At 30.7% G+C, this 72,089-nt stretch overlaps 9 protein-coding genes across 11 annotated transcripts in view; 8 read left to right on the forward strand and 1 right to left on the reverse strand.

Annotated features, from left to right (window-relative positions):
* The first annotated feature begins 5,338 nt into the window (after positions 1-5,338).
* Positions 5,339-8,877, forward strand: LOC133804794 (pathogen-associated molecular patterns-induced protein A70-like). 2 transcript variants are annotated; one of them, XR_009878630.1, is made up of 3 exons: positions 5,339-6,362; positions 7,579-7,644; positions 8,628-8,877. XR_009878630.1 is itself a non-coding variant. In XM_062242926.1 (2 exons), the coding sequence occupies exon 1, from the start codon at positions 5,424-5,426 to the stop codon at positions 6,339-6,341; it is 918 nt and encodes a 305-aa protein (XP_062098910.1). In that variant the 5' UTR covers positions 5,339-5,423; the 3' UTR covers positions 6,342-6,362; positions 8,628-8,877. The 2 variants fall into 2 exon arrangements, 1 of the variants encoding a protein (XP_062098910.1); XM_062242926.1 differs by lacking the exon at positions 7,579-7,644.
* Positions 8,878-18,945: 10,068 nt separating this feature from the next.
* Positions 18,946-20,205, forward strand: LOC133803478 (pathogen-associated molecular patterns-induced protein A70-like). The gene has a single exon (XM_062241539.1). The coding sequence runs from the start codon at positions 19,112-19,114 to the stop codon at positions 20,036-20,038; it is 927 nt and encodes a 308-aa protein (XP_062097523.1). The 5' UTR covers positions 18,946-19,111; the 3' UTR covers positions 20,039-20,205.
* Positions 20,206-30,008: 9,803 nt separating this feature from the next.
* On the forward strand, positions 30,009-33,103 carry LOC133804880 (uncharacterized). The gene is made up of 7 exons (XM_062242992.1): positions 30,009-30,368; positions 30,469-30,568; positions 30,665-30,785; positions 31,323-31,444; positions 31,531-31,652; positions 32,467-32,626; positions 32,707-33,103. The coding sequence occupies exons 1-7, from the start codon at positions 30,068-30,070 to the stop codon at positions 32,732-32,734; spliced, it is 954 nt and encodes a 317-aa protein (XP_062098976.1). The 5' UTR covers positions 30,009-30,067; the 3' UTR covers positions 32,735-33,103.
* An 8,555-nt stretch (positions 33,104-41,658) lies between these two features.
* Positions 41,659-42,513, forward strand: LOC133804403 (uncharacterized). Its single transcript, XM_062242576.1, has 2 exons — positions 41,659-41,825; positions 41,916-42,513. Exons 1-2 carry the CDS (start codon positions 41,659-41,661, stop codon positions 42,511-42,513), a joined length of 765 nt encoding a protein of 254 aa, XP_062098560.1.
* Positions 42,514-43,770: 1,257 nt separating this feature from the next.
* On the forward strand, positions 43,771-45,348 carry LOC133804404 (uncharacterized). The gene is made up of 3 exons (XM_062242577.1): positions 43,771-43,879; positions 43,962-44,547; positions 45,298-45,348. Exons 2-3 carry the CDS (start codon positions 43,984-43,986, stop codon positions 45,346-45,348), a joined length of 615 nt encoding a protein of 204 aa, XP_062098561.1. The 5' UTR covers positions 43,771-43,879; positions 43,962-43,983.
* A 5,262-nt stretch (positions 45,349-50,610) lies between these two features.
* Positions 50,611-51,880, forward strand: LOC133804586 (NDR1/HIN1-like protein 13). Its single transcript, XM_062242731.1, has one exon. It carries the CDS (start codon positions 50,775-50,777, stop codon positions 51,594-51,596), a length of 822 nt encoding a protein of 273 aa, XP_062098715.1. The 5' UTR covers positions 50,611-50,774; the 3' UTR covers positions 51,597-51,880.
* A 7,686-nt stretch (positions 51,881-59,566) lies between these two features.
* On the forward strand, positions 59,567-63,650 carry LOC133807029 (probable leucine-rich repeat receptor-like protein kinase At1g68400). Its single transcript, XM_062245151.1, has 2 exons — positions 59,567-60,887; positions 62,735-63,650. The coding sequence occupies exons 1-2, from the start codon at positions 59,663-59,665 to the stop codon at positions 63,370-63,372; spliced, it is 1,863 nt and encodes a 620-aa protein (XP_062101135.1). The 5' UTR covers positions 59,567-59,662; the 3' UTR covers positions 63,373-63,650.
* Positions 63,651-64,125: 475 nt separating this feature from the next.
* LOC133807030 (acyl-lipid (9-3)-desaturase-like) lies at positions 64,126-65,987 on the reverse strand. The gene has a single exon (XM_062245152.1). The coding sequence runs from the start codon at positions 65,790-65,792 to the stop codon at positions 64,449-64,451; it is 1,344 nt and encodes a 447-aa protein (XP_062101136.1). The 5' UTR covers positions 65,793-65,987; the 3' UTR covers positions 64,126-64,448.
* Positions 65,988-70,468: 4,481 nt separating this feature from the next.
* Positions 70,469-72,089, forward strand: part of LOC133807160 (UDP-sulfoquinovose synthase, chloroplastic) — a 2,734-nt gene continuing 1,113 nt past the window's right edge. The window contains exons 1-3 of one of the 2 annotated variants that reach the window (XM_062245333.1): positions 70,510-70,615; positions 70,737-70,835; positions 71,192-72,089. The exon at positions 71,192-72,089 is cut by the window's right edge and continues 155 nt beyond it. In XM_062245333.1, the coding sequence (XP_062101317.1) occupies positions 71,228-72,089 (862 nt within the window). In that variant the 5' untranslated portion in view covers positions 70,510-70,615; positions 70,737-70,835; positions 71,192-71,227. Of the gene's footprint in view, positions 70,616-70,736; positions 70,836-71,191 lie in introns of both variants that reach the window. The other variant, XM_062245332.1, reaches the window with a different exon arrangement.

Genomic DNA, 72,089 nt, shown 5'->3' on the forward strand with positions numbered 1-72,089 from the left:
ATGGGGCCATGCTCATCCCACCATTTTTATTTTTTTTAAAATTATATAGAATTTTTATAAATATATACTAAATTATATTTTGGCCCCTATTAAATTTATTTTTTATCATTTGGCTCTCCTAAATTGAAAGTATGCATCTAACCCTGAATATTAGGTTTGAAATTTTTTGTTTATTTTAGTTTCAACTATGTAAATAATATATAATCAAACAATCTCTCATGTTTTACAATCTTAAATTAAGAGTGATACAGTCTATTATGACAAAAAAAAAATCAAACAAAGTTTATGTAAAATATTTTTAAAATGTAAAGAGAAATTATATTAACATACATCCAAAAATTATGTAAGCACTTCAAATATAATAATTATTATTGACAACAAAAAAAATTATAATAATAAAAGGATTAGGAAAAAATTATTTACACAACAAATATATAATAACTAAAAAAAAGAATTTCAATACACAAAAACATTCAAGTAACATTATATTATTATTATTGTTATCCCCGTTTTCTGTCGTGGGCCCAGGACCGCGTTCTGGGCCCAAGAGCCGGCCAATTGAGGGTGGGCCCAGCCCAGACCCGTTTGGCAAGGAGTATAATGGATATCGACAGCCTAATTCTGGGCGAGGCCCGGAAGGTGTCCGAGGAGTATTGTCCGGGACAATCATCCGGGAGACGATACGACTGGCTGGGGGTAACAGTCGGGATCGACGCGAACGGTCCCGAAGCCTGGTAAACGATCCGGGCTCCTGGTAGATGGTCTCGGCCCACGGTAAACGGTACGGGACCTCGATGAACGAAGAGGGACTTGGCTAAACGAACCCGACTCGGGTCCTCAAGGTTGGCAGGATAAAGCATCCGTGACCTTGACTTCGCCCCATGAAGCGTGGGAGTTGTCCCCATGTTTCACCTGCAGAAAAGGCCACCTCGGGATTGTACGCCGCTGGTTCAGACCTGTGCCGCCACTGCTCTGAACCGATCTTGTCCCCAGAATCTGCCTCGTAACTCGAGATGCCTAGACCAAAGCTCCAATTTGTTGGATGATAGATATGGTTTGGGCTGGCCCAATGGACTCAGGTTAATGTTTTTCTTTTATGTTTTAAATCCTCTGTATTGGACTTCTGATAGAGAAGCCAGCAGTATTTATACATTTATTGGGCCCGGGTCAGCCCGGCCCACGCCCAGTGCGCCTGTGAACCTATAAATACATGTAACAGAGCACTGAATAAGGGACCTCTCTTTAGCGTGTATACAGTTACTTTGCTGAAACTAAGAGAAAACTCCATTGTTATAGATTCTCTAAGCTCTAACACAACTGTCTCATGGACTAAGGCTCATTAACGCTCCAACCACGTAAAAATCTTACTTATAACTTCTAAACCTTTTCTCTTTAATCTCGCTTATCTATTATTATTGTAGTTTCCGAAAAATTCGGTAAACAATTATTATTATTATTCAAGTATAATTTTGCAATTCCGACATAATATGAACGTAACTACACATGGAAAACTTGGTTGTAGGGGTCTTATCGGCCTTTCAAGCAAAAGTTTTGGCACTATTAGTTTGATTATTTTTTAGGTTGAAAGACTTGGCAGGATGCTTGCCGCATCTTCCACTAATTCTCTTTCTCTTGCTATGACATTGAATAATAACTCAATTTATCATAATGAATTGTATATTATTTGTTCATACATCAAAATTATTTTGTCTAACCTCTCTAATCAATTGTAAATTTAATATTGCAGCTTATGGATCGACTAAATATTTCTTTTGAGTAGAGACAATAAATTTTATTAGTTTGAAGATTTTTTTTTATCTAATTTGTACTATGTTCCACTTCAATCGCAATACAATCTATTCCCAAAAAAAATAACACAAATAAAATAACTCCCCATGAAGATTACATAACTAGTTCAAAGTAAGTAATTCTGTTGACTAGTTAATATTGTAAAATTTATAAAATTAAAAATTGTATTTGTAGAAAGATTTAATTTACATAATATAAAGTATCCTATCCAATACCAATGGTGGTTAAGATATAAACTTAAAGTATCATTTTCCAATTCTAGACAGTTCTCTTCAATTATCATAAATCCAAAATTTATTATAAAAATATTATTATTATTATTATTATTATTATTATGTCGACTGAAATTATGAAAATTAATACCACACACACACTGACCAAGAGATAGAGACAGTATCCGGGATAATGGAGATGAAGATTTTTTTAATATAAATATTATTTTGAGTCTTTTTATGCTAAATTAAATATTATATATGATCTTTCTTCAGGTTAAAAAAACATACCATTTTAGTAGTTTTTTTTATTTTTTAAAAAAGATACCCTTTTATCAGTTTAATTAATACAATTTTGATATCATTTTTAATATCTGACAAGAGTTTAAACTAAAGAATTTAAAACTTATTTATATTTTTTTCTCAGAATCTTTTTTACTAAAATTGACCGGTATAGTATTCTTTTTCTTTTAATATGAAAAATGCTTCTTAAAACTACAATAAATTGTACTAATTGTAATTTAAAAAAAAAAGATAACATATTTTATTGAAAAAGAAAAGTCTAACCAAATTCAACTACAGGATTAATTTTTCTTGTTATTATAAAATAACTTATTTTCATTTTCATCATGAAAAACCAACAAATACTAAATAATTTCGAAATCTAATAAAAATATCATAATCAAATTTAAGAGGAAGTCAACAACAATAACATGAGCCATACAATTTTCAATCATCAAGACTTTGATTATTTACTCCTAAATCTCACACCACACACCATACTAGACACTACTACTACATTACAATCGTACTCATATAAAATAAAATAAAAATTGTTCAATAGAATAACATTATAATTCTACATAAATATATTTATTTTTTAATTATTTAGTTTCTTACCAACTATCCTTCTATCTTATAAGGAGGTAGGGGTGTGCATGGTATGGTTTGGACAGATTGAACTCTTTTTAATACACCGCACCACAAGTGCGGTGTAGTAGCTAAAACACACCGTGCGGTGTAATTTCGTTGCACCAAACCAAATCATTTTTTGCGGTGTGGTTTGGGTGGTTTTCCACGGTGTGAGTGTGTTAAAAATTGTGTGAGATAGAGATAATGATAGGGAGGAGGTGCAAATGAGACGAGAGAGGAAAGAATTGTTGTGTATGATGTGTTAGAGAATAAGGTTATACCTTAATTTAAGTGGGCTCCTAGTTTCATATTGGGTTACTAAAAAATGGTATATGTAAAGTTTATTTTTTTTTTAAACATATTTGTAAGTATACGGTGCGGTGTGGTGCAAACCAAAATTTCACACCGCAAAACCGCGCACCACGCGGTTTAGCTAAGATACAAACCATACCGAATCATTCCACTTTTAACACCACGATTTGCGGTGTAGTATAGTGCGGTGTGGTCGGTCACCGCGGTTTGCCGATTTAGATGCTCACCCCTATAAGGAGGTATAAACTTTTTTTTGCAAAAACTAAACCCCACAAGAATCCACCCCTAATGGGGAGGAAATTTCTTATCTATATAGGGAACGAGATGGAGATGAAGACAATTTTAAATCCCTAAATAATAGAAAGGGTAGGGACAAGGATGACACTCCCTACCCGGGACATCTTTAAATCTGTGTTCATTATATATCTTTTTTATGTGTTTTTATATATATATTAGTAAATGGATCCCCACATACATTCTCCCACTCCCCTAAATAGGGATTCTTTGAGTCTGTTCTTTATAGAGAATATGCTGGACTAAGGGCAGAAACAAAGACGGAGGGAGCACTCACTATCAATTTTCCACATTATTTACATCTCTCGTCCTACCAAATATAGCTTTATGTAGTTAATGCAATTAGATTAAAAAAAAAATTCGCTAAGCAAACAATAGTTTGTTCAAAAATAAAAGAAAAGTGGCCCTAATTAACCTACATCATCAAAACAAATGCATAACATTGCACTAGACTATTTTGAATATGCAAGTTGTGAAAAATGCAATCATGATTCTCTCATAAATATAAATTTTTTGTTTCTTCCTTATTTTACCACTTAATATTTGACAAATTTTGTGTGAAATTGTAAATTTAAATAAATATATGAAAGAGTGAACTCAAGTAAATAAACTAAACTAATTTGTTAAATTTTGAGTAGTGTAACGTATAAGAGACGTGTAATATAGAGACAACATTTTCTTCTCTCATCGCCTTCACCATAACTATGGAGATCTAATTTATATTATTATACAAACGGGACATGTATCTAATGTATGATAAAATTTAGTACAATTCAATAACACTTCTTCATGGTATCATACCTAAAATTCTCTAACTAAATGTTAGGTTCATAGGAAAAAAAAAAGTATGTTCTTCATTGATTGTTTTTGTTTATGAGTTTTTGAACAAAAACATATCCCATAATTATGTTAATTGACTTAGTTTAAGCATTCGTAGATTTGCAAACCTCAAAATAATATCTCTCGCTCTTTCATGTTTCTCGCTAAAAAATTTCTTGTCAATTAAAATATAAGATTTGATTGTCATTTTGTTTTGAGTTAGTTTAAACTAATTTAATAGAGGCTTAGTTTATATGCTTGACATGACATAACATTATGGTGATGTTTGGTAACTAATTAAAAAGTATGGTGTATATGTTTGAGTCTAGAAAATCATCTAGTTTGTAAAGATTATGGTGATGTTTGGTAACAATTAAAAAAATAGTTTTTTAATTAATTGATTAAAAATTTGACAATTAAAAGTGTTTGATAACTCTGTTTTTATTTATTATTTTTTTTAATTTTAAACAAAATTTATTAAATTTTGAGAATAGAATATTTTCACTTTCAAATATTTTTTAAACCGTTTTCGATTTTTAGTTTTTTTTTTCTTTTTTTCTTCAAATCAACACCTCATTTTATATTGTTAAACAAAAAATAAAAATAAAGATATCAAATGCATTTATTAATTTTTGTTTTTAAAAACAAAAAACAAAAATAATTATCAAACAAATATTTATTTTTTAAAAATAAAGAAACAAAAATAAAAATAATATTTCCAGTTTAAAAAATTCAAAAACAAAATTTTTACCAAATGCGAACTTAAGTCTCACATACATTTATTTACAAATTAAAAGTTTAAGAAGTGAATAAAATCTATTAATACTTCAAGAAGCAAGGACATAATTGTAATTAACTTAAATCACCTACCCTTATTGTAATTTGACATAACATAAATATATTTTAAAAAAATTAAGAAAAATAAAAATCTTTTGATTTTGTTTATAAAATGAATAATGAATTCCCTTAAAAAATATCCAAAATATCAACTCATCGAAGTGAACCGAATTTCTTTCTCTCTTCTTCTTCTTCTTTCTTCTACTTTCTCACTACAAAGCCGAAGCCATGTTTGAGGACTCTGTATTTTCCATAGCCACAATCTGGGCTTCCATGAACAGTTGGCTCACACCCACTGTTCTCTTTCTCCTCCTCAACCTAGTGATCGCCACCATTTTCATAACCTCGACCTTAACCTCACCAGACCAAAACCAGAACCAGAACAACCACCATCAACAACAACGACTTCATCCCCAACTCGTTAGATCTCTTTCAGTTTTGAAGAAACTCAAATCCTTCAACTTCAACACTTACAGAGCTCAAGAACCCACCACCCATTTGCAAAAAAGCCCAGCAGAATCCGATGAACACTTCGAACAACCACAAGCACAACAACAACAAGAGCCCCATTTGGCCAGGTCTCCGTCGATGCTTCAGAGGCTCATATCCATCAACTTCTACCATCACTTAGCCCCAGCTAAGTCTCAAAATCAAAACCTTGGAAACCCAGAACCAACGACGACCCGCTTCGATTCCGAACAAGAGCAAAACCAACACATCGAGTGGTCAGACTCAGAGTCAGAAGAAGAAGAAGAGACCCGAGACCAGTTCGAAGACGAGGTCCATCATGATGTTCACAGCCAGCTGAAGACCGGTGGTGGTGGTGGTGGTGGTCACGTGGCCAGGACCAGCTCCGACACCAAACCCTCCAACGGCGAGGCTCCGCCGAAGCTGTCGAGGAAGTTGAAGAAGTCGGCTAGTGCGAAATCGGCTTTCGGCCATTTTAAGGAAGATGATATCGTGGGGATTCGCCGGCCGGAGACTGTGAGAGAAGGGAAAGCTAAGGAAGCGAAGGCGAAGACGGAGGAGGAGTTCGACGCCAAGGCCGATGACTTCATCACCAAGTTCAAGGAAGAGCTGAAGTTGCAGAGGCTTGAGTCCGTCACGAGGTACAAGGAGATGATCGGAAGAGGGGCTGCACAGTAATAAAAAAAAACTTCAAAAAAGGTAAAAATGCAAATTTCGCTACTTTTAGGGGCTTAATTGTAAGAAAGTAATATATTTGTATGTTTTGTTAATTTCAAGATTGTATGTGTAATCAATGAAAGTATTTACTTGTTTTTTAGGCAAATATAACTCCATGTTTTCCTTTAGGTTATGTATGTTTTAGAAAGATGAATAGGTGTTTTTGGTAATTTTAAATGACAGATATCAAGATTGATATTTTTTAAAAAATATATAAGAAAATAAAATTAAAGTATATTCTTTAGGAATATACATATTCCATTTTATAAATTAATTTTAATATAAAAAGTCCAAAATAATGAGTGAATACTCATGGCATTCAAGATTATATGACTAGATCAAAGTATGTAATTCTCTTGATTAATTAATATTGTAAAATTCATAAAATTAAAAAAAATGTATTTGTAGAAAGACTATAATTTACATAATACATAATATATATTAGTTTTGCTAGTGTTCTTTAGCTGTGTAAACAAGGTCCATGTTAATGTTTTTGGTATTTTTGAACTTTTGGGAGGTGTGATCACCACTTTGCTTGGCCATTTTTAGTTTTATGAAGCTGTTTTTCATATTATATATATGTAAAAAAAACCATTTTGTAGTCCAAAATTATTATTATTTTTGTTTAATTTTCTCAATAGCAATTATGAAAATTAATAATAATTAAAGAAATTGGTGAAAATAGTTTTTTTTTGAGTGATTTTGTCCAAAAACCTAGTTTTTATAATTTATTTTGTAAAATAGTCTATATCTAAATTTGACTAGTTGTATAAATTTTTTGATAAAAACCGTTTTAAGAAAAATAAAAGGAAAATTAAGAATTTATTTTTTTGAAAAATAATTAAGGAATTAAATTAGTATTTTCAGGATAATATCAGCTAATTTTTTTTATATATTTTACCGATTTTTGAAAATACAAGTTAATAGTGGAATTTTTAAAGAAAAATATTTTTAGCGGATTGTGGGAAAAAACTATTGTGATACACGAGCTTAGGTATCGAGACCATAGGGTAGGTCTCCCCGAGACTTAGGGTTTAGTCTCAAATATTTTTGTATGAATTTCCTTAATGGGTTTAAAACCAAATAAGGATCTTTAATCTTTACTAATAATTTTGAAAATGACCAAACTGACCCAAATATTAATAATGAATTATGAAGTGCCATAATTAATTCGAGTATACTGTATGGATAATTACAGTATTGGCTAAGCATAATTGGATTATACATTGGAGGGTGAAATCTTGTTGAGGGCAAAGGACTCCAAGTAAGTCAACTTATATTGTGTGGCTGCAACATGAAATGACTATTGTATTGTATGTTAGTATAGGGACACATGCACATATATACATTGTCGTAGAAAGTTGCTTAGAGACGTTAGTCTAGTGGGTGCTGAGTTAGATTATATGAACGGTAGATATTCGTCATATCCTAGATGGCTGATCCCCGTCACAGTTCTTGATTTTATTTATGTCCGGTTCATTACCGCAACGAGTGGCCAAGATGTGAGGATTGCTAGTTTAAACCTAGGGGCGCCAAAATGAATGGGACCTAGGGGCTCTCATGCTTACTTAATCAGTGATCGGTTGGGACCCAAGCAAGTGCTCTAATAAGTTATTCCCGGATAGTAGCCGTGAATATTGGTTATTCAGTGAGAGTGCCTAGAGATACTAGGGGTTGTCAAGTTTGAGTGAGGCTGAACACCTTAGGGGCAACTGCTCACCAGCACCAATGAGTAACATATAAGTCTCTGTAAACTCGTGTCACTTCGATTACACTCTTGGATAAGTGGTGATGCCCTATGTAACTTGATGGTTACCCTTGTGAGAGATTTACTCTTGGATAAGTAGCGATGTCCTAAGTAACACGATAGTTACCCTTGATGGAGATATTTTTTGGCTAGATCTTAGTGTTGAGACTCGGTTCTCTCTTACAGATTAGCATTTATGTTGGATGGCGTGTTATGCCCGAATTGTTGGAAGTTGTCGAGCGTTGGTCTCGAATTATATTGTGATATATTATATCTGCTTGCTCTGTGATTTTCGAAGTGCAGGATTTTTTATCTGTTCATATGAAATAATTTGTCATTGGTTATCACGCATAACCATAAGTTTGCCAGGACGCTTTTGCGTTCTTGAAATTTATTTGTTCAGGGTCCGAATGGATCCGGAACCCTAATTGACTACATGTTTTTGTTTTAGAGTTGAAATTACTAAGTGTTTTCGCTTACCTAGTTGTTTCCTGTTGTAGGTAAGAACAAGGGCAATGCAGAGCAGTAAGCGCTGGAGTCTACCTTGCGAATGTACATGTGGACTGACCTTTTGGGAAGTCATTTTATTGTTGAAAATGTTGTGTTATTTTCCTAAACTAGGCTCACTCAACTCTTTATTAAATATGTTTGTATTAAATGTTAAGTTTGGCCATACGACTTTTAAAAAAAAAAAATTATACGGGTTTTTGAGTCATTTGATTAAATGAAAATATTTATATTTCCACATTATCGAGTATTAAAAATTCGGGTCGTTACAGTTGGTATGAGAGCTCGAGTTCAGCCGGTTTTGTAGACAACCTACATGTACATTTCGCAAGATAGACCGACACTCACTGTAAGTACTGTCTCTTCCTTTAGTGTGTTGTTTCCATTTTTCTTACCTAAATTTTATAAATTGTAGGTTAGTAAAAAAAAAAAAATGGCTGGAGAACCAGAGGCAATGGATTCCAATGTAGTCGACCCCCTATGGTGTATGACCAATGACAGAGAGTCCAAATCTACCGTGCCTTCACCAGCATAGCACCTGTCGTATTCAACGGAGGGGTCCATTCCAACGAAGTCTGGGCATGGACTTACTCGCTGGACACCATTTTCGAGGACGTCGGTATCCCCATAGGTTCAGGGTAGGATTGGCAAGTTTATACTTGAGAGGCTCAACTTTTCTTTGGTACCAGGAGAAGCACTCAAGGACAGCCACTCCATACTAGACTACCTTTAGGATATCAATAGAGATGACCTTTGGACCTCTTGGTAGGAGGTCAAGGTGGCATATAGACTTCTGCGACCTCTTTACTGCGTATAACGCCCATGTACATGCGATAGAGACAGCAGAACAACAAGCAGTAACAAACCCAGTGGTAGTTGACAACCTGCCAGTAGAGGAAGTGGCTGATGAAGAACTCGGCAACGGGGAAATTTCTTATGAAGAGCCGATGGACCAAACTGAGTAAGATCCCAAGGAGGATACTCAAATCCTCCTCGGATTTTTTTCCTCAGGATCCTCCTCGGGATCTTCCTCTGTTTGGTCCATCGGCTCTTCATAAGAAATTTCCCCGTCGCCAAGTTCGTCATCAGCCACTTCCTCTACTGGCAAGTACTCAACTACCACTGGGTTTGCTGCTGTTTGTCGTCGTGCTGCCTCTATCGCATGTACATGGGCGTTTTGCGCAGCAAAGAGCCCGCGGAAGTCTATATGCAACCTTGACCTCCTACCAAGAGGTCCAAATGTCATCTCTATAGATATTCTAAAGGTAGTCCAGTATGGAGTGGCTGGCCTTGAGTGCCTTTTCTTATACCAAAGAAAGGCTGAGCCTCTCAGGTATAAACTTGCCAATCCTACCCTGAACCTATGGGGGTACCGATGTCCTCGAAAATGGTGTCCAGCGAGTAAGTCCACGCACATACTTCGTTGGAATGGACCTCTCCGTTGAATACGACAGATGCTATGCTGGTGAAGGCACGATAGATTTGGACTCTCTGCCACTGGTCATACACAATAGGGGGTCGACTACGATGGAATCCATTGCCTCTGGTTCGCCATCCATTTTTTTTTTACTAACCTACAATTTATAAAATTTAGGTAAGAAAAATGGAAACAACACACTAAAGGAAGAGATAGTACTTACAGTGAGTGCAGGTTTATCTTGCGAAATGTACATGTAGGTTGTCTACAGAATCGGCTCAACTCGAGCTCTCATACCAACTGTAACGACCTGGATTTTTAATACTCGATAATGCGGAAATATAAATGTTTTCATTTAATCAAATGTCTTAAAAACCCGTATAATTTTTTTTTTAAAAGTCGTATGACCAAACTTAATATTTAATACAAACATATTTAATAAAGAGTTGAGTGAGCCTAATTTAGGAAAATAACACAACATTTTCTAAAATATCCTAAAACACTTTAGTGTTTTACTATCCACATGCCATTAACTCTAATACTTAAAATGAGATTTAAAACTTAATTAATTTTGTTCACACCCTTTAAAACATCACATGGCCACCACTTATTTTATATATGTGATCATTTTTTTTTATAAAGGATAATAGATATTTCCTAAGAAGAAAAATTCAATTTGACTTCCTATAACCATTTTCACTCATAATAAAGTTATTATTATATTTTTTTAAAGAAAAATAAAATAAAACTTAACATATAATAATTAAATTAAATATCTCACACATTTAATTTAATTAATCACACAATAAATTTAAACTTATGGTCCATTCATGGAATAAAATTCTCTAATTCGATAAAATTAAGCATTTAACACAAAATGTCCTAAAATTTCCATTTTTCCTTAAGTTTATTATTTTTGACCAAACTTTAATTTTTATGAATATATTTTATGCCCAAAATATATTTTCCATAGTATTTCATTTTATTTTTCGAGATTTTTACCCAATCAAGATTTTTGTGTCGGTCTACGACCGAAAATCTTATCTTGACTTTTAAACACAATATTCATAATTTGGCTAGCAATAACTCATGGAAATAAATTCCAAACAAATATAATATTATTTAAAATAACATTTTTAAGTCGGGAAAAAAAATCTCGACCTGAATCATTTCAAGATACCCAAAACGCAGGACGTTACAATTTATCTAAAAAAATTTACCAACTCTTTTTGAATTTTTCGCCTATTTGTGGTTGATTATAGGGTAAAATGATTGACTATATGGTAAAATTACGTTATTTTGCAAAAGCACCCTATTAAATGTGAAATAGAATTTACAAAAAAAGACAAAGAACACACACTAACCAAGAGATAAAGAGAAAAGTCCCACTTGGAAGAGGTGAGTCCACAGTATGGGTTTTGCCCTTTTTTATGCTTAATTTAATATAAATAAATAAATAAAAATATTATTTTCAGTCTTTTTATACTAAATTATATATTATGCGAGTATTTTAGAAGAAAAAAAAATACCATATTAGTAGTTCATTACAATCTATAAGAGAAATGCCAGCCATATAAAATTATATATACAAGAATGTATGGATAAAAGTATTAAAAAGGAAAAAAAAGAAAAAAAGAATAATCACAAAAAAATAACTAGTGCTCAATTAGTCAAAGTTTCACTCAGAATCATAGTCAAAATTTACACAAGTACTTATGATTTTCGTTGGCCCAATAAATTATGGCGACATGAATCTTCATTTGCAAAAAGCAGTCACGACAACCGAAGATCTTAGATTTGCTAACAGAATCGTAGATTATAAAGTTTTACCACCTAAAAAAAAAATTAGGAGTTAAGTGTATAAAAATGTAAATATAAAAGGTTTTTAAGGTAAAGATGAAGATAAAGGTAAAGGTAAATGTATATATTACATTCAAAACATGCAAAACAAAGAAAATACCAAACAAGAAAGCATCTTAAACAATGGCAGGCTTAAGTTTTAAGTCAAGTTTATACTTGATCATAAAAAAATCAGGCTGGAATAGGTTAGAGATGACACCAAATCAAGAAAATTCCATTAAAATTTCAATATTTTTTTTGTTTGAATACACTATCATCAACGCATAAATACTCAAATTCATGAACAAATACTAGATCATTCCAAGCAATGACAAAGGCAAATCAATTTGTGCATGATCAACAAAATAAAAACAAAAAATAAAACATTATAATTTATAATCATTAAATGTTTTACAATCATATAGAAATCATTAAATTTTTATATAATCATTTATATAAAATGATTTATAACCAATACAAAAATATTAAAATAATAAAAATCTTAATATGCAGTAATATTACACGATTTTTACATTGCTACTTACTGGAATATGCAAGCACGGACGGAGGGAAAGCTTTGGAGAGAGAGTAGGGAGGAACCACAGTGGCTTGGTGTGAAGACTGAAAATGCAGAGCTTTGGAGATGGAGAAGGGAAAGACAATGGGTGCCCTATGAAAAATTGAGAGAAAGGTAAAAAAATAAACTTTTTAATTGGGAAATTTAAGTTTATATACCTAATGGGTGACTCTAATTAAAAAATATCTCATCAACCCTATTCTTAGCTTTGTTTCCAAGAATACCATTCTCATCTCCCTCTGTCTCGGTTCATTTCTCTTTATTGTGAAAACTCATGACAACCATCACCATCGCCACCAATTATTTTTTGAAAAAACGTTCACAACTTCAACCATCTTTGTAGCGATCAACCCAATACCCAAAGCAACATCCATTTTGTGGGATATTGGAGGAGTAAAACTATGAGTAAGTATATTTTTCTTAAATATAGTAATGAATGTTGTTTCTTTACATTTATTTGTCTATTTCGAACAAATTTGTATATACCTGAGTCTGAAATTTGGGTTTGTGTGTGTGTGTGTTTTCTGCGATTTTCTAGGTTTTTCTGCATTTTTTATTACTCGATGATATTGTTACTTATAACTTAACAATACTAATTTCAAATAATTAAACTAGAAAAAATTATAATAAAAATATCTATAAAAATCTAAAAAATTTACAATAAGACTAATAAATTCAAAATTACTTAATAACTTAATAAGTTACTTAAAAACTCAAAGACTAAGCAACAATTAACATAAAAAAAAGTGATAAAATAACTCTGTTTTGTAGAGTTATCACATAACAATAAAAGATTGTCTTATGTGTGACTAATTAAGAAGAATGTCATTGCAGATCCATCTCTCTCTCCCAGTGTGAACAAAGAAGATCTGAAGAAGACGAGTGTTGATCCATCTCCTCCACATACTAGTTACAAGCAAGTTCATAGTGAGATGGACACTTTTGTTCTAGATACAGATCCCATGGCTAGTGTTCATGCTGATGTCTCTATTGAAGGTCCTTCTATTGATTGTTGTTCCTAAACCAGTCATCTTGAATGACTTAAAGAACATAATGTATGAGTACGATCCTTATGTGAATGATGATCCAGTTGCTAATTTCTTTGAAGATAATGAGGAGGGCGCCAAGGACAATTCTGAGGCATATTATAGTGCAAAATTGATAAATAAGAGGTTAGGCATTTTGCAAGTCGAACAAGTCAAAGAAGAATCACTACCTCCTCTTGCACAAGTACATCCACCAACTGAAGGACGCCGAACACCTGGCACAAGCAGTGGTCACCTGCTAGAACAGAATATAACACTAGATGAAACACTCCAATATTTTCAAGAGAATATCACACAAGATGGAGTGCTCCAGCTAGGTATGGCAAAATGGGGTGGTGAGGTGGGGTAGGGCGGGGCGGGGCCCAGACTTGATGGGGAGTCTTTGCCCTTGTAAAAACGGGGCAGAATGCGGGGTGGGGCGTGGCGAGGCTACCCCGCCCCGAAATTTTTTTTTCTATACTCTAACACAATTCTCTCATGCTACTTATATACATGCATAGTACATAAAATTGACATTTTATATATGGTTTAGAATATCCCTAATTCTAAATAGACTTTAAGTGTAAGATTTACATAATTTTTTATTCCACAACTACTCTATGAAATAATTGTAAATATTAAAAAATATGTTTTATATAATTCATCATTATTTTTGTATTTATTTTTGTAAATTTTAAAATAAAATATTTGAGGGTGTAATTGATACGAAGTGTAAGAAATAAATATTGCAATAAAGAAAACAATATTTAGGCTTAGGAAGAATTCTAAAATTATAATATAATGTTTCTTTAAAAAAAAATTAAATGGGACAATGGGGCTGGGTAGACCCGCCCCGCTCCAAGAAACTAATCGGGGCGGGGTGGAAGTGGGGCGGGGCAGACCCGCCCCATTTACATGCCTAGCTCCAGTGTTTATAAAATAATATATTTCCGTCTCTAATCAAACACATACATCGTCATTTGATGCACCAATGGCCATGATCAACTTCGCCACCAAACCCTCCAAGTGTTAGGCACCGTCGAAACTGCCAAAGAAGTTGAAGAAGTCGGCTAGTGCAAAATCGACTTTCACTTATTTTAAGAAAGATGATATTATAGAGAGTCACCGGTAGGGGACATTGAGAAAAGGGAAAGCGAAGGAAGCGGGGGAGAAGATGGAGGAGGATTTCGACGCCAATGCAGATGACTTCATCAGCAAGTTAAGGGAAGAGCTCAAGTTGTAGAGGCTTGAGTCTGTCATTAGGTACAAGGAGATGATCAAAATATTGGTTGGACAGTAATAAAAAAAGTTCAAAAAAGGTAAAACTCAAATTTCACTATTTTTAGGGGCTTAATTGTTATTATTTACACTTCTTATAATAATTCCTAAATAAAACAAATATGAATTCATAAAATCAAAAAAAAATATTTTTAAAAAGATTATAATTTACATAATATATAACATTTTATCCATATCTAGTTTGTGTACATTGCTATTGTGTGTAGATGGATATAGAACTCTAGAAATCAATGTTTTGTTCTTGGAAAGTTGGAGTTACATTTTCTCACTATTCTCAACCGCAATTATCGCATGTCCAAAATTGGTTATAAAATATTATTATTTTTTTGTCTAATTTTCTCAACCTCAATTATGAAAATTAATATTAATAATATTAAAATTTAAATGTGAAATAGAATTAACAAAAAAGACAAAGACCACACACTAACCAAGAGATAGAGAGAAAAGTCCCACTTGGAAGGAGGCTGTGTCCAGTGTCGGAAATTAACATTTTCCCTTTTCTATGTTTAATATAAATAAATAAAAATATATTATTTTCAGTCTTTTTATGCTAAATTTATTATTATATATGATTTTTATTTTAGAAAGAAAAAAAAATACCATTTTAGTAGTTCATTACCTTATAATTCAATTAACACAATTTTGATAACATTTTTTTATAAAAAAATTATTAATATATTTATAAATCTTTTATCAGATTTTTTTTACTAAAATTAGTGGGTAGGTGCAATTCTAAACTAATTTTCTATTTAGTATTAAATTTGTATTATTTAAACAATAAGATGCTAAGTTTGTTTCACCACAAATAACATACACTAGAATAATATATTCCAAAAAAAATTACATATGATTTTTATTTTTGTAAAATTCAATAATATTTTTTATTCATATTTTATTATAAATAGTGAGTTATCATATGATAATGTTGTAATATTTTTTATTATTATATTTTATAAGATAAAAATATAATAAAGTATACAAATTGTAATAAAACAAAGATAATAAATTTCATTGATATTTTTTTCTAACCAAAACTAAATATAGGATTAATTTTTCATCATGAAAAACCAACAAAAATATTCTTTCTTCATCTAATAAAAATAATAAAATCAAATATAAGAAGAAGAGAGTGAAAATGGGGTTGAGGAAATTACTTTGATTAATTTAGGGGAGGTTGTTGGTTAATCATGAGAAGAAGACAACTAAAATAACACGTGAAGGCAAAGCAAAGCAATGTATTAAGGAGAAAGAGTTTTAGATAAGACAAAAACGATGTCCTATAGCAACTTAACTTGTATTTTTTCTCTACAATGTTGTTATTTGGCATCTTAAGTTATCCAGCACCACAAGAGGTGTCACCCTTTAATTGGTTAGTGATATCTCATAATTATTATTAAATTAAATCATATGGAATTCGATATTAAATTTCACCAATAATATTATGTCACATCTTTATTGTGTTGGGCACCACTTAGTCCTTAGCCCTTAGCCCATAGACAAGACAAAATCTAGGGGTGAGCATTGGGCGGGTTGGTCGGGTTACAAGGCATTTTTTACCCGTCCAATGTCATAATCGTGTTAGCAAAAGTGACCCGTAACTTGCCCAATTAAGAAAAAAAAAAATTTTAACCCGTCCAATAATTTGGGCGGGTTGGTCGGGTTAACCCGCCCAAACCGAAATTGTATTTTTTTTTGCGGGTTGGTCGGGTCAACCTGCCCAAACAAAAGTGGTAATTTTTTTTTTAACATTTTTGTAATTTTTTTCTTTTAAATACTAGTACTAATAGTGTGAAATTTATATTTTTAATCTTAAAACAATATTTTTAATTTATAGTAAAAAAATTAAAATAAAACTTAATTAATTTATATATTTATTTGAATATATTAAAAATAATAAATTCTTAATTGGGCGGGTTGATAATTATTTTTAACCCGCCCAATGTAACAATTGGGCGGTTTAAATTTTGGTCGGTTTATTCGGGTTGCGTTTTTTGGCGGTTTTTTCGGGTTGGTTTGGGCAGTTTATTCGGGTTGTAAAAATTTTTGCACAGCCCTAACAAAAACAATGTCGTATAGCAACTTAACTTGAATTTTTTTTCTAGAATATTGTTATTTGGTACTTTAAGTTGCTCAATACTACAAAATGTATCACCCTTTAATTAATTAGCAATACCTTATAATTATTATTAAATTAAATCATTTGAAATTCGATATTAAATTACATCAATAACGTTATGTCACGACTTTATCTTTTGGACAACACTTAGCCCTTATCAATTTTATTTTCTCTATTAGTCAACAACAATAACATGGGGCCATACATTTTCAACCACCAAAGACTTTGATTATCTACACCCAAATCTCACACAAACCACACTAGCCACTACTACTAGTAGCATAGTAGTATTAGTAGCCACACCTCCTTCTCTTTTGTCCACTTTATCACAATCACACACTCTCTCGAGATTCTAAAAACAATTAGCATAATTATAAAAATAAATAAAAGTAGGAGATCAAAACCCAATTTACATTTATACCCTTACTTTATCTCATTATTACAATCATACCTACAATAATACAATAATTGTTATTATACTTTTTAAAATTATTAATAAGGTGTGTGCGGTGCGATTTTTCTCTAATTTTTTGGACTGCACCTTGACGAAGGTTTGTTTAAATTTTCATTTATTTGTATGTATTATATATCCTTTTTATGTTTCTTTTTAGACTATTTTAAAATTGGAGAAGATTTTTTCTTTTATTTGGGACAATATTTAATATTTTGAATTGTAAATATTATGTAATATTTAAATCAAAAGTAATTCACTTTTATTCATATTTAAAATTTTAATTTTTAAATCAATAGATACTCATTGAAATTCTCCCCTTCCCCTAACGAATTTCTTACCCCTACTCCTGACGAGAAATATATAGAAATAATGGCAGAGACAGAGGCAGGAGAATACTTTTCGCTAATTCACCATTGTGTTTACATCTTTAATCTTACCAAATATAACCTTATGTCTTTGTCTTTGATGCAATGAGATAAAATGTTTAAAATAGGTAAGCAAACAATATTTTGTTTGAAAATAGAGGAAAGTTGACTCTAATTAACCCACACATTAAAAACTAAAGCATAACATGGCTTTACTATTTTGAATAATACAATTTGTGAAAAATATGAGATGTAAGAAAGTGACTTTAAGTAAATAATTCACCATCATAAATAGAAATTTTTTATCACCAAATTTTTTACCACTTAATATTTGACAAATTATTATTTTGTTATGAAATTGTGAATTTAAATAAATATGTAAGAAAGTGAATTTAAGTAAATAATTAATTTTTTGAAGATAGAAATTTTTTATTATCCTCTCACCACCTTCACCATAGCTATTGAGATTTAATCTATATTATTATACAAATAGGACATTTAACTAATGTTTAATAAAATTAAGTACAATTCACTACATTTCTACATGGTATCACACCTAAAATTATCTAATTAAAATGTTAGGTTCAAAGAACAAAAAAAAGGGAATGTTCTTCATTTTTTTATTTTCGTTTATGAGTTCTCGAATAAAAACATATCTCATAAACATGTTTATCGACTTGCTTTAAGCATTTTGCAAATTTTCACACCTCAAAATGATATTTCACACTTATTCAGATCTCTTGCTATAATTTTACTTGCTAATTAAATAAGATGATTTGATTATAGACTTGATTTTTGGTCAAATTAACTATTTTAATGCTTAATTAATTTGCTTAAGTGTGAACTTGATCTCACAATAATATATTTTAAAAAAAAATTAAATAAGTCAATACACACTTCATAAAATGTGAATCCCAAAATTATATCTTGTACTTTATGGTTTTTATAGTTTAAAAAATCAAGTACAAATAGAACATGTAACCAACTTATATAATAAAATCTCAACACAATTTAATATCATTCATTCATACCCAAAAACAAACTAACATAATAATGATTTGACTTCAAATCTAACAAGGACCTAATTGTAATTATCTTAAATCCATCTACCCTTATTGTAATTTGACACAATATATTCATAAATCAAAAAATAATAATAATAAAAAAAACAAATCTTTTAATTTTATTTATAAAAATAAAAATGAATTATTCCCTTAAAAACATCCAAATATCCAGTCCATTGAAATGAACCAAATCTCTCTTTTCTTCTTCTTCTTCTTCTCCATGGAAATGAAATAACCTATCTGCCATTGTTGTTGTTCTTCTTCTCCATTGCTTCATACCATCTTTCTCTCTCTTGTTTCTCTCACTAGAAAGCTGAAGCCATGTTTGAAGACTCTGTATCTTCCATACCCACAATCTGGGCTTCCATGAACAGTTGGTTCACACCCACTGTTCTCTTCCTCCTCCTCAACCTAATGATCGGCACCATTTTCATAACCTCAAGCTTAACTGGTCCAAAACCTAACCAGAACCAGAACAACCACTTCCACCAGCAACAGCATCGTCTTCATCCCCAACTCGTTAGATCTCCCTCGGTTTTGCAGAGATTCAAATCCATGAACTTCTACTCTTTCAGATCTCAAGAACCCACCACCCATTTTCAAAAAGGCCCAGCAGAATCCGAAGAACACTTCGAACACTTCGAACAGCACCAGCAACAGACCCATTTGGCTGGATCTCCCTCCGTGCTTCAGAAGCTCAAATCCATTAACTTCTACCAGTACTTAGCCCCAGCTCAGTCCCAAAATCAAAACTTTGCAACCCCGGAACCGACCCACTTCGATTTCGAACAAGAACAAGAACAACACTCCAAAGAAGAGTCGGAACACTCAGAAGAAGAAGAAGAAGAGAGCCGAGACCATTTCGAACACGAGGTCCATGGAGTCGGAGACCGGTCGATGGACGACGTTTACAGCCAGCTGAAGAACGGCGGCGAAGGTCACGTGACCAGGACCAACTCCGACTCCAAACCCTCCCACGGAGAGGCTCCGGCGAAGCTGTCGAAGAAGATGAAGAAGTCGGCCAGTTCGAAATCGGCGTTCGGTCATTTCAAGGAAGATGATATCGTGGAGAGTCGCCGCCCGGCGACAATGAGAGAAGGGAAAGCTAAGGCGGCAGAGACGGAGGAGGACGAGGTGGATGCCAAGGCCGATGACTTCATCAACAAGTTCAAGCAACAGCTCAAGTTGCAGAGGCTTGACTCCATCATTAGGTACAAGGAGATGATCGGAAGAGGGGCTGGACAGTAATAAAAAAGTTCTAAAGTAGGTAAAAACGCAAATTTCGCTACTTTTAGGGGCTTAATTGTTATTATTATTATTTTTGCTTTATTGTATTTTTTTTTCTCTTGCTGATTTAGCAAAATTACTCATGTTATATAGATCTACAATCTATTCTACTATTATTATTATTATTACTTGTGAATTTTTTGTCTCTACCCCTAATTGTTTCAAATTTAATAGTTAATATCATGTGGCTTAATCATCCTAAAATCATAATTATTTATTTATTTCCCTTAATTGTTTCAAATTTTAATAATAAACATCATTTGGGTTCACTTTATCACCCTAAAAACATAACTACTATTACTATTTATTTCCCCAAATTATTTCAAATTCTAATTGTGAATATCTCTTGGGTTAATCATCCTAAAATCATAGTTATTTATTTATTTCCCTAAAATTTTTCAAATTTTAATAATAAAACATCATTTGGGTTCACTTTATCACCCTAAAAATCATATTTATTTCCCTTAATTATTTCAAATTTAATAGTGAATGAATATCATTTATTTGGCTTAACCTTCGTCACACCCTAGAATCAAAACTACTATTTATTTCCCTTAGTCATTTTATATCTAATATAATTTGGCTTAATCACCCTAAAATCATTATTATTATTATTTATTTTTAATGGGGTTTGTGTTAAGTGTCGGTAGTTTATGAATAATGTAAGAAAAATTATTTATTTATTTAAAAAAATAATAATTAAAATAAAATAAAAAGTGGTGGCGTTAGGCCAATCAAGATCGGCTACGGCGTCGTGCTTATCCGTATACGGCGGCGCAAGGTTGCGTCGCACGTGCGAATTATGTGTTTTTGGCACTGATTGCACGTGGCAAATTCATATAATTATTATGGTGCATTTAAGTGAGTATGTTAATTTATGATAAGATAAGAAAATAATAATAATAATAATAAAAGTCGTCTATAATAAATGTTTTAATTCAAAGGGTTGAAAATATTTATAATAAATTAGCCATGTGTGTGCAGTGAATTATGATCCATTTTTTATGGTATGGGAATTTTTATTTATTTATTGCTCAAGGTTATATAGTTCAAAAAAATTTAAGCTACTACATTTGCATATGAATATAGTCTCATATATTTCAAGTCAAAATGACAGATTTGGAATAAAATTTAAGGTAGGTAATCATTTGGTATCATGTGTCTTTGCAAAGTATCATTTTGGTACATTGTGTTTACAATAATGCTTATTTGGTATCTTGTATTTTGAAATTGAACATATTTGGTACTCTATATTATAAACTCAAATTTAATTAATAAAATTTTACAAATTTAATCAAAATGTTCTCAATTATATAAGTTCTAAATTTATATTTAATTACTTAATTATATATAATTGATGACAGCTTGGTCACATTGGCAAAATTTTATCTATCAAATCCAAGTCTAGAGTACCAAATATGTATGATTTTAAAATGTAGGGTACCAATGAGCATTATTGAAAACAGAATATACTAAAATATTACTTTGCAAAATCACAAGGTACCAAATGAGTAAATTCCATAAATTTTATTTATATTTTTATATGGGAAAAAATGAATAAGAATAAAGATACTATAATGTTAAGAAATATTTACGGGAAAAAAATTAATGAGATAATTATTTGTCTTGTTATTGTTATATGTGGATTTTTTTATGAGATCAAATTATTTTATGGGAGGTGGATTAATTAGGTTTTTTTTTTTAAAAGTCAAATACTATATTATTTGTGTGAATATGTGGATATTTGTGGTTTATTGTATGAAAATACACATTTTTTATAGTGAAGAAAGTGAAACTGTTCAACAATGAAAAGGAATTTTTTGGTAATTTTTCAGTGTTTCACAATTATACATTTTTACAATCAAGTCCTTAAGTTCTATAAGCAGCAAGAATTAGGTCTTTATTATTTTTTGAATAAATAGTATTTTTGCCCCCTGAATTATGACCACTGTATGATTGTGGCCCCGAATGATTCGCGATGTTAAAAATTCCCCTCGAACTGTGCACGTTACTAAAATATGAGACTTCTGTTAGATTTCGTCCTAGGTGGCTAACCGATTGATGATGTAGCATTTTGTCTCTTGGTGTGGTAGTGCCATATGTAGAATAATTAGAAATTTCGCCTCCTGAATTTTGACCACTACCAAATTGTGTCATTTTTATTAAGACTAATTTTTTTTTATAAAATAATACTTAAATCCTTAAAAATTAAAAAAATAATTTTAAAAGATTAAGAAAATAATCAATACTAAAAGTTTTAAATTAATTAAATAAAATTCAAATACTCAAAAAATAAAAATCTAATTAATAGCAAATAACTTTTTTTTTTACTTTTTCTTTTCCTTTACAATATAAATAAATATATTTTAATATAAAAATTAAAAAATAATTCTTAAAACAAAGTTTTTGCCCCTTTGTCCTCCTCTTAAATTAAATTTATTTATTTATTTATTTAAGTATTTTGTCCACCTCTTTAATTAATTTTTTTTTCTTTGTTTTAGTATTTATTTTAAACGTTGATTCTAAAATAATTTTAATTAATATTGTAAAAGAAAAAGTAAAAAATAGTTATTTGTTGATAATTAAAATTTTTATTTATTAAGGATTTAATTATTATTTTTAAGAAAAAACATATATATTTTTTTATAATTATTCTACATATGACATTGTCACATCAACAGACAAAATGCTACGTCATCAATCTGTTAGCCACATAGGACGAAATTTAACAGAAATTTCATATTTTAGTAACGTACATAGTTCGGGGGAATTTTTAACATTGCGAATCATACGAGGTCAAAAATATTATTTATTCTTATTTTTTTTCATAAGAAATTTTTTTCGTAAAAATATTTAGAGGGTATATAATATTTATAAAAATGCCAAAATGGTTAATAAAAACTTAAAATTTTGATAATTAAAAAAAAATGACTTTTTTGTAACTCAAGGACTTTATTACTAAAATCAATTCTCAGGGACTAAATTGCAAAGCATCGGAAAACTCAAACGGCCTAAAACCTAATAAAAAAGTAACAAGTGGATATTGACTCTCAGTCACATTCTGATTAGAAAAGTGGTATTTTTGAAAACAAATATGGAAAGAATGAGAGAGATCAAATAAGTAAAAAAAAAAGAGTGGCCATGATGAGGCAAAGCATAATAGGTCAAAGAAATTTCAACATTTTTCGATAAATTTAAAAATATATGAATGTGTTTTTTGAAGGAACCACTTTACAGACTAACCATCTTTTATATTAATATTAATAATACTTTGAGTAACATGTCTCTTAATTTATATATTAATATGTTATTTGTTTAATTAATGATTGCTTAGCTAAGCTAATACAAATCACACACTAATTTACATAACAATATGCCAAAATTTGAGATCAAGATCACTAATCATTTTAGTGCTTTTCCCACATGTCACTAAAACCCTAGTGTAATTATGAAATGGCAAAAAAGTCTAGGGTTTAGGGTTAGAGGAAATTATACCTATTATGGCTTCTTTTTCTTTTTAATAATTTTTTATTTATATGGGCTTTTTTAGGTATAATTTTTTTTCTTAATGAGAATTATCGGAATTAAGAAGCCTATATTATTGTATAATTATTTATTTATTTATTAAAATATAGGTATATTTGTTAACTTAAGAAATGGAATTTCTATATATTTCAAATTTGAGATATTTTTTTATTAAGTTTTTTTCAAATTGATGAAAAATAAAATCCCCATATATACAATTTCAAAAGTAATGATTTTTTTAAAGAATATATATATATGCATTTTAGATCATAAATTACATCATTTAATGTATAAATATTTATAATATTATTCAAATCACACATTTATAATTGGAGAATAAAATTGCTTATTATTGATAGAAGATAAATGTTATTCTAATTTCTTATGTAGTTAAACATGCACTCATACTATTTGTACACATACAACACATATATATAGTGTATTTATAATGTTTGTTGTTATTTAATATAAATATATATTTAGTTAAGGTACATTAACTCATAAAAATACCGTTCTCTTTATAAATATAAATAATAAAAATTAAGATATATTACATATTATATACTATTATAATAATGATATTTTATAATATTTATATTAATATAGTTATTAAATATTATTATAATACTTGACTTTATATTAATATAATTTATAAATACATATTTTTTTAATAACTTTCAAAAGTATATTCCGGTAAATATTTGTAATATTCTATTAAAATTAAAAAATGTTAAAATCAACAATTTCTTTCTCTACACACTTTTTATAAGAAATATATATAAGTATCAACCAACAAGGTATGGCAATAAACTAATAAACAAATAAAACATTGATAGAAGATATTATTGCCATACAAAAATTTAGTACATATAAAAAATTATAGACTTTTGCTGCTAATATATATGTAGATAATAATTTAACCAAAATGGCATTGAACTAGTTTATAGTTTATGGGGAAAATATCATAATTTTATAAGCTAACAACACTTATTTAACAAGTTGTGGATGACCAAGCATGCCTAAAATCTAAATATAAATAAAATACTAGAGATAATTGTTGCACTCATTATTGTTGATGGTGAACTATTTAAAAATAATATTTAGTGAAATTAAAATGTTAATTAGGCTAACATATAAATTAGAGTATAGAGGAGTATATACAAAATTTGTAATGAAAACTAAATCTCATTAGTTAAGTTGAAAATGTATTCTTAATAAAAAATTTGGTCATTTATAACATAAATCACAACTCTACCAAACTTGCTCTTTGGTTTTAAGATAAGGAAAAAAAAGATGCTCTAATTGTAGCATAAGCAATGTGCTCAAACACATTTGAAGCAACATTAATTGTTCTAGGCTTTAATGATCACAATAAAAAAGGTATATTCCTATATTTTTCTAAGTTATAGGAAAACGAATCTTATATTATTATTATTATATATATACGTTTTTGGAAAGAAAAAAATTGTATCAATCTTTAAAAAACTCATATCCAACAAAAAAGTCATGTAACCATCTGACAATCATGGATAATAATCTGATCTTGAATCAATGTCATCCCACTCACTCTACAAACTAAAGATAACATCATGTTAGAAAGAACAAAAATATTGTAGATCTATTCAAGTAATGTGAGAATTATTTAATTGAATATGTATAGATATATTATTCTAGCCTCATAAGATATTTTTTTTTAAAAAAAAATCAAATTTGAGGAAAATCTCAAAAATCCAATTTATGACATAAAAATAGTATTTCAATTAATTTTGGACAAAAAAATAGGTTCAAATAAATATATAACCGATTTACTAGGTTTCTACGAAATAGGTTATTAAGGGCACATTTGGTATGATGTATTGCATTGTATTGTATTGTATAATATTGTATATGATTGTATTGTATAATATTATTTTTATAAAACATTGTGTTTGATTGATATTCACTTGTATTAAAATGTTGTATTAAATTATATTATATTTGGTACGCAATTGAATTGTATTGTATTATGTTATATTAATTGGACACCGACCTCGACCCCGGCCCCCGACCTCGACCCCCGACCCCCATCCCCGGCCCTGACCTTGACCCCAGACCCCGCCTCGACCCCAACCCTGGCCTAAACCCCGGCCTAAACCCCGACCTCGGCTCCTGACCCCTAACCTGGCCCCAGTCCCAGACCCACACGCTGACCCCAACACTGACCTCGACCCTTGACCCCGACCTTACCACAATACAACTTAATTTAAAAAATATTACAATGCATGTCAACACATTCAATTTTTATGTATTATATAATGCAGTTGGTATTGTAATAAAATTTGTGATTCTAATAATTAATATAATACAAAATTCATTCCAAACATAGCATTCTACTTATTTAATACAATACGATCTCCTTATTCAGCACGCCAAACGTGACCTAAAATTCTAAAAATTTAGTGAGTAATTTTCTACAAGAGAACATGGTTGTGAGAAAATAACTTAAATGTTAGTAAAGTATAACGTTGAGGAGTTAGATGCTACTAGAAAATAGATAGGGACCTAAGTGATAGATTAAGAAAAGATGAGGGACCCCAAATGATTTAAACCTTATAGTTTTATTTTTTGAAAATAGAATTTCGATTCTAGAATAAATGTCTCTGTTAAAATCTTCTATAACATGTCACTAAAAATGTAACGATAATGAAGACATAACCATTCAAAACTCTATAAGAACATTGCTACTAGATTTCTACATAAATGGTTACTAGATTTTTCTTAATCCAATATAATACTTGGAAAATTGCTTACTGGTTACTAAATTCATGAAAAATTACAAGTTTTTCTCAAAGAATAATTATTATAATTATAATTTGAAACTAATTATAATTATAACTATGATTCTAAAATAAAATACATTATTATTTAAAAAAATTACATTATTGCTAGAGATTCATAAACCATTTACTTTTAAGCAATTCATTTAATATTTTTAGTTGTGAAACTTGTTATAATGAGAACTAAAGGAGCCAAGTACGAACCCATAAAGTTTTTCATATTGTTTTCCCTCTACAACCCCATTCTTAAGCCTAACATTAGTGTATGAAATACTTACACACTTGACCCTTTCAAAAACACTTAACTTGAGGCCAAAATGGTACTCTAAACTGGTGTTTGGACAAATGACTACATTTTGATAATTTTTTGTGAAAGTAATCTTCTAAGGTTATTTTGCAAAAAAAATATCAAATGAATATTATTTTACAAAGGAAAAATACAAGTTTGGCCGATTTGTTTGTCTCGAATATGCGATTGGCCTTTGTGTTTTGTTAAATGACAATTGAACTATGTGTTTTACAAAATGGATCAAAATAGCACCCTAGATCCGATTTTGGTCAAAATATTTTCAAATATAATCTTTCATTCTTAGTTCATCATCCACTTTCTCCGCTACTGTAAACATATCTCATATCTAACAACCCAAGAATCGATCTTATAATTGAAAATATTTTAACAAAAATCAAGTCTAGGATACTATTTTGTAAAATACAAGGTCCGAATTGTCATTTAAAAAAACACTAGGGCCGATCGCGTATTCGAAAATAATATAGGAGCCAAAATAGTATTTTTCCTTTTACAAAATAACATTAAAAAAATATTTTTTACCATTTACTCTTCATTAATTGATGGATAGTGGGAATGATTTCTACTTTTTTTTACAACACCCAATTTTGCAAGATTTATGGTGCTCTAAAATGTAACTTTTTGAAAGTTTTTTTTTTTGTAGCAATAAATTTTTCAAAGTTGGTTTCTAGGAACAAAATAAAAGTGCAATGAGTGCAACTTTGCATAATTTCAGTGTAAGTATTAAAATAGAAATCCACATGTCAATATTAGTTAACTTCAGGCTAAATATCCAAATTTAAAAGTGTTTAACAAAAAAAAAAATCCCTTCTTTTAAGGATTTTTTTAAATGGGCCTAATGCTATGTTGCTAGAGAATATATTATATTCAATGGAAATATAGAAAAAACCAAATACAACTCTATGTAAAAATACAATAAACAAGGTGTTTGATTAAAGTAATTTTTACACCCAAATTTCGAGAATAGAAATGTAGGCTCGAAAAATGTAAGCTCGAAATAAGCAGGTATTTACATAATATTTGTGTAGTTCATCATAAAGTTCTAGAAGCCATGTCATCAGCATATAGGCAAATTGAGTTTAACAATTTCGCTCGGTATCAAGGTGACAACAATGGAATTTGTGAGCTCGAAGCTACATGCAGTCTCGAAGGTGTTTTGAGGTTACAAGTCAAGCTCGAAGCCAAAACTGCTCAACTAAAATGGTTCAACACTTGTATAAATTTCCTGATTTGTTTGTATTGGCGATCAAGCACCAGTCAGGAAGGTTCGAGCCTAGGCATTGCAAGCTCAAAGAGAATGATCTTGATAAAGGTACTGGCTAAGGATCAGGTTAACCATAATGATGAGCTCGTGATGTTGGTCGATCTCGAAAGTGTGTAAATTATACGTTCGAGGTCGGTAATCCAGTTTGAACGCGGGTGCTGTTTGAAAATCCCTATTACTTGGGGATTTATTGTAATCTGATAATTAATCCTTATTATTATGGAATATTTTGTAACTAATGCATTTATTTGTATTTATTTCAAATTTAAATTGTAATTTTTCGAATAAAAAGGAAGATATTTTGTAAACTAGTCTATAAATTGACTGTAGAATTTCATTTGTAGGGACAATTTGGATACTGAGAATACTTTGTAGAATTACTTTCAAAAAGCTTTAAGAGAATTCCACCACTGAATAATATTGACTCGTGGACTAGGTAGAATTTAAGAGCTGAACCACGTAAAATCTCGTATGTTTTTTTATTAGTTTTCTTAAATCAGTGTTTAGTGCTCTTCTTATTTAAGTTGATGAAAAACGGCGTCAACAGTAATGTTACAACTCAATTGCATAAAATACAAGTAAATAGAAAGATGTAAAAGGTAAAGATCACAATCTCAAAACAATAATAATACAAGTAAAATAAGAACAAGAAGAACAAAAGAGTGAAAAGAATAATAATAAGAGCACAAACTCTCACACAACTAATGTGTAGAGTAGTGGGGATCACCAACTTGAACAAGATTTAAGACCTTTGTCCAAAAACTTGTTTTCCCCTATTCTATAAGCACTAAGGGATCTCCCAAGGAAATAGCTCATTGGAATTATTAAGCCTCTATGGTGTATTTTCCATCCAAGTGCTTTGTGAATAGAAAATTGTGTGTCTTACAAGTGAGCAATAGACTCCTATTTATAGAGTTTGAGATACCCTTTGAATTTCAAATTCCACCAACCTCCATGGCTGTTGCCAATGTTTAATTGGATGTTTATGGAGTTAACATGAATATTTGGGAGTTACTTGGAATGTTAAAACCATTCAAATTGGAGAAAAAACAAAATTGGAATAGGTTGTTAGCGCCGCAGGCCATGGCCAACAGTATCAGTGGCTGCGGCCACTAGCCTCTACCCCTCCCCCCCGGCCGCGGCCAAGGATAATCAGTAACCGTGGCCACAGTACAATTTCAGCTTCCAATTTTTAAGTTTTCCAAAAAACGTCTAAATCTTTTCTCATGTGATTTTTGTAACATTCATACATCTCATGAAAGTTAAAAACATGTCTTCAACATCCATGTTACATAATGGCTCTATAAAATTCAAACACAAATGTGTTGCTCTCAATCTATACATTATTATCTAATATCTAGAAGTTACAAATTTGTAATTCTAGAATATATTACATTTGAGCACACACATGTATCCAATTTCGTAACTTTTGATAACTCTCGACAAATCACATTTTATCATATTATTTAATTTAACATTATATTATTTAAAATAATATAACATATGTTAGTCAATTTTAGATTCTACATTTTTTGTTTTTCAAATTAGTTTAATTGTACTTACTGCATAATAAATGTTTACCCTTTAAGAAATAATTTTAAAATTTAATTTTTTTTTATATCTCCATACTTTATTATTTAAAAATAAAAAAAAATCATCTGAAAAATTAATATTTTATTCTTTCAAACATAAAAATAAATTTTCTAAAAAAAATTATGTCATTACAATAAAGTGCATGAATCCCTCTCCCAACAAAAAAAAAAAAGCCTGCATCTAAATTTCATTTCTTAAATTGTATATTTGTATATAAATGACATCAAATCAAACACTAAAAAAAAAATCTTTCATTAACTAAAAATAATTTGAATATTAAAAAAACTCCACGCCACGTGGCGTACAAAGATTGCCTCAACTGTTTTAATATTAATATTTGACTCTGTCTTTATTCTATTTATTATTAATAAATGATTTTTGTTTCGTTTTATGTTATTACTTTTTTTTATGCGATTTTCTCTCTTTCTCGCCTTCCTTTCTCCAAATCCTGACGCGACAACATCGACTGTCGCAGTAGTAGTACTATGCTACGTGTAAACATCTCAATTCCAAAACCAGAAAAGAACCGTCTCAGCTCTCATCCCAAAAATATTTTTAAACAAAGAAAGAAAGATCCTGTGAGCTTTTCAGAGAAAGGAAAAGAGAGACAGAGAGAGATGGTGTGGCTTATGAATCACCATCTTCATCATCATCAACTTCCGAGATGGAACAAAGCTCGTATCTGGGCAGGAACTTCGCTCATATGGCTCATCTTCATGTGGGTCACTCCCAAGATTTCTCACTCTCCACAACACCACCTTTTCGCTGACATGCGCAATTTTCTTGGTGCCCAAAACTTTACCTTTTTCTTTCTTTGTAGTCTAATCTTTGTTGTTCTGATTAACTGAGTTGATTTTGGTATCTGGGTTTGTTTCATCTTTGACAGGAGTACCCAACACTTTGAATGTGATCACAAATTTCCCATTTTTGGTTGTTGGTGTTCTGGGCTTTGTGTTATGTGTCAAAGGAGAGTTTTTTAATATAAGGTTTGGATTTTCTCGTGATTTTTTTATCTGGGATTTGTTTGTTTGTTTGTTTTGACAATGTCATTGGATTTTGCTAACTGGGTTGGTTTTTTTTAGTTTGAGAGGTGAGGTTTGGGGTTGGGCGTTGTTCTATGCTGGGATCACTGGTGTGGCTTTTGGTTCTGCTTATTATCATTTGAAGCCTTGTGATGATAGAGTAGTGTGGGACACCTTACCGGTTAGCATCATTTCACATTTTGTTATTTCAATCAATTTTTTAGATGTTTGTTTTATCTGTTTCATTTGCTGCCATGATTGTTATCTGAAGGCTAGTTTGCTATTTTTATGTTTACCAAGTATGAACATTTAGATTCATTTCAGATAGGAATTGAATTCTCAAGAAACCAAATGAAACAATTCAAGAACAATGCACAGTCATTTTTACATAGTTCGGACTCGATTACATTTTTTCTAACCTATTTCGTGGACAAGAAACAAATCTACTGATAATAAAAAAAAAATATCCCTAAAAACTCCCTTCTTATTTGTTTTTTCAACTCACGTCAAGATTCCAAAGAGCAAGTAATCTTGTCTATGTCATAAACTCCAGTTATGAAACAAGGAAACCAATTATTGACACAATATTCATAATGAGTCGATTACGTGCCTTACTTCAATGAGATGAGCTGGACTCGTTACCTTTTTCGCCCTATTGTTTTGTGTTTTTTCATTATGATGTTTCTATAGATATTGTTGTAATAAGTTGGAACCGCAGATGATGATGGCATATTCCTCACTTTTTTCTAGTTGCCTAATAGAAAGAGTGGGGGAGAAGATCGGCTTGACTTGTCTGTTTGCACTTATTCTTGCTGCTTTCCTGAGTACTGCTTATGAAAGGTTAGTTTACTTTCCTCGAAAATGCCTTAAATTCTTATGCGAGTTCTTCGAATCTATTCATAACATGGTTTGGTAGTTGGTTGCAGATTCTATAACGATCTTAGGTTGTGCATGATGTTCCAGTTGATCCCCTCTGTTGCAATTTCAGTTATTGCATTTGTGTATAGACCCAAATATACTCATTCAAGATATTGGTTTTGGGCAACAGGTATATGCAGCCACACCACATCCATCTTTTTATTGAGATGTCAAAACATTTAAAGTTATACCTTTTCAATGTTTTTGTTTGATTATTCCTTACATTGCTGATTTATTTTGGCCAATTCAATAAGAGAAAGAAAACTGGTAAAATGAATTCAAAATTAAAACAACTATAATATTCATTCATGGCAATAGCATCAACCGAAATTTTCGTGTGAAGTTCCAGTAATATAGTCAGACAAGCAATGAAACATTGTGTTTGGAAAGTGCAGCATCAGGTTTGCTTGGCATTTTCATCTGAAGTGGTTTCCACTGAATTCAGTGACAACTGACCATGATATCTGATGTTCGACTCCTTTCTAGGCACTCACATAGCAATTACTATAGTTTCCGAGTCTCCAATTGTTGTAGATTTAGGTGGGAAGCTTAGTGCTGTTTGGTGATGCTAAGTAGATGAAATGTTGAATTTTTTATACTGTTTTTTACACATTAATGATTAAAGTTTTCTTCAATAATATTTTTCATAGTTCTGTTTCATTAGAATTACATGGAGTAGAAGTTCTCACATCAAACCTTACTTCACTGTTTTAAATTTTTAAAATCCATTTACCAGGCCTATTTTCTGTATTGGATTTAAATTATACAGAATACACATCAGAGTTTATTGTACTAATTGAGGCCCCGAACAAGTATTTTACACATAATGTGGATTTTCTTTTAAGAGTAATATCAATAGACCTTGAAGTAACATAAATAACATGATTAGTATGGTGATTATAAGATATTTATTGACATTATGTTCATTCTATGGCTGCACACAGGTGTTTACCTCATATCCAAATTCGAAGCTATCGCAGACAAGAAAATATACAATTCCAATCATTATTTCGTCAGCGGACACTCTTTGGGGCATTTGTGTTCATCATTGGTTCCTGTTCTGCTGAGTGTTATGCTCATATACAGAACCAAAAAATGTCAAAGGTAATCTCTTTCTGCTTTTTCTTCAAACTTTAATGTCTCTCATTCTCATACTGCTATACGAAATTCGATCAATCTCACAGACTAGGCGAAACCAAGGAGCGCCCTTGAAGGAGTAGACAAGAAAAATGTAGCCTTTCATAGTCTAAAACCTTTGGAGTTTTGTATAGTCATTACACTACAAAACTTACCTCAAACTTCACATATTAAGGATTCAACTGATATTTTTGTCCATTTGGCTATCTGGGGTCTGATCTTTAGTTTCCATTTCAGAGAGAGCATTCATTCTTTTTCTTCGCAACAGAGGGCAGCGATTGCCCGGTAACCGAAATGATGTAGGAAAAGTAGAAAATACATAGTTGCAGCCATTTTTTGAAACTGATGTTGATGAGAAATGACTTGATGAAAGTCATCACTGTAAAGATCTTTGTAACTCGATTCAACTTTGCCCTTTTAATGTAGTGATTTACCTTTCTTATCTGACTTGGTTTCCATGGTTTTAGATTATATTCATATCATGGTCTCACATGCACGCTTTGGTTCTTAGGATTAAGTGTATTATCTGAATATATATATATATATGAAGACTTCTCAACGGGTACTACCCATAGATGGGTACTAACAATTATAATGATGTAGCAACATAGTGACTTGGTATAGCAAATCACCAACAAGTAAATATTTTTTTTCTACATTAATTTCGAATTTAGTTATTTCTTTTTGTCATAATTAATGTTATTTCTAACCCATGGGAGACACTAGGTGTATTTAGAAATTGACATGTATTTGAAAATTAAAAAGTTTACAATATTATATTTTTATAATAAATACACGATTTTCATCAGGTAACCTTTCCAAAAATTTGAAAAAATCAAATTTTATTTTTAGAAATATCAATTAACAACTATAAATATGGACCATTGATCTTAATCTAATGTTTAATATTAAAAAGTTTAATATGGACCATTGAAAATTAAAAAGTTTACAATATTATATTTTTATAATAAATACACGATTTTCATGAGGTAACCCTTCCAAAATTTGAAAAAATCAAATTTTATTTTTAGAAATATCAATTAACAATTATAAATATGGACCATTAATCTTAATTTAATGGTTAATATTAAAGTAACTATCTATGAGTAGTAACTATTAAAAGTGCACCCATATATATTTATATATATATATATATATAGCCGCATATGAAGCTCAATCAATTCCTCACGTGTACATGCATGTGAAGATGGGAGAGAAAGAAGCATTTATATATATATATATATATATATATAGAGACATTAAAAGACATTAATTTCAAACCAAAGATGAGAACTGCATGTGGTCACTCACTACTCACTCACTCACCTGGTCTTGTCCTTTTTGTTATTATTCTTTAATCCTATTTAAATCTTTTTCATGTGTTAGAATTAGTTAAATTTAATGGCCAAAAATTTGGTCTGTAATCTCTATCTATACCTGCTTTTAAGTAAAACATTAAATGAGGAACTAATGCTATATTTTGCATTGGTCGTAGACCTTGTTTGAATTTACAATATGTAGATATATTCATGGATAAATATAATTTTTTTTTCTCTTCCCAATTCTTGATCTTCTTACTTTTGTCTTTCTTTTTTGACCCGACTAAAAATAGAACTAAATTATGACATGGTAGAAAGTTTAATATAAGTTTAGTGGGCCGAATTCGTTTACATTGTAATTTTATTTTAATTTATTTTTTAAATATAAATATTATTAAAAATATATAATATAATATGTATATTTTCTAATGGTATAATTTATTGTTTTTTTATTTTATTTTAGATTAAAACATATTAATTTTTTTAATTTATTCTATCAAGGATAAATTTTTTTTTTTTTTTACTAAACAGCTATCCCCCTGGCCTTGAGACGGGGCAGGGATGGGGGAGCCATCATCAACCTCGATCCGTCTCGTTTAACTCTCTAAATCGAATAAGTTATAGATAACTATATCTCAAGCATAGGTTCAAGTTCGACCTCAATGAGAAAATAAAATAAAGTATTCCGAAAAATGAATCTTTTGGGATTTTACTTTACAAAGAGATAGTCTTAAAACCATCTTATTATGTGGGTTTTAGATTCCTTTTTATGAATGACAAATTATAATATTTCCATGTGTAACCTAACACTTACATTATAATCCCATAAATCTAATACAACAGTTTTATTTATATTCATGAATAACTAGGCAGTTATACTTGTGTAATGCTTATATAATGAGATTTGTAAAAGTGTGAAAATAGAATTCAACTAGAAAAAAAAATTACATTGACAATTTTTTCATTTTTTATTAGATTTAAAAGATAAAAAGATAGTGCAAGTGTTAGAAAAATTAGTTTAGATATAGAACCATAACATAATTTTTTTTTTACATCATTTAGTGGAATTGTAAATCTAAAAGAATGATCATTAATTTTTAATTTATTGAAATTCTAAAAAAAATGTAGTGAGCATTTCTATTTGTAGTTTTTCATTCCATTAAAATTATATATGAACTGTGCTATACATCACGACTGGAAATGCTTCACGATCCAGATGTTTTCAAAATATTGGTCCAAGTAATGGTTAAAAGCATGAAATGTTTATTTAAAAGGACAGTAAAAAATTTTAAGGCCCAATCATTTTAAGGTAAGTTAGATCGTCAAAAAAATTCAATCGGGATGATAAGCATTTTTCATTATATATTAATGATTCTATAGCTTTTAAGGAGATATTGTAATTCAATGAAAAAAATAGTGTTGCATGAACTTAGAGAATAATAAATGGTTAATAAATTTATAGTAGTTCAACCAAGTTAATGACTTACATCCACTTAGTCAAATTAGATTTAAGACTCAAAACTCTGAAATTATGTGAACTTAAATCACTCGAGATTCTTAAGACTAGTTACGTCATTGTATCAAAAATAGGTATAATGATAGTTTTATCACTTGTAGAATAATGATTATAAAAAAAGTCATTTATTTGGCTAAATTTGACCAACAATGTGAATGAGTACCAAAAATAATACAAATCTTGAGTTTATATTATAATTTAATATCGAAAATCTACTTATATTAATATTAATTTAAGTGATGCTGAACAATAAATAGGAATATTCATAAAAACTCCAACCCTAAGTCTAATCCTAAAAAAAAAGAAAGAAAAAAAGTCAAAATATATTATTAATTTTATTTTTTTTGTCGCAAAGTCAATTTAAATTTGATTGTCCTCAATTTGAATAATTAATTTAAGTGAGTTATTACCAAATATAATCTAGTGATTAATATATAAATATATATGTTTAATATGTATTTTTTTTTGGAAATTACACTATATATGACTTTTGTTTACCATTTAATTTTTTATGGGAATATGCATTTGCTATTGTTTCTATGCTTTTTTTTTTCAATTTTAGAAAGTTTTATATATGGTTTTATGAGAAAATCTCAAACTTAATGGAAAAAAAAAGTATAGCTTTTTAAAAATTAAGTTTAGAAAAGTTAGAAATATGGTTTTATATTTTTAAAAAGTTACTTTTTTTACAAAATGTTTAATATATATTTAATAGTATTAGATACAAGCAACATGCAATGCACGTTTGCGTAGTTTTATTTAGAAAATTTATTAATTGTTTTTATTAAGTTTTTATAATTTATAAAATTTAAATAAATAAACAATATTGTATATAAAAGAATGACATAAACATATTGAAAGAAAAATTAAACCAAAACATTATTTATGTTTTTTTTAAATCATACGATATTTTTTTAGAACACAAACTATCCTATTTAAGGTAAAGAACATTCATAATATTATTTAAATCACAGCTTAATGATTGGAAAAGAAACTTCTTTATTCTTAATAGAAGATAAATGTTATTATAATTTCTTATTTATTTACACAATCACACTATTATTATTTAGTTACACAGTCATATTATTTACTTACTATTATAATGTATTTATTATGTATTATATATTATTGTAATAATAATATTTTATAATATTTAAATTTATGTTAATATAATTACTAAATATTTATTCTAGCAAAATTTTATAAAATTTAAGATTAAATATTATGTGTTATATATTATTATAATAATAATATTTTATAACAATTGAATTTATATGGATATAATTAATAAACATCTAGTCTAGTATTAAATATTATTATAATAATGATATTTTATAACATTTGGATTTATATTAATATAACGATATTTTATAATATTTGAATTTATATTGATATAATTAATGCATATGTATTTTTAATTGGTTTTAAAAACATATTCTGTTAAATATTTTAAATATAAAATTAACAAAAAAAATTGTTAAAACAAAAAATTTATGTTATCTACGCAATTTTTATATAGAAGAGATATATGAAACATTTGAAAAATAAAATAAAAAGCTAAAATGTAATATAAATTATAATAATTAAAAAACCTTAAAAATTAAGTAAAAACACATCAATTTATATTAAAAAAAAAGTTAGAGAAAGACTAACCTATCCAATCCAACCAGATATGTTGAGTAGTTCATGAATAAATTCTATATTTTATTAGACAGACTTAGAGTTTAAAAAATAAATATAAATAACAACTTGAATTTTCATTAAATGTGTATCCAACAATACCTCTAAAATACTACAATAAAAAATCAAACTATACAATAATTGAAATAAAATATAATAAACACAAATATTTTTTTCGAAGGACAATTACCCCACTACTGAGCAATGAAGTGAAATTATGTTATATTGCCTTAAAATTAAAAATAAAAAAAAACCACAAGTGTCGGCGGAATTTTTTTCCAATATCCTTTTTTTTTAATTAATTATTTATTTATTTTAATTCACATGTTGATAAATTCGTATTATTCTATTTCTCATAACAACTTCTAATCTTGCTACTTACGTAATTTTATTTAATATTAAAAATTATAAAAATATAACATATATATTTATATTTTTTAATTTCCAAAAATAAAGCATCTTCCAAACTTCGAAAAGCAACACAAAAGAGAGTTTGATTAATTGACTTTTGTACTTTGGAGTTAATAATAAGTTAATGAAAACCATAGACTATGATTATTTTACTAATTTTTACTGCCCAAAATATGCATCCTTAATTAAATAATTTATTGACATAGGAATAATACTATACACAAAAATGTATTATCAATTTCACTCGTACAATCCAAAATAAAATTTGGGGATAGTCTAGAGCAAGGCACATTTTTTTTTTTAATCTTAAGTATGGGACATGATCCTATTTTAACTATATTATAATTTCGGTTATTATTTTTTATATGAGAGTATTCATTGTAGTGATACTAGCTAGGTCTTCTGCAAATTTTCGTGAAATTCTGGATAATCACTCTACAAATATAGGTTTTTTCTGCGGTTTTTTTTAAACAATAAATAAAAAGCGCAGTGAAAATGTTTGAAAGAGTAAAAAAAAGTATATTTAATGTCCGCGCCCTATTTTATTGCGGTTTTTTAAAAAAACGCAGTGAAAGGTTTGAATGAGACACTTTTCTCCGCGGTTTGGGGTCTAAAACCGCAGAGAAAAGTGTGGCACCTTTCTCCGCGGTTTTATACCCAAAACCGCAGTGAAAAGTCCACTTTTCTCTGCGATTTTGGGTATAAAACCGCGGAGAAAGGTGGTCTCCACCCACTAAAGCCCAAAAACCTATTTTTCCCACTAATTTCTCATCTTCTTCTTTGTTGAAGTCACGGATGAAGCTCTCTCCCACCACGCCGTCCCTACCCACGGTAAGCCCCACATTGTCTATTTCTTTTTTTTTTTTTTTTCCATTTCCTTGCATATTAAAGCTTGAAATCATGTATATATAGTTAATCTTGAGTTATTTTGAAGTTTTAGGGTAAAAATGAAGAAATATTGTGTGGGTTTAATGGTGGTTTCTATGTATGTTCATATGGTTATTTTTTGTAATATTTTTGAAATTTTATATAGGATTGGAGGACATTTTCATTGTTTAAAACGTGTATTGATCACTAAAACTTGATTTATTTAATGTATATTTCGGTTTAGGGTATTTTTGTATTATTTTATTTAGAATAATGTTGTTTACATAATTTTTTATATTAAAAATTAATTAGTGCTTGCATAATTTTGTATATTATTTAGGTAATGATTTTTTTAAAGTATATTTTTGTTAATTATATTATTTTAGGATAAATTCAATTACCATATATTTACTAATGTTTAACTTTTTATTGTAGGAAATATTTGTTTGAGTGTGAGCTCCCACTCAAGGTTGAAATATTTGTTCGAGGTTGAAATTGATGAATATTAATTTTTAAGGTAAGTAGTAATTACTACTTAATTTTTTATTTTTATTTTTTATATTTACAAACTATTGTTAGAGGAGTTTGAATATATTAGATATTCATCCATAGTGAAGTAGGTTATGAGATAAAATTGTGTGCTGCGGAGATAACAGAAGGTTGAGAACATGTGTGCCTTAGTGAAGTAAGATCTGTGAATTTTCTATGTGCTGCGGTGACTTATGGTTGAAAACATGCATGTTGTTTGTTATATGTTTTGTTTGATGTGAATTTATAGGTAGATAACTTGGGATATGCTATAAATACAGAGGAAACTCTGCCCAATTTTTTTTTGATGATATTGGTTGAACATGTTTTATAAGTTACTATACTAATTTTCTTTTCATTATCAACTTAGGAATTAGGTAGATATTATCATTATGGATAAGTCATGGATTCTTGAGAATAGAGAAACACAACAATTTCAAGACGGATTCAACCAATTTTTAGAATTTTTCCAAACAAATTGTAGTGATCCGGAAAGAATTCATTGTCCATGTATAGATTGTGGTAATGGAACAAAAAGAAATATTACCATGATAAAAAATCATGTATTTTGTTGGGGATTTGATACAAGTTATCGTACATGGTATTGGCATGGGGAATCATTGAAAAATAATAATTCATATCCATTCGGGAGGCGAGGGGTTGATGATTTGGGTTATAGTGATTTTGACGATCATCCTATGGAATTGCTCGATGAAGCACAAGAAGAGTTTGTTGATGATCCTTCAAAATTTGATAAATTGGTTAGAGATGCAGATGAACCATTATTCAATGGTTGTCTGAAACAAAGATTACCAACGATGGTAAAATTTTACAACATAAAAGCAGAAAATGGAGTTAGTGATAAATGTTTTAATCAATTTTTAGCTGCTTTTAAAGAGATTTTGCCGTCAGATAATTGCTTCCCTGAGTCTACGTATGAAGTGAAGAAAACTTTAAATTGCATAGGCTTGAAGTATGAGAAGATCCATGCATGTCCGAATGATTGTGTGTTATATCGTAAATAGTATGCAGACATGGACACTTGCCCAGAATGTGATTCACCCCGCTACAAACCTAACAAGAGTAAGGAGATCAGGAAACTTATTCCTCAAAAAGTGATGTGGTACTTGCCTTTGATTCCGCGGCTTAAGCGATTATATCGAAGTGCAGAACACTCTGAAAACTTAATATGGCATGAGACTAGGCGAGTGAAAGATGGTAAACTTCGACATCCTGCAGATTCGCAGGCTTGGAAAAAAGTTAATAACTTAAATCCAGAATTTAAAACTAAAGCAAGACATCTTCGTCTAGGTCTAGTTGCCGATGGTGTAAATCCACATAAATCTCTAAGTAGTAGGCATAGTTCGTGGCCTGTCTTCCTTGTTATGTACAATCTTCCTCCGTGGTTAGTGATGAGAAGAAAGTTTTTTATGCTCACGTTAATGATTTCAGGCCCAAAACAACCGGGACACGATATAGATGTTTATTTGGCATCATTAATTGATGATTTGAAAGATTTGTATGAAAATGGTGTTGAGGCATATGACGGTTTTAAGAAAGAAGTCTTTAACTTAAAAGCTGCTTTGTTGTGGACTGTTAATGATTTCCCAGCTTATGATAATCTATCAGGGTTAAGCACAAAAGGTTACCAGGGATGTCCAATATGTTGCACTAACACAAAGGCTATTTGTCTGTCTAATGGGCAGAAAATTTGTTATATGGGTCATGGACGATATTTGCCTCTAAATCATCATTATAGGGACAAAAAAAAAGCATTTGATGGTGATAAAGAACAAGGTGTTGCTCCTTTGCTACTTTCGGGGCAACAAATTCTTAAAGAAGTAGAGAAAATTGATTTCAAGTATGGAAAAATGCAGAAAAATAAGAAAGTAAGTGGATGTTTCCAAAGGAAATCAATTTTTTTTCGTCTCCCTTACTGGAAAGATTTACTTGTTCGACATTGTTTGGATGTCATGCATATAGAAAAAAATGTGTGCGAAAGTATTATAGGTACATTACTTGATATTCTCGGTAAAACTAAGGATGATTTAACTAGTCGTTTAGATCTTGTTGAAATGGGTATACGAACTGATTTAGCACCTGAACAGAAAGGTAAACGCACATATTTACCTCCTGCTTGTTTCACGTTGTCCAGAGAAGAGTAAAAAGTTGTATGTAAATCATTTGCAGAGATGAAAGTGCTTGATGGCTATTCATCCAACATTCGAAACTTGGTATCCATGGGAGATTTGAGGTTGATGGGTATGAAATCACATGACTGTCATATGTCGATGCAACAATTACTTCCGATTGCTATTCGGTCAGTATTACCGAAAAAAGTTCGAGATTGTTTAACGAATGTTTGCATATTCTTCAATCATTTATGCGGAAAAGAATTAGAAATGAAAAAATTGGATGCATTGCATTATAAGATAGTGGAAACTCTATGCAACCTTGAAATGTTTTTTCCACCATCCTTCTTTGACATTATGATTCATTTAATGGTTCATCTAGTAAGGGAAACCAAGTTGTGTGGACCAGTTTGGGCGAGATGGATGTATCCATTTGAAAGAAGTATGAAGGTGTTGAAAAGTTATGTGCGTAATCATTATCGTCCTGAAGCTAGTATGGTTGAATGTTATATATCGGAAGAGGCAGTAGAATTTTGCTCAGAATACATGAGTGGGGTTGAAGCAATCGGAGTCAATAAACCACGAAATAACTCAGATGGAGTTGATAAAGGACTACGAGGGAATGGAACAGTGACCACCGTGTCTAGGGCAGAATTAGATCAAGCTCAATTAGTTGTGTTGCAAAATAATCCTGAGATTCAATCATATATAATGTAAGTAGAAAATATATTTCAATCATATATATTAGAGTAGTGATTTTCTTTTTGTTGTTTAAACTTTTTGTTATTTCTTTTATGTTTCAGTGATCACATAGAGTTATTACGGTCGATGATTCCAAACAAGATTAAAAATAAACAAAAATGGGTTATAGATGAGCATAATAAAACGTTTTGCCAGTGGCTGAAGAATACAATTTTGACGAAGTTGGGAGAAAAAAATCATGGACTGTCGACTGAGTTGAAGCGCATATCTCTTGGAGCAAGCATTGATGTAATAAACCATCAAGCTTACATTGTTGAAGGGAAACGATTTCATACTAAGTCAAGAGATGATGCTTGGCTGGTTCAAAATAGTGGAGTAAGTGTAGTCGCAGAAGCTATGCATTTTGCCAGTGCAAAAGATAATAACCCAATTTCAGGCACAATGACATACTACGGGGTTGTTGAAGAAATATGGGAGCTAGATTATTCATTATTTCGTATTCCTCTTCTTAAATGTTCTTGGGTAGACAACAATACTGGAGTTAAAACTGACGAACTTGGATTCACTCTGGTTGATTTAAGCAAGAAGGGAAGCAAGAACGATCATTTTATCATGGCTTCCCAAGCGAAACAAGTGTTTTACATTCTTGATCTAGTTAATGATAAATGGTCCATTGTTTTATCAGTTCCCGAGCGGTAGTTCTCAGAAAAAGAAGAGTACGATGAAAATTATGATTTATATCATGACTGTTTCATTGTTGGACAACCGATACATGAACAAGTTGAGAATATTCAGGAACATGATAATGAAAGCGATAGCGATGATCGTGATTATCTTAGAACCGACATCGAAGAAGGATATGGGTCGATTGTGAATCGACCAGAAATAAAATAAGAAAAAGAAGAAAACATGTTTAGTAAGTTATATAATTCATTAATACTTGTGATTATTTATTTGTATAATGCATTAACACTTGTGATTATTTATTTGTATAATGCATTAACACTTGTAATTTGTGTGATGCAGATGGCGGATAACAGAGATGACAAAGAGAAACAACAAGGTCGTGGTAAAACAAGAATGAGTTACATGACCTAACAAAAAGCCAAAGGAATCAAGAAAAATCTTCAATGGAACGATTTGGGACAACCAATAGGTGATGTGTATACAAACATGATATCATATCTTGAATCTAGAGTACGAGCCACGATTTCTATCAACTCAGGTGATTGGAGGAAGGTCCCACAAGATTTGAAAGATGGTCTATGGGAGGATATCATTGTAAGAAATTATCATTATGATATTTATTTATTTATTTATGTGTGATATCTAAATTTAATAATTACTTTTCTTAATTATATTCTCAGGGTGGTCAAAACATTCCTCAAACCTTCAAACGTGAGATTTTGAAAAAAGCTGGTCAAATAATGAGAGATTTTAAAAGTTAACTCACTACCGAGTACATCAAACCTTTGGCTGAAATGGGTATGATGGAAGAACTCAAATTTCTCCCAAAGAGGTATAGCGATATAATTGACGAGAGAGAATGGTTACAATTTGTAAGTAGTCGTCTAAGTCCAGAGTTTCAAATAGTGCATCAAGAACAAAAAAAACGTGCATTACTAATGAAGTCAAGGCATCGAACCTCTCGTAGAGGAATGGCTAATATAAGAGAAGATTTGGTAAGTATATTTGATATTATAGTTTAAATAATGGTTGATATTATCGCAACATATAACTATAATTATCTTGTACAATGCAGAAAAAAGAACGAAATATTCAAAATCCAGAGAAGTATCAAGTTTGGCTTAGATCGCGTGAAAAAAATAAAGTTCTTGTGACAGAGCTAGACCGACAAATTGCCAAAAAGATAGTAAGTTTTCTAAGGTTTCAGAATCAATATATTGTTTTTATTTATATAAACTAATTTAACCAAATAATATCTCGAGTAGGAGGACGTCAAAGAAAAATTGATTCGTGGCGAAATTACAGCTCAGGGTCGAGATGACATCTTGACTCAAGCATTAAGGACACCAGAACACCCAGGTCGTGTTCGAGCTGGCGGGTATGATAATTTATAATAGTTGTTTTCTTTTAAGAATTATTTAGATTGGTTTATTGATGGACTTTATTGATTTTTTTTGTAGGTTCACTGCGACCGTTTCCAAAATGTTTGGAAAAAAACATAAAACAATGACTGCAAGAGAGGAGATTGCTCGACTAAAAGCTGAGATTGAAGAGCTAAAAAGACATAAATTTAGCACAGAAGAGGAATTAGCTCAAAATGAAGAATATAATGAGGAAAACGATGAGTGTGGATACTACGATGAAGGGCAATTTGATGAGGGACAATATTATGAGAATACAAGTGATGAAGTCTATCGACCTGCCCCCAACGCAGATGATCATTTTCATCAAACCGAAGACTATCCTTTTGATGAAGATGATGGATCATCAATTTATGAGTCTCCGCCACCACCGAGCTATGAAGTTTATTTGTGTTCTGATAATATTGACAATGTGGTGGCTAAGGGTGTACTCATTGTACCAAACATGGGTAGCCAAATTACCGTCCATGGAAATGTACTTGATGATTCAGTTGCGAGGGTTTGGCTTATAGATGTCTTACAAAAAGAAGCTGAGATCCTTATTCCCTTTGGTAACGTACGATATGTTGGGGACGCACGAGACACATTCCTGCCTTGGCCTAAAAATTTAATTGTCGCTTGTCAGGTATAAAATTATTTGCTTAGATATTTAAATTTTATTTTTAAATGGGTACACTATACTGATATGTTTAATGCTATTATGTAGGGTCCATCTTCATCTAATCACAAATCCCTATCACCAAGCCCACATTTATCATCAGTTGGATCTCAGGTAGTCATCCCCCCTGAAATAACTCAACCAGAACCTTCAAATTGGTTAACAGATAACCAATGGGACAAAATTGATCTGAGTCTAAAATTTATAGTGAAGGAGTATTATTCCAATAAAGGAATAGATGGGGTTGTACAAGTTCCCGTTGACCCGGAGTTTATAGGAGAACGCGAGGCTATCTTCATCACTTCGGAAGACGTTTATCAAGCAGCCTCCATGGATAATATTGGATCCTCAGCTATGCTGTTTGGTATGAGGTATGTATCAATCCGTTATGTCATTACAAACTATTAGAGGAGTTTGAATATATTAGATATTCATCCGTAGTGAAGTAAGTTCTGAGATGAAATTGTGTGCTGCGGAGATAACAGAAGGTTGAGAACATGTGTGTCTTAGTGAAGTAGATTCTGCGAATTTTGTGTGCTGCGGTGGCTTATGGTTGAGAACATGCATGTTGTTTGTTGTATGCTTTGTCTGAATTGAATTTATAAGTTCTAATAATTTTGGATATGCTATAGAAACAGAGGAAACTCTGCCCAATTTTTTTTTGACGATATTAATTTATTAATTGAAAATGTAATATGAATGATTGATTCTCTACAGATGCAATTGGGAAAGACGAGGCCAAATATACTTCATTCCTTGGATTGTTGAGTAAGAACGAACTACTTAAACATTATCACTACTATGGTTGAATTTTAATTTTATAATAATCATATTTTATTATTATTTTAGTCGACATTGGATGTTGGTGCTCGTGATGATGCGAGGGATGACCATAATTTTGGACCCTTTAAAAAATCATAAATCTCCACCAATAATTACGGAGGTTATGGAAAAGTAAGTTCTTCAATTGTAATGTATGCATTATTAATTTTTAAAAGTTGAGAGTATAATATGTATTTAATTAATTTTAATTTTTGTAGAGCATACGCACAATGTTTGGAAAATGAATACATCGGCACATTTACAAAATTGGTGAGAGGTTCTTGTCCAAAACAACCTGAAAGTCATGAATGTGGTTATTATGTACTAAGATACATTTATGATCTTATAAATGCACCGAATCCAGCAGAAGTTATCAAGAATAAAGTATGTTATATTTTAAACTCTTTTTTGCTTAAGAAAAACTAGATATAGTATTTAATTATCTAATCTATATTAACTTTTCAATTTTGCAATGGTTTGACAAAAAGCAATTCAATGTCATAGAGGATCTACTACCACTACAAAGTGATTGGTTAGCTAGATTAATGCCATTTGTTTATGAAATCTATATTTTTGTATGTATGTAAGATTAAAGTGCTAATTTATATTGGTTAGAATGATTAAAGTCTTTGATTCATTACTAGCCAATTATTTTGTATTAGATATGAAATGTATATATAACAATTTAACAAATTAGTTATACTATTGAAAATAATTATTTATAATTAAAATTGAAAATTAATTATTTTTAGAAATAAAAATGCTGGGTTATCAACCGAAATTGATTTTTTTTTTTTTTTATTAAGCTCTTTTCTCTGCGGTTGTAGTAAGCCAACCGCGGAGAAAAGAGAGTTTTCTCTGCGGTTGTAATGAACAAACCACAGAGAAAGCTCTCTTTTCTCCGCGGTTTGCTTATTACAACCGCAGAGAAAGCTTTCTTTTCTCCGCGGTTGGCTTACTACAACCGCAGAGAAAAGTGTAGCTTTTCTCCGCGGTTTGCGTAACACTTTTCTCTGCGGTCGAATACACTGCGCTTTTCAATACTCTCGAAAACCGCAGTGTATTGAGTAAAAAAACCGCAGAGAAATGCCTTTTTTGTAGTAGTGAATTAACGATGTCGAAATTAGGGTTTAAAAAATTTGTCTTCCACGCGTACAAAAAAAAAATAGACACGTGTGCAATAAATTGTTTGAACCATGATTTTAGCACCGTACATTATCCAAAAAATCAAAAAATTTGGAGAAGACCTGCTATTACTATAATAAATTTACGTACCTAAAATATGATCATGCCCTACCAATAACTTGGAAATGCATACTTTATTGTAATTATTTTTTAAAAAAACTTGATGATTAAAACTAATTATATATTATTGTGTATAAATTTTATGTATTTCTATCATTATTTGAAAGAAAACTTCTAAAATATAAATGTAATTATTTACACACATTTTTAATAATGTGACGATATTATTAATCTTTCATAACAAACCACATGATTCAACTTTTAAAAAAAAATTACATTGTTGGAAAAAGAAAAAACTACGTGTTCCGAAAGCAAAACTATCTCAAATTAAGATCGAAAGAAGAAAAACTTCCTAGCATAGGATGGAGTTGTTCTTTGACTATGTAGCAATAACTGGAGGAGTCGAGTCATAGAGTTTTGACTCACTACATTGCGAGTTAGTAATGTTTCGTAAAAAACTGTCATATCATTATCTATAATTTATAAGGTAGGTAACTATTTGGTATCCTGTGTTTTTACAAAATATCATTTTGGTACTTTCTGTTTTCAATAATACTTATATGGTACCCTGTATTTTAAAATTGTACATATTTAGTACCCTAAACTCAAATTTAATTAATAAAATTTTACCAATTTAATCAAACTGATGTCAATTATGTAAGTTCCAAATTTAAATTTAATTACTTAATTACATATAATTGATGACTAATTTAATCATATTGACAAAATTTTATCTATCAAATCTGAGTCTAGGGTATCAAATATGTATAATTTTAAGATACGGAGTACCATATGAGCATTATTGAAAACAGAGGGTACCAAAATGATACTTTGCAAAAACATAGGGTACTAAATGAGTAAATTCCTTATTTTATAAGAGTAATGATATGTGCACCCAAAATATGCATACAAACATTACATACAGTAACGTGTTACTGCTTTTTAAAACAGTAAGTCTCAGTTTTAATAAATGTAATTGACTAGACTAAACTGCCCTGCCACATCACTATGTATAATATTTAAGTGTAAATTTTGAGTGCACGTAACATTACTCATTTTATAAATATATTAATGTTACCTCAACTCGTCGGTGGAGTTATTTCTATTCTAACCATACCATACCCTTAATAGGTATTGTTCCTCTACATCTTTGACCACCATAATCATTCTTAGTCTCCATATACCCCAACCACAATTCTCAAAATTAAGAGGCTCCACTCCCCCACCTATATATATATATATATGTATATATAGTTAGTTCAAAAGAAACAACAAGAGACAAGTCCTTTCCTATCTCTATCTTACTTTCTAATCTTAAAAAACCAAAATATTATTATTGTGTAGCGTAGCATCTAATCTCTCACACTTATCACCAACTTTTTTGTGATAATTAGGTCATTTGTTCTTTGTTTTTATGTTATCGAAAAAGTTTATTCTTTTATTATATCAATTTTATGGAGGATTCTACAGTAGATGCTTAAAATAGAGTCATATCGGTAGTTTTTTTTTGTATTTTTGACTCGTGAATAATTTTTGGCATGATTTTTTTATGGTCGTGTATATTGTAATTATTTAGAGCATTTTGCAAATTTTCAGAAAATTTCGAATAATTGACAGTACCGAAAAATAAGTTCAAATATGTTATTTTCCACGCGCACAAAAAAATTAGTCATATGTGCAACAACGTACTTTTAAATTAATTTTTGATACTGTAAATTATTCAGAATTTTCTGAAAATTTATAAATATTCTAAATAATTACAATATACACGATCATAACCAAAAATTATTTACGAATTAAGAAGACAAAAGAGTATCACTGATAAGACAATGACTCTTTTTCAAAACCATTCCATAAAAATTTCCTTTATTAGGTTACTTAAAACCCATTTAGAAAAAAAAATTATTTAATTAAAAAAATGCGATTTCTGACAAATTACTCAATCACGTGTCCAAGTCCAACAAATGTAAAAGTGACCAATCACCGATCTTGACCCATCTACTCCACACGCCAAGCCAAGACTAAGAAAAAATATATTCTAATAATAATTATTATTATAAATTAAGACAATAAATAACCTTGATTAACGTCTTTAAATTAATAAAAAAATAGGATTAGGTGATTGCTTAGTAAATTTCTATTAAATTGGCGAATATTACATTTGTTATGCAAATTGTTGCAGTGTTAAAAATAATTTTTATTAATAAAAATAAAAATAAATACAATATTTCTAATCAAACTTTTAACAAAATAACAAAAATTTAATATATAATTTTAGTATAATATAGTGATATATCTCATACTTCAAGCACACAAGGATTATATAGTATTATTATCAATGTCTTGACCATAATATATAAATAAATAAACATTTATTATTATTGGTACTCATACTTACGTCCAAATATAATTACAAATCTTGTTCTACCACGCCAACCTAGGTACAATTAGCTCACTAAACCTAAGTTCAATTTTTGCTTCAAAATAAAAACCTAAGTACAATAATAAATAATGTTAAGTGGTGTTGTGTCATTATATATACTATATAGTGATAGAGTTAGGAGGACTAGGGTGGCTATTGACTCGTCGCCTCCTTAATTTTTATTTTTCAATAATTTTGTACAATGTATTTTAAAAAAAAAAATATTATTAATGTATGTAAAAATGTATATTCTGCCATAAAATTAAAAAAAATTGTACATTCATATATTATATATATATATAGGGAGTGACTACAACATATTATATTTTTTACAATACCGGTGTATCATTTTTCTATTTTCAGCACCTGGATGGATATAATCTCAAAATTTTTATATAACGGTGTATATTGTAACTATCTAGAATTTCCTACAACTTTTCAAAAAATTATGAATAAATTATGGTACCGAAAACAGGGTCTAAAATGTGTATTGCACGCGTGCCTGTTTTTTGTGCACGCGTGTAAAATTTGACAGTTTGAACTATGTTTTCGACTTCGTAAACTATTCAGAATTTCTTGAAAACTTGTAGGATATTCTAAATAACTACAATGTACACCGTCATATAAAAAAATTGGGATTATATCTATCCAGGGGTAGTAAAAAAAAAGATGCACCGGTGTTGTAAAAAAAAAATACATTATAGTCGTTCCCTATATATATATTAATATAATTCTAATTAATTTTATTTTTGCCTTTTTTTATATTTTAGCTCCGCTAAACGTAATTATATTAGATAAAGCTTGAAATTAGAGTTTTATATTTTCAAAATTCAAAAGGACTTAATTTTTTTTCTTTTAATATTTGAGTGATATTAGAATAAATATTCACTAAACTTATAAGGTAAAAAAAGAAAAAGAAAAAGAAAAAGAAAAAAAAAGCTGCAGCCACCTGCCGATGAGTTGGCTTTGTGTCCATAAATTAGGATATACGATTATTCTTTTATAATCTTATACACATTGCCTATCAATTTATACATAGAAAATTTGTATAATAATTTAATGAAAATATTCACAAAAATATAACCATTTAATAATATAATATATATATTTTATAAATCTGTCTCGAGATACTGGGAGTTTATTTTACAAAAAATTATCGACATAAAAAAATTATTTTACCAAATACCCCACAATTTTTTTTACCATTTATAACAAAATAAAAAGAAAAATTGATAATTATAATTTGACCACTCTTTCTTATCCATTAAATAATTTAGGACCATACTAAGATTCCATTCCCAATTCATATGTAGTTCAGTTTTCGTTTCTCACTTTCTCGAACTTGACAAGTAATGAAACTGAGAAAAAAAATATACTTTGGAAATAGAAAAAAAAAAGACAAAATATTATTGGTTATTGTAAGAAATTCAGCTTTAATATTTTATTTATTTATTTATTTATTATTATTATTATTTTGGGTAATAACCAATTTTGGAAGAGTTGAAAGCAAGGCAGAACAGATTCCGAAACTGGTGAGGTGGCAGCTTCCCTTTTGGGTATTAAGTCTCTCTCTACTTTCTCTCTCTATTTTCTTTTCTTTTCCTTTCTTTTCTTTTCTCTTAAAAACTCACTCTCACTTCTGCCATTCGTATACTCTCTCTCTCTCTCTCTAACTCTGACTCACTTTCTCTCTCTAGAACACAAAATGGCAGACAGAGTCCACCCTTCATCCAAACCCATCGCCAACGGCACCACTGCCGGACCTACCCCCGCCGCCGCCGCCACAGCAGCAGCACCACCAACTATCAATCCCACAGCGACCAAACCTCAACTCCGACAACCCTACCGCCCCCAACCGCAATACCGCAACCGCCACCACCGACGTAGCAACCGCAACATCTGCTGCTGCTGTTGCTTCTGGACGATTCTCTTAGTTCTCGCAATCGGTCTACTCGCCGCCATAGCCGCCGCCGCCGTCTACGTACTCTACCACCCGAACCGACCTCAATTCACAATCGATTCCCTCCGCATTGCCAAGCTCAACCTCACCACTTCCCCCGACACCTCCTCCTCCCACCTCAAAACACTTCTCAACCTAACAATCTCCTCCGAAAACCCTAACAGCCACCTCACCTTCTTCTACGACGCCTTCACCGTCACCGCCTCGGCCGGAGGCGGCGACGTCCAAATCGGAAACGGATCGATCCCGGCCTTCGTCAGCGAGAAGAAGAACGAGACTACTTTCCGTACGATCGTGGCGGCGTCGCAGGATCTGGACACGGATTCGACGACGGCGGTGAGATCGGATCTGAAGAAGAAGAACGGAGTTCCGTTGAAGATTCAGATGGATACGAATGTGAAAGTTAAGATGGAGAGCTTGAAGAGTAAGAAGGTTGGGATTAGGGTTACGTGTGAAGGAATCAAAGGAGTGGTGGCGCCGAAAGGTAAGTCGCCGACGGTGGCGTCCGTCTCCGGCGCCAAATGTAAGGTCGATCTTCGGATCAAGATCTGGAAGTGGACCTTTTAAATCACAAATTCATTCATTTTTTCAATTATGCCATTTTTTTTTGTTAATTTGTTTTTTGAGGGAGAATTTTGTATAACTCAAAATAAAAAATTAAAAAAAAACAAAAAAGAAATTAAACCCACAAAGCCTAAGCAATTGAGGTTTATAGTAGAGGTTAATGGAAATTTGTGGAAATGTTAGATTTATTTTTATTTTTGGTTTTTTTTTTTCACATCTTTGGTTGGGTTGTAAAAGTGAATCTGAATTTTGATGGCAATGAAATGTGATAATATTCTCTTTTTTTATTTTTATTATTGTTATTATTGAGATAATTATTGTGAAATGTGAATGATCATAAAATAATTAATATATTTTTTTTATAGTATATGGTAAAAATAAATTAGGATTTTAATAATGAGTAGGAGAGAGAGAGAAGTGTGATGATTTGGGAATGTACATTGGATTACAACTTATGTTTTTACAAGTACCCAAATCAATGAGCATAGCCTTTTCTTATTATTATTATTATTATTATTATTATTGTCATAACAATTATTATTATTATTATTTTAATTATTGTCATAACAATTATTATTATTATTATTTTGTTCTTATGGGTAAACAATTAGTGTATGGAGATTTTTTTTTTTTATTGTTTTGAATATATGTGAGTTGCCAACTAGCCGTTGAGAAGAAAGGCACCAAACTTAAAAACTTCACATTGCATTGGTCAATGACATTTATTTATTTTTTATTTTCCTTAATTCATAAAAGAAAATTGGCTATAAAATTATTATTATTAATAATTATTATTTTTTAGAGTGAATAAATATGGAGGGAAAAAAAGTGAATGAGGGAACATTGCATTCATATAGATACTAGCCATATGTATTTTTTTTATTTAGTTATATCAAAGATAATTATACATAAAGTAATATTAGACATATTTATTTTACACTTAAAAATACATACATATATGTATTTTAAATCATTCAAATTTATTCAACCATTTACAAGTATAAACCTAATTCTATCAATAAAAAAACATTTTTCTTAATGTAAATTATTATTTTTTAATGAATTTCTTGTTCTATCCTTATAGGTTTAGCAATCACACATATATATATATATATATACATATTATTCAATTTCTTTCAATTTGGATAATGTACGAATAATAAATATTCAAAACTTCACATCTACCTCAATTTGTACAACATGTGATAATAAGAATCTCATGACACCATTAAATTTTTCTTAAAATAAATTTTTCATTTACTCTCTTATTAGCTATTCAAAAATTAAATCTCATTATATTATCTCCTTCTTAGACCCATTTTTTTAGTGCTAATTATTGTTTGTATTTTAAGTATTTAAATTGTCTAAGAGAAAATCTTTTTTTTTTCTTCAAATAATAATTTATTTATTTAAAAAAATAGTGGTGAAGGAGATTAAATTGGAGAGCACGTGGTTTGTGTGTGAGTGGTTAATAGACTACTACTTTCCAACCAAGACACAAAAGACACACTCAACCTTTTTCTTGAATTTGCTTTTACTTTCTTCCTCTTATTCACAATATTCCTACACTTGTTAATAAATTTTCATTTGGAAATCTCATAAATAACTTCAAAAAAGAAAAATAAAAAAATAAAATAATAATTATTATTAGGTCCCTTAGCAAAATAGCATATTTTCTAAAGTTATTTTGCATTCTAGCCTACTTTAATAATTATTTGCAAAATAACCTCTCATAATTTAGATAGCTAGTCGAAAATTTAGACAGGTGGTCGAAAAATTCAAATAGCCGGTCGAAAAATTTAGACTACTGATCGAATTTTAGACATATGTCATTTTGCAAAAAATTATCAAAAGTAAGCAAGAATGCAAAATCACTTAAAAAAATATATATTATTTTCATAAATTTCTCATATTATTATTATTTTTAATTTTTGGGGAGCAACCCAAAAAGGTTACACCTAACCTAACCCCACTACACATTACAAAATGTCTAAATCAGATCTTGTTATATAACTTATACTATTGGGATTTGAGATGATTCATTTTTTTTTCCTTTACCTTTTTTAATTGAGATAGTTTTAGTATAAAGTATAGTTCATATTGGTCTAGTAACTTTTTCTTCTATTTATTTAGTTATTTGAGATTGGGAATGATAATAAAGCTACATGAAAATCATCTTATGTCGGTTCTTCATGTGTCATGAGTAGTAGTCATATAGTACAATGTAAATTTCTAGAGGAACAATGGCTCCATATCACCAACTCAATGTTCCATCCATTATTACTTTTTTTATTTTTTCTTTTCTAAAATATTTGTTATTTATTTAGAATAGGGATAATGGCGGCAAAAGTACTAAAGTAGATACAAATCTTGCAGTTAAATATCTACGTAAAAAATTTGACAGCAAAACTATTCGAGTTGTTAAAATTCTAGCAGTTAAATACCCATGTAAAAATTTTGACAGCAAAACTACTTAAGTAGTAGATTTTCTTGCACATGACAACCTCCAATTCGTCTAAAATATTTCAAAAATATTAAAAAATTTAGAAAAAAATAAAAAATATATATTTTAATTCCTTGAAGTTTAATTTTTAAATATTTTAAAAATAATTAAAAATTCATAAAAAAATAAAATATTTTAAATTCCAAAATATTAACAAAAGTATTTTTTAAACTAAAAAAATATTAATTTAATGAAAAGTCTAAATAAATTCATAAAATTTCATTTTGATTTTGATTAAAATCTAAATACAATCTAATTTCATGTTGATGAAAAATTAAAATTTTATGATTTTTATTTAAATTTTTCAATAAATAATGTTATTTTTTTTTAGTTTTTAAAATACATGTTTTAATTTTTTTTTATGAATTTAAAATATGTTATATTTTTAGGATTTTTTTTATAAATTTTTTCCCTAAATTTTAATTAATTTTAAAATATTTAAAATTGGACAAATTGGAGGCTACCACGTATCACATATGGTTAATTTTAACAATTGATTTAACGGCAATGAGTTAAGTGCAATAAAATTCACTACTTAAGTAGTTGAACACCAATTAATGTGACATATTATAAGTAGCTAAATTTAATATCTCTATTATCTTAGATTAAAATATATAAAATGGGGTATGGTATTAAATGTATCAAATCACAAAATATTGTTTCAAGTGATGTTTGGCACTATATGATGTCTCGTAATAATATTCATATATATACTATATATACATTTGTTTATTTAGGGTTAACAAAAGTGAGCTCTTGGTTAGTCCCACATTATTTAGGGAAAAGTGGAGGATTGTAATTTGTAACTATAACTATTTGGATTCACTTATTTTTAATTATCAGAATTAAAAAAGTTATTATAGGTTTTTAGTATTATTTTTTAATTTTGTAAATTTTCATGCAATATTTTTGAAACATGAAGGTGATACTAAAATTTAGATGAATGTATAGTAGAGTTTACATGGATGTATGGTAAAGATGGAATATAAAACCTAAAGTGTTTGTTTGACCTCCTAAAAGATAATTAGAGACTATGAGCTCGAGATGTGATATGAAATTTCCACGTACGAAAGTTTGTTCAATCTAGCTGGACGGAGGGAGCTTCAGTGTGAGACCTCGAGATGTGGTATGAAATTTCCACGTACGAAAATTTCTTCAATCTAGCTGGTCGAAGAGAGCATCAGTGTGAGTGGTTAAGACGTGTGAATCAAATACAAAATGTGTTTCCACATTGGACTTAGAGATGTTTGGTTCCACATTTTCCGACCATGTCATTGTTGGCTTCAGATAACAACAAAATATTTTGGAACGGGAACAAGAAGAAGCAAGAATAAACTAAACAAAAAATGGAGAAAAATTAAACATGAAGAAAATTTGAAATAATTGGTGGAATCCTTCATAATATAATTACTCTTAGAACTTTTATTTGTAAAGAGAATTACAAAATTAATCATGCTGAATAACAAATCCAACACATTATAGCTAATACTGTCAAAGAAGGTAAAATTAGTACTAATTGAAAGTAATTACTCTTACATCTCAAAAAACTCTTACAAACTTTAATTAACTTGTCTTCTTGACTCTTTTGCTAACTATGTGTGCATTAGAAGAGTAACAATTGCTAAATATATTATAAGTTTTACAACAATCAATCAATGATTTTAAAATCAATATATGCTCATGAAACACTCATACATAATATGATAAAATCATCTTATTCAAGACATAAATTAATATTAAGAAAAGTACCAACAACACAAAAACCCTACACACCTAATAAAATAAAGTTATATCTTGATCTCTTCATTTTCCATACTCACAAAAAGAGAAGTAATAGTTTCCATATGCTTCAAGTTCATTAATTAATGATAACAATTCCATTACTTTTCCATTGGATACATGAAAAAACAAATTTGTGAAATAAGCTTTATTATGTGCCCCTTGTCCAAAATATTTAAATTATTATATACTAAAAAATAATTTCTCTATAAAGTACTAAAAAGTTCAATAACTAATAATTATAAATATACCATTATATTACACTAAATTTTTAAAAATACCACTTTTTACTATTAAAAGAATTATTTCATTTTTCTCCCGAGTTTAACCTATATGCCAATGTAGTCATAATAAAATTCACTAAAATTATTATATTATTTTATTTTTATTCTCATATTTTGTGTTTTCAACAAAAAAAATTATAATTTTTTACCTAACCCCATTAAAATGTCTACTCTCAAAACTTTACATAAATTATATATAGAGGAAATTACACTTTATATGAGATTTTTAATAGAGTATTAAAATATGACTTTTTTTAAAAAAAAAAAAAAGTTAATTTATGGCTTATTTTAAAGATTTTTTACTTTTGGGTTTATTTTCTCATATTTGTCTATACAAATTGGTTTATGCTATACTTTTACTCTTAATCAAGTTTTATTAATTTGGAAGGGTATTTTTGTAATTTAATTATTATTTTCAGCTTATTTGTTTTTTTTATATTGTTTCTATATAACAGATTTTATATTAAATTTTTCTTTGGTTGTTTTGCAATTTTTTTTAAATATGAATTGTGTTTATTATTATTTTTTATTTATTGTCAACATTTTTTTATTTTATTTTTAGATTGTACTTTTTTTTTAAATCTTGGGTAAGGTAACTAGTTACTTGATTGATCTTTGACAATTATGTAAAAAAAATTATAGAGCTAGATTAAATAACATGTGTCAAGAGGGATAACCAGTTATCCTGAGACGAGTAACATTCAGCCATAAGAGGGGTAACCAGTTACCATAAGATGGGTGATGGGTTACTCATGTTAAATATGAAAAGAAAACATCAAAATTTGAAAGAAAAAGAGGAAGAACACTTCTTTCAAAAAGAAAGAAGAAGTAACTATGATTTTAGTAACATAGGTAACCAGTTACCATAAATTATCCCAGAAATACACACACACATCAGAACGTGAAGGTAACCAGTTATCCCAAAAAATATACACACAAAGAGGGTTTGTGTGGCTGAGGTTTGAGAGAGAGAGAGAGAGAAGAGTCAAATGCTAATTTTACAATAGTACACTTGTTTGGTTGATGTGTTTTGATTTTAAATTTAGCTTTCATATTTAGTTAGCTAGTATTTCCTATACTTTATCTTTTTCTTTAATAAATTTTCTCATTCAAATTAGCAAATGTATAATTCTCATGTTTTTGCATAGTAATGGTATAAAAGACATATTTTTTAAAAATTCCCTTATATATAACTTCATAGGAGAACATACCTTACATCAAATTAACTCACTTTTATTAGAGAAAATATTTGTCATTAATTCCTTAATCATAAAGTCTTAATCTTTGACACATTTTCTCAACTTTCTTCCAAGAAATTCAAAAGACAGCTGTGCTTAGAATAATGAAGACAAAAAAAAACACCAAAAATTGAGAGCACAATAGAATTGGCATTATTATTATTATTATTAACCAAAAAGTTAAGAAAAGAAAGGCAAAGTCTTAGTGGCATATGATCACATAATAACAAACTATGAATGGCCATAACATGCCTGTTTTCTTTGGTTGTTTTGCAATTTTTTTTAAATATGAATTGTGTTTATTATTATTTTTTATTTATTGTCAACAATTTTTTCCTTTTTTTAGATTGTATTTTTTTTTTCAAATCTTGGGTAAGGTAATTAGTTACTTGATTGATCTTTGACAATTATGTAAACAAAATTATAGAGCTAGATTAAATAACACGTGTCAAGAGGGGTAACCAGTTATCCTGAGACAAGTAACATTCTGCCATAAGAGGGGTAACTAGTTACCATAAGAGGGGTGATGGGTTACTCATGTTAAATATGAAAAGAAAACATCAAAATTTGAAAGAAAAAGAGGAAGAACGCTTCTTTAAAAAAGAAAGAATAAGTAACTATGATTTTAGTAACATAGGTAACCAGTTACCATAAATTATCCCAGAAATATACACACACATTAGAACGTGAAGGTGACCAGTTATCCCCAGAAATATACACACAAAGAGGGCTTGTGTGGCTGGGGTTTGAGAGAGAGAAGAGTGAAATGCTAATTTAGCTTTCATAGATAGCTAGCTAGTAATTGTATTTCCTATACTTTATCTTTTTTTTTTAATAAATTTTCTCATACAAATTAGCAAATGTATAATTTCCATATTTTTGCATAGTGATAATATAAAAGACATATTTTTAAAAAATTCCGTTATATATAACTTGATAGGAGAACATACCTTACATCAAATTAACTCACTTTTATTAGAGAAAATATTTGTCATTAATTCCTTAATCATAAAGTCTTAATCTTTGACACATTTTCTCAACTTTCTTCCAAGAAATTCAAAAGACAGCTGTGCTTAGAATAATGAAGACAAAAAAAAAAAAAAACACCAAAAATTGAGAGCACAATAGAATTGGCATTATTATTATTATTATTAACCAAAAAGTTAAGAAAAGAAAGGCAAAGTCTTAGTGGCATATGATCACATAATAACAAACTATGAATGGCCATAACATGCCTGTCTTCTTCGAAACTTGTCTCAAAGTCTTTGGTTTCTTTTTCTTGCCTTAACGCGGTTCCCTAAAACTTCATGTGGACACCATAATCCATGTCTCCAAACACCTCCCTCCAAAACCCTTTGTTTTTTTTTTTCTAGTGTGTTCTATAATTTTCATATAATCATAAACCATTCTAGGACCAATTTTGACTAATTATATAATTTTTCTAAATTTTGGATTAAGAAAATTATCTCTACATAACCACGGTGTGTTTGGCCTAGCAGTGGGGACCCAGGGTTCGATACGACCCATACCAAAAATTTGTTGCTTCTTTTCTCCTTTATCGTGAAGATGTTCGATACTCTTTCTCCATGTATATTACTAGTAGACTGTGTCGAGTTGGGAATTGTAAATAGATATAGGAATCGTATTATTTTTACATAAATAATAATTATCTATATTTTATATAAAAAAAATGTATATATTATATTAGATGATATAATAATTTACTATTCAAAGTTGTCACTCATTTTTAATTTACCAATACATAATAACTAACTACCTTTTTATTGAAGTTAAATGACCTTTAATTACATATTTCACAATTAAGTTATAACCTCTTTGTAGTAAGAAAAACTAATTTAGTGCTAATATTATGAATATATAAAAATTTTACTATATATAATATATAACTTTGAATTTCGTCGAACAAATTCTATTATACTTCTTCGATAGTTTTTGATCTAAAACTAGCTTAGATTGCTCGATTAATAACCGTTCAATCAATTATCGAACAAATAATTGTGACTCAACCAAATTAATTTAAGACAAAATTAGGACCTTATATATTTATATATAATAGGTTAGTATTAGTAACTAAGTAAAAACTAATTAATCAATATATTTACGTTTCTTTTTAATCTTATGTAACTTAACGGCTACTTTTAATTAGCATCATCAAAATTTTGTTCTCTTCTTTCCAATACCCTTTTTTATAATCTTTCTTCTTCTTCTTCTTTTTATTTTTCTTCTTATTATTCTTGACTCGAAATGTTGACCAACCGAGTTTCCATTACAGCCTTCGTTTTGACTCAGTTTCTCTCACTTTCTTTCTCTTCTGACATTACCGTTTTGCTGAGTTTCAAAGCCTTATCGGACCGTTCCAACTCGCTTTCCTCCTGGGTTAACTCGTCCAACCCTTGCTCCGACCACTGGCTCGGCGTCACATGCGACCCCGAGTCCGGCCGAGTCACCCGACTCGTCCTGGAGAATCTCAACCTCACCGGGTCATCAACTCGGCCACTCAGTCAGCTCTCCGAGCTGAGACTCCTAAGCCTCAAGCAAAACCTTCTCACCTCTTCTTCAACTCTCGACCTCTCCTCATGGCCAAACCTCAAGCTTCTTTACCTCTGCCACAACCGTTTCTCCGGAGAATTCCCCGCCGGAATATCGACCCTCCGCCGCCTTCGTCGTATCGACCTCTCCCACAACGAATTCTCCGGAAAGATTCCGCTAAACGAGCTGGCTAAACTGCCTCACTTGCTGACTCTCCGACTCGAGTCGAACTCGTTCGACTCAGAACTCAACACCGCCGTGGATCCTTACTCTTGCACCATCTCCGACTTCAACGTTTCGAACAACAATCTCTCCGGCGAGATACCCTCGTGGCTATCCCGGTTCCCGGCTTCGTCTTTCGCCGGAAACAACCTCCTCTGCGGCGACCCTTTATCTCACTCTTGCCCGAATAATAATTCAACGGACCATAACCAATCTCAGAGCTCCGACGAAAAAGACAAGGTGGTACTGGTCACGATCCTCACCATTGTTTCGGTGGCGGTCTTGGCCTTAGCAGCATTATTAACAGTCAGGTGGTGCAAGAAGAAGAAGGTCACGTGGCGGTCACGTGAGTCCTCCTCCTCCTCCTCCGACGGCGGTGGTGGTGGTCCGATGGTGGTGGCGTTTGAAGGGTGTAGTAAGGATATTAAGGGAGTGGAAGACTTGTTGGGAGCCTCGGCGGAGATGATGGGGAAGGGGAGTGTGGGGACCACTTACAAGGTGGCGGTGAACGGCGGAGGTACGGCGGCGGTGAAGAAGGTGAGGAAGGGTGGCAGTGGGTTTGGGAAAGAGGTGGATTGGTGGTTGAGAGAAGTGTTGGGAAAGTTGAGGCACACCAATGTGGTTAGTCTTAGAGCTTATCATCGTTCACATGATGAAGAGTTGCTTCTCTTGGTTTATGATTTTCTTCCCAATGGCATCCTTCATTCTCTCCTTCATGGTAATTTGTCTCCTCTCTTTTCATCTTCATATATTTATTTTGAGCTAAGACTATACAAAAAATTTTTGCAAACTCGAATAATCCGACTAAACCAACAAAAAAAAACCTAGAAAAAATGCAACCCTAAAAGCAACCGACCTTCATTTCAAACCGCTAAATTATCATATTGGGCGAGTTGAAATTTTTTGCAACCCCGTCCAATGTAATCTAACATGCTCAATTAAAAATTTATCTAATTTTTTTTAAAATTTTAAATTTATATAATTATTAATTATACATTATATAAAACTAAATTCAAATTAAATTTTTGTATAAAAAAACTTATATTTTAAAATAACAATTATTTTAGTTACAAATACAAACTAAAAGTAGAGAAAATAATTTAAAAAATTACTGAAAAATGATTTTTTTTTATAAAAATAGTTTCGGTGCCGCCCAAACAAATAGTCGGGTTGAACCTTGATTTTTTTTATTTGGGTGGGTTGCGGGTTGAAAAGTACCAACCGATTATAAGTTTGAGTTTGTCAAAAATACATCTAACTTGTCCAAACCGACTAATGAACACTCCTATTTTGAGCTGTGCTATTCAATTTAAGGCTAAGCAATCTCACGATCCACACAGGGCTTTGGAATTGGTCGCCAGCATCTTTCTGGTCGAGTAAGCCTACCGACCAATTCTTCAGCCCTCGCGGATCGTGTTGGGGTGCTTTCAAGCTTGGATGAACAACATTTTTTAATGTTGTTACAAAAAAATATTATATACATGCATGAATATTATTAGGATGTTATTTATACCATCATTATGTTTATATTGATTTACACTAAACTAAAAAAAATGGGTACAAATCTTTGATTATAAATTCAATTGTGTTATACAAATAATAAGACTATTATGAAGCTAGCTTGTCACATCTTAAAAATATGTTCATGCTATGAAAAAATTATTTTAGCCACCAAAATAGACCTATGTTGGCTGATAGACATTGAAATAAGATCATGTTTGGTTCGAAGGAAATGAATAAGAATTTGTTTGTAATGCTATTCCGATAAAATAACCTCTCTATTATTTCATTTTTCATACAACAACCTTTCCAATATGCAAAACAAATTTTGTTTTAACAATTTATTTGTTATTTTTTTACTCATTAATTTTATTCCATCACTTTCATATTTCTATTCTTATTTTTCAACTAAACAACATCAAAATGAATGTTTGGTTGGAATAAGCCAAATAAAAATAGAAATGGGAATAAAATAAATTTGTATTTAATTTTTGTTTTAATAGTGGGAAGAAAATTGTGAAAACAACCAAAAAAGTAGAATGAAAATAGATTCAATTCCATTATATTACCCAACCAGTCTAAAGAGTATATCTCGATTGAGTTCCATTGTAGTAATTTATTCAAATACTTATTTTCTGTTGACGAAAAACTTATTTTGGCTAGAAAATTTCGTTTATTTCATATAATTAGACCATTTAATTTTTTTTTTGTATATATATAAATAGAATTGGATCATTTAAAAATAATCAGAAATAATTATTAAAAAAAAATATCTTTCTACTTTGGTTATTATGTAAAAACCGAAGTAGAAAGTGGGGGATTCTACCTCGGTTTTTACATAATAACCGAAGTAGAAAGTCTATTTTCATTTCGGTTTTTAATTATTTTTTACTTCACTCCGAACTACTACGATTGCGAATTTTAGCGAAAACCGAAGTAAATTAAAAACCAGAGTAAAAACCATTTTCTCTTGTTGTGTTTTATTGCGAAAAAAAAGTTTATTCACGTACTTAATCTATATCATATCATTATATGACAAAGTTGGATTTTGATGCATTATTACAGGCAACAGAGGACCAGGAAGAACCCCATTAGATTGGCCTACAAGGCTAAGAATAGCCTCAGATTCAGCAAGAGGCCTTGCTTTTCTTCATAACACCACCACCACCACCAACAACAACAACAAAGCCATCAAGCTCTTTCATGGACACTTCACATCATCAAACATCATACTCGACCACTCCGGCAATGCCTGCATCTCAGACACCAGCCTCCACCAACTCTTGCGCCTGCCGCCGCCCCACAACGCCTACACCGCGCCCGAGCTCACCGCCACCACCAGTCCTGGAAAGTACACCCAAAAGTGCGATGTTTATAGCTTTGGAGTGGTTCTGATGGAGATTTTGACAGGAAAAATGGTGGAAGAAGAAGAAGAAGAGGGAGAGGATTTTGTTATATTTATTCAGAACATTACTAACATGGATGTTATGGAAGTTTTGGACTATGAGTTGCTGGTGTATAAAGATGTTATGGAAGAGGAAATCATGGCTCTTATGGAGGTTGCTATGCTTTGTTTGGCTCCTTTGCAGAAAGATCGACCTGAGATGAGTTTGGTGTATAGGATGATTGAAGATATAAGGAAAAAGGGTGTTGGAGATGAACAAGAAACGACATCTATTATGGATGAACTTGTCACACTATGATCTGATATGAATCCAAAATTGATGATGATGATGATGATGATTGGCTAATGAAAACGACATGAATGGCTTGGTTTGGTGGTCCAGGCTATTTGAGAGGACACTATAATATAGATTCATTGATCTCTGTTGTTTATGTTATATGGAGGAGTTTTTTTAGAGAATTTTTACTCTGGATAATATAGTAGATTTCATCAGTTAAAACTAGGACCATTGATTTGTTTATTAAATTATTCTTTCTGTGTTACTGAATTTATATACATATACACTTTTTTTCTGAATTTGTACCTGTTTTGCAGGGATATAATATAATATTGTATGAGTCAGCTTGTACTTCTTGAAATCAAAAGGCAAAGACAAAAAGTTTTTAAATAAAAAAAAATGAATTATGTTTAGTTTAAGGCTAAAAATGGTTCAAGCAACCAACTTATCCATTGAAATTTGTACATATTCCCATTAGTGGTGGTGGAGTGATTGTAAGGAGATGACCTATTGAAATTTCCTAGAATGTGATTAGAGGTGTGAGAACACAAATGGCTAAGAATTCAAACTGAAAACCCTTCTGGGAACAGCTGTGTTAAGACCTAAGAACTAAGCTAACAAGACTTCAAATATTTCTTAACAAATTTGAGATTCACAGAGCTTTGTACTCCAATGGCTAGTTCCTAAATAGAGGCTGCAATGAAAATTTCAATCTTGTAAAGAATGTTGTACCAGTGAGTGGGGATTTGAAATGAGAAAAATGGCAATATATCATAAGACTAAACAAATTCAACATATATTATTAGAGAAAAGAAAAATCTACAATTGAAACCAGCTGCTTTGGCATCATTGAACCACCAAAACAGACTCTATCACAGCTTAGTTTTGCTTATCTCAAATCTCAAGTGAGAGCCCAAAGCCTTGAGCTCCTTAAAGAAAAGCACTACAGAGGGCAAACTAGAAGGGAAAATACATTAGTTGAATCCTCTCAAACCAATATCTATAATAAGGATGTACATCTCTCAGATACAGATTTGAACATCATATAGGTCCAAAAACCAGAGAAATGAGTGTGTCACAAGACATTATTAACATCATCATCCATGAGTGTTAACAGCTTCCCAGACTAAGTTCTTTGGAACTGGATTAGTGAGATCGCGAGCCTGCAAAGCTGCGGTCTTGAGCGTCCTTACCGTCATTGCATTGGCCTGCCAGAATGAAGCACAGTTGTATGGCAAGTTGTGCTTCTTGCAAAGTTCAAAAACAAAGGGAGAAACTGTCCTCAGCTGTGACTTAGGCAATCTAGGGAACAGGTGGTGTTCAATCTGAAACTGCAATCCACCATGAAACCAGTCCATCCAAGAGGGACAAAGAATGTTAAGAGTCCCTTTTGTTTGCTTCTCAAACCAGTCATAGCTACTAGGCAAGCCAACATAAACATTGGCTGAGAAATGGTTCAAACAGAATTGAACATGTTGGATTCCAGTCACAGAAAAACTTGCAAGAACAAACATAACTTTCTCACCCCAATTGGGTAAGTATGAAACCAGAAGAGGATACCATATCCAAAACACAAGAAGCCCAAGAATCTCCTGACCCCTGTGACGAACTTCTCTCTTAGAGAATAGCAAAGCAAATGATTGAGCAAAGAGATTAATCCTAGCAATACACATCACAGGGTAAAATGTCCAGTGCTGATAGCTAACCAAGAATCTACTAGGGGTATCAAAACTCAACTTTCTTCCATAAAAATGAGATGTAAGTGAGTCAAAGAATTTAGAAGATACCACAAAGAATGGCATGTGTTGAAGATCAGGATCGAACTCAAGGCTGTTACAAGCAATGTGATGAGCATTGTGGTTCCATTTCCACCAAGCAATGCTGATACCAGCTAAGCAATTCCCAGTTAGGATCTGAACAAAGCGATTGTAAGCACGGCTAGTCATGATCTGATAGTGACCAGAGTCATGGCCGAGCCACCCACTTTGAATCCACAAAAACCCCATTAAACCACCGGAACCCAGATGAACCCAAGTGCTGTCAGAGCAGAGAACACCATAAACACTCAGTACAAAGAACATTATAATGAAACAAAAGGAGAGGAAAACCCCATGTCCCTTCTTTTCGAACAACCCCATTTTCGTGAACTCGTGGAGGAGTTTTCTGTAGTCCTTGGAAACCTCCGAGACCGAGTAGTCTTTGAGATGAAACCCAGTAAAGAACTGGTCCATATATTGCCATGCCGAGCCTGGATGGTAAGCTATGAAAGCGTCTGTGACATCCTGACCGGCGAGATTGAGCAATGGATGCTCACCACCCGGGTGGTCTTTGGCCCAATCTGAAACGTTGTAGATTTTTCCTTGAATGGAGATCCATAGATCTCCGTGTTTGTTGTGTTGCTTAAGCTCTTCCTGGGAAATGTATTTGGTTGAGTCCGCCATTGATAAACACCAACCAGAGAGATCTGGCTTTCGCTCTCTTCTCCCAGAAAGGTACACACTTTTGGAGTGCACCTATATATATATATATATATATATATGCAAACAAAAGAAGGGTATTGAGTGTTTGGTTAAGAATGAATCGGCATAGCTCGAGTCGAGGCTCGGGGATGATGATGATGATGAGAGAGTGAAGTTGAACCGAAGAAGCGCCACAAAATTGGCTTTTGAAGATATTATCGTCTTCAAACGACATCAACTATGAGTTAACTTTCATTGTCGTTTTTGAGATGTTGGTTACTATTGTTTTACCTTATCGCTGGCATGTGAAGTGAAGGTTAATTTGGTAATTTAATATAAAATAATTGATGTTAAAGGTTCACACGTGTGAACTAGTTTCGCATGAATATGTTGTGTGTGTACTATTTGAAACTAAAATTGAGCTTTTTTTTAAGTACAATTAAAAAAAATATCTATTAACATGTAATTAATTATATAATTTAAAATAATGATTTATATAATTTCTTTTGTGTACAAGTTTAATGTGTCCTTAATATTACCCATGTATATAATATTTCGAAAAATCTAACTTAAACTATTATAATCATTGATGAAATCTTGATTTTAGATTAAATATTAATAGATTTGGATACATGACTAAAAAAAAAAATAATAATTTATTTTGAGCAATGGATCTCAAAATCAGACCACATGCTTTTAACATATAAAAATCATACTCATGTTTCAAATACATTAGGGTTTTTGGAAAGAATAATGGTATGTGCATCCTAAATTTGTACCCAAATATTACACACGGTGATGTGGCAGTATTTTTTAAAACAGTGGGTCTTAGTTTTAATAAATGTGATTGGTTAAACTAGTCTGCTATGTTACTATGTGTAATGTTTAGGTACATATTTTAAGTGCACGTTTCATTACTCTTTTGAAAATTCATTAGAATATGCCTTTTTCTTCTTCTTCTTCTTCTTTTGGAAGAGAATATGCCATTTTTTTCTTCATAAAGTAGTTTGTGAATGATATTGAATATTGGTTGAGTAGGGTTTCTAGAAAGAAAAAATATATATTTTTGAAAAAAATGGACAAATATAAACAGGTATAAAAATGTTTCAAAATTTAAAGTCCCCACATGTAGTCCTTTCACTAAATTATATATAATATCCTTTTGGAAGTTGTATTTTTGTGAATTTAGGGTTTGGGAATCTTAGCTGTCTTGGCCCTACTTGCATATTTAGGAAAGAGCATTAACTCAAATCTCAAGATTATGTTGAGTGGTAGTTACACAAGTTTTATGTATAAAAAATTGTTGGACTAGAATGTTAGATATTTTTTTTCAGGCAAAAATGTTGGAATGTTAGCTTTGGTGAGTCAAAAAAGTGGTAGTTGCTTAAGCCAAGTCCGGTTGCCAAAAGGCGAAAATGATGCCAATTTCACCTCATATATCATTCCAACCGAACGATAATTCCTCCCTTATTTTGGTGGGACACTATAGTAACGCCAAAATAATTTTTTAAAAAAAAAACTTTAATATTAATATTTTAAAAATATATATAATAATGGTTATGATTTATTAGAAAAATATAATAATGTTGTAAATATTGTTTTGTCTAATTTTTCATGTTGTGATTGGAATGGGAAAAAAATATAGTACTAAAATTTCACCATTTTAGTGTTAAAACAACACCAAAATAAATTTTATGGTTGGACTTGCCCTTAGTTAAGTATTAAACTAATAATGTAAGTACTAAGTAATCCTCTCACATAACTAAAGTATTAGTAATATTATAACATCTCCTTGTAACCTTGTTGTTTCTATTCTATTCACTACAAGAAATAATAGTTTTAGAGGCAACTTTATCAGGGGCGACTATGTGTTGCCTCTAATATTCAAGAAATCTGGGGCGACACATCAGTGGTCGCCCCTAATAATACTAAAACTGAGTGGGAAAAATTGGCGGTTTGTGAAAATTATTAGGGGCGACGCGCCCCTGATACATTTTGTCAGTACCACATAAATATCTAATCCCTAATATACCTCATAATGGATTGTAGCCGCAGACCCTCACCCTCACTCTCGATCTCTCCGTCTACGCACCCCTCACCCTCACCCTCACCCTCCCTCTCGATCTCTCCGTCGCCGCCTCTACCTCAGCCAACCAATTGTAGCCGCACCGCCACCGTCGCCGACCGAAGAGCACAGGCTGAAGGGACGATTCGCACGGACCGAAGAGCACATGCCAAAGGTATTAATCAATAATAATTTACATATTTTCACATAACTCAGTTGAAAAAAAGTCGCACTGAAAACTGTTCACGGGTTGTAAACAATGAGAGCATTATCGGTAGGGCTTAAAGTGAAGCCCCTACAGGAGAATTGTCCAATATATATATATATATTGGTGCGATTTTTTTTATGACTGTGTATATTGTAGCTATTTAGAGCATCTTGCAAATTTTCAGAAAATTCTGAATAGTTTACAGTACCGAAAACTAGGTTCAAACATGCTGTTGCACGCGTGACTAATTTTTTTTATGCGCGTGGATGCTCTAAATAGCTACAATATACATAGTCATAAAAAAAGTCACGCCGAAAACTGTTCACGGGTCGAGAAACACTGAGAGCCCTACCAGTAGGGATTAAAGTGAAGTCCTATAGAAGAATTCTCATATATATATATATATATATAGATAGATAGATAGATAGATAGATAGAAGAATATGGGCAACATGTGCTATTTACATCACATGAACTTTCTGTTTAAGTGGGGAAAATCTGTCTAAATAATCTACGATACAGTTTATGTTAAGAATTGGTAGAAATACCACAACTAAGGGATATGAGTTTAATGTGTAGAAGCTCAATTATAAGATATATGTAGTTAATTAATAATGGGCTAATTGCATATTTGACACTTAAGGATACTAAGAAGTTGTTGTCCTCTTGGTGTGGTTATGATGAACAACTGATTATTCTCTTACCCATTTGAGACAACGCATGTTAAACTATCTGTGAAGTGTTACTTTAATTATAATGATTATGTATAAAATAATATTTGGATCCCAAAATAAGATTAATGCAATAATATTTAGCTCATCTTCTAAATTATGTAGAGTGCTGAATTAGTCATTCATGTCATTAGCATATTCAAATACTCTTGTCTAAGCAATGCAGGGTTCACATCTAAATCAAGATTATAAAATGAAGCTATTTCTTGGTTTTTAAGAAATTTTGAAAGGATATATTTACAACAAGAGTACTTAAATTATTACGTTTGTAGTACTTAAGTATTCAATTTTTTTTGTGACGAAAGTACATTCCGTCCATGATTTAATGCAATTTGATGTAGTCGTATGTTCTTATTGTTAAGTTCGTAGACACATGGATGAAAATATCTAAATAAATGTATATTTGTGGCGAAAATACCTGAGTTTATATACAGATTTAACTCTAAGTAGGGGGACTTAATAAGAAAACAAATAAAACAATTTTTTATATATGTGTGTGAGATTTTATTTATATTTAAAAGAATTTTAACATTTTAAATATTAAAGGGGCTGTATCTTGTAGTCAAATTAGTATAAATTATTAATTGCTAAAAAAAAAAAAATTATATTCCAAATTTAAATAAAATTAATTTGTTAAATACTAAATGATCATTAAATTTTTAGCTTTAAATGCTCAAAGTCAGGGAATCCGATGAAAATGTTACAAGTATGGGAAGCAAAAATTATAAAATCAAGTAGGATAAGATGTACAAATATGGTTTGTAAGCTCAATATTCATAATAAAGTTGTTCTTTATTGGGTTTATATCTTTTTGGATCCTGTGTTTTTTCTCATTATCTGTTTGGATTCTGTATTTTGACAAATTATTTTTTGGACCCTATGTTTTGTAAAATGGTTAAAATAGAACTCTAAACCCAATTTTGGTCAATATTTTTTTTTTAACTAAAATCACAAATAATTTACCAAACTAACAATTCAAAACAAAAATAAAATCATTCTGCTTCAAAACTGTGTTGTTATATTTAATTTTTTTCTTCATCAAAATTGAGTTTAGGGTTCTATTTTAACTATTTTACAAAACATAGGGTCCAAAAAGTAATTTGTCAAAACACAGGGTCCAAACAGGTAATGGGAAAAAATACAGTATCCAAAAAAATATAAACCCTTATTTATTAATTGAGAATTGCTAAGAGACACTATCGGTGTCCGACTGATATTTGTACAATTTAATATTGGGTCTCAAATATTTAAATTTAATAAATATTATGAGATATCGCTAACCAATATAACATGATCTCATCAGCAAAATAGCAACACTCTTCGTATAAAGATATGTATGATCTCGTTACATTGTGCTAATTCGTTTTACCTTTAATTTTTTAAACTCCAATAACTATATAGATAACTGTTTTATTTATTTATATTTTTTTAATAATATTTTTCGTTAAAATTTCAACTAAACCTCAAGAATTATCATTATTCTATCATGCCTTTTTCCCCTTTATTTCATTAACAATTATTTTATAGTATTTTTTTATGTATATATTTCTTAAACGTAAAACAAGAGTAACTAGTATGCAAACAAATTGTTTATATTTATTTTACGGATAAACGACATGTCGTTTTGTTCTGTGATAATGTTTTATAGATAAAATGGGATATACCCTATTGCAGGCAATATATTCGGTTTCATTTGCTATTTGACAGTGTCAGTCCTGCTGACAAAACCCAAAATCTTCTCTTTTCCCTTTCTGGATTGCACCCCAAGCCTCATCTCCATCTCCTATTCCGACCCTTTTAAGGTGATCTCTCTCATGCTTTTCTTTTCTATCTATTTTAAGTTTATTTTCTTATTTTAACTTTCAAAGTTCGATTCTTTGCTTTTTTTACTTTAATGGGTCTTTTGGAATGATTCATTTTCAGTCTTTAAAAGGTGAGAAAATGACTCTTCTTGGTGAATGTTCCGTTGGGTCTTTCGGTCTAGGAATATTATGTGAATGTATGTCTTGCCCAATTATAAATGTAAGCTTTTTGAAATAGCACTGGTACTTGTTCTTATTCTTATTACATCATTTACATGTGTCTGTTCCTGGACCCTTGGAGCTGATTTTGCCTACCCTTGGATTCTTGAGAAGCATGTATAATATAGACCCCCCAAAAAGAAAATTTGATTGTGTGTAGAGAACTATGATACCCCACATGTCGATTTTTGATGAAATTGAGGTTCTTTAACATTTGAAAGTCAATAGTTTGATTATTTGCTGATTAGAGTCTTGAGAAGCATATATAGACCCCAAATGTCTATCAATACTTGGTGAAATTGAAGTTCTTTAACATTTGAAGTCAATTGTTTGAACATTTGGGGTTTTTATTTGCAGGTGTTTGTTTTGTTTTGAGGGGCTGAGGAATTGATAATGGCACACTTACTTTCCACTTCTTGCACTCTTAAAATTGCTCCTGGATGTAAACCACATTCCAGATTAACCCAGGACTCATTGGCCTTCTCTGCCTCATTTTCTTTCCAAGCTTCGAAATCGCCCTTTAAAAGCATTCGTTTGCCAGGAGAAAGGTTTAGAACGAACTCTACTTTGCAGGAAACCACAATTCCATCTTCTGGTTTTCGTGCAAGCTCGGGTGAAGACTCCAAGGCAGAGAAGGTTATGGTCATTGGTGGTGATGGGTACTGTGGTTGGGCCACTGCACTTCATCTATCCAAGAAAGGGTATGAGGTTGCCATCGTTGACAGCCTTGTACGTCGTCTCTTTGATCAGCAGCTCGGTATTGACTCGCTGACTCCAATTTCCTCCATCCACAACCGTGTTCGCCGTTGGAAAGCACTTACAGGAAAGAATATTGAACTCTATATTGGTGATATTTGTGACTTTGAGTTCTTATCAGAAACCTTTAAGTCATTTGAGCCTGATGCTGTTGTTCATTTTGGGGAGCAGCGGTCTGCCCCGTATTCAATGATTGATCGATCAAGAGCTGTTTTTACACAGAATAACAATGTGATTGGAACATTGAATGTGCTCTTTGCCATAAAAGAATATAGAGATCAATGTCATTTAGTGAAGCTTGGGACAATGGGAGAATATGGGACTCCAAATATTGACATTGAGGAAGGTTACATTACAATTACTCATAATGGAAGAACAGATACTCTGCCATACCCTAAGCAAGGTAGCTCATTCTACCATCTGAGTAAGGTTCATGATTCAAACAATATAGCTTTCACTTGCAAGGCTTGGGGGATCAGGGCCACTGACTTAAATCAAG

This window comes from Humulus lupulus, chromosome X, assembly GCF_963169125.1.
Source record: "Humulus lupulus chromosome X, drHumLupu1.1, whole genome shotgun sequence".
In the NCBI taxonomy this organism is placed as follows: domain Eukaryota; kingdom Viridiplantae; phylum Streptophyta; class Magnoliopsida; order Rosales; family Cannabaceae; genus Humulus; species Humulus lupulus.

Bases quoted from the DNA above. Each gene is read 5' to 3' on its own strand.
- LOC133804794 (XM_062242926.1), top strand. From the start codon at position 5,424: ATGTTTGAGGACTCTGTATTTTCCATAGCCACAATCTGGGCTTCCATG.
- LOC133803478 (XM_062241539.1), top strand. From the start codon at position 19,112: ATGTTTGAAGACTCTGTATCTTCCATACCCACAATCTGGGCTTCCATG.
- LOC133804880 (XM_062242992.1), top strand. From the start codon at position 30,068: ATGCTACGTGTAAACATCTCAATTCCAAAACCAGAAAAGAACCGTCTC. The intron at 30,786-31,322 runs GTTAGCATCATT...TTGGAACCGCAG, and splicing joins TAGTGTGGGACACCTTACCG to ATGATGATGGCATATTCCTC. The intron at 32,627-32,706 runs GTAATCTCTTTC...TCAATCTCACAG, and splicing joins AGAACCAAAAAATGTCAAAG to ACTAGGCGAAACCAAGGAGC.
- LOC133804403 (XM_062242576.1), top strand. From the start codon at position 41,659: ATGAGTGGGGTTGAAGCAATCGGAGTCAATAAACCACGAAATAACTCA. The intron at 41,826-41,915 runs GTAAGTAGAAAA...TTTATGTTTCAG, and splicing joins GAGATTCAATCATATATAAT to TGATCACATAGAGTTATTAC.
- LOC133804404 (XM_062242577.1), top strand. From the start codon at position 43,984: ATGTTTGGAAAAAAACATAAAACAATGACTGCAAGAGAGGAGATTGCT. The intron at 44,548-45,297 runs GTATAAAATTAT...GATTCTCTACAG, and splicing joins ATTTAATTGTCGCTTGTCAG to ATGCAATTGGGAAAGACGAG.
- LOC133804586 (XM_062242731.1), top strand. From the start codon at position 50,775: ATGGCAGACAGAGTCCACCCTTCATCCAAACCCATCGCCAACGGCACC.
- LOC133807029 (XM_062245151.1), top strand. From the start codon at position 59,663: ATGTTGACCAACCGAGTTTCCATTACAGCCTTCGTTTTGACTCAGTTT. The intron at 60,888-62,734 runs GTAATTTGTCTC...GCATTATTACAG, and splicing joins CCTTCATTCTCTCCTTCATG to GCAACAGAGGACCAGGAAGA.
- LOC133807030 (XM_062245152.1), bottom strand. From the start codon at position 65,792: ATGGCGGACTCAACCAAATACATTTCCCAGGAAGAGCTTAAGCAACAC.